General features: G+C 40.0%; 3 protein-coding genes across 3 annotated transcripts; 2 read left to right on the forward strand and 1 right to left on the reverse strand.

The window, feature by feature from the left end:
• Positions 1 to 22849: 22849 nt before the first annotated feature.
• LOC130078133 (vitelline membrane outer layer protein 1-like) lies at positions 22850 to 24038 on the forward strand. Its single transcript, XM_056243644.1, has 4 exons — positions 22850 to 23026; positions 23247 to 23359; positions 23477 to 23605; positions 23849 to 24038. The coding sequence occupies exons 1-4, from the start codon at positions 22850 to 22852 to the stop codon at positions 24036 to 24038; spliced, it is 609 nt and encodes a 202-aa protein (XP_056099619.1).
• Positions 24039 to 35490: 11452 nt separating this feature from the next.
• Positions 35491 to 36662, forward strand: LOC130078135 (vitelline membrane outer layer protein 1-like). Its single transcript, XM_056243645.1, has 4 exons — positions 35491 to 35646; positions 35863 to 35975; positions 36090 to 36203; positions 36467 to 36662. Exons 1-4 carry the CDS (start codon positions 35491 to 35493, stop codon positions 36660 to 36662), a joined length of 579 nt encoding a protein of 192 aa, XP_056099620.1.
• A 6179-nt stretch (positions 36663 to 42841) lies between these two features.
• LOC130078136 (vitelline membrane outer layer protein 1-like) lies at positions 42842 to 44037 on the reverse strand. Its single transcript, XM_056243646.1, has 4 exons — positions 43861 to 44037; positions 43530 to 43642; positions 43302 to 43415; positions 42842 to 43037 (listed from the first exon to the last, which is right to left on the reverse strand). Exons 1-4 carry the CDS (start codon positions 44035 to 44037, stop codon positions 42842 to 42844), a joined length of 600 nt encoding a protein of 199 aa, XP_056099621.1.
• Between the last annotated feature and the right edge of the window lie 28052 nt (positions 44038 to 72089).

Here is a 72089-nt window from a genome sequence, read left to right on the forward strand (position 1 = left end):
GGCTGGACTGCACGTGGCATAATGGGTCACCGAAGAGACCACTGGACATAACACCCAGTCTACACAACACCTCCCCTAGAGGTAGTAGACCTGGCGCCGGCGGTCCGCCACGCCTGGCACCGAAGGGGTGATGGAGGAACTCACGAGGCTAACCAACGTAGGGCGCCAACGGAGCGAAAGACGCACGTATCCGGCTGAGGCACGGAGTGGCGTAGCAAGCTGACACAACCTATTCCCTCGCACCACTGGCCGTAGCGAGTTCTCGGGAGGAAACAGGTTCCACACGTAGGTTATAGAACCTAGCGAACGTATTTGGTGTCGCCCAGCCCGCAGCTCTACAAATGTCTGTCAGCGAGGCGCCTTGAGCCAACACCCAGGAGGCGGCAACACCTCTTGTAGAGCTGATCTGAGGTCCTGAAGCTTTGCGTTCTATCAGTGTAAACCCGCAGGGCGCGGGCTTCCAAGAAGGGAGTGGTAGGAACCTTGGGCACATATCCGAGCCGGGGTCTCAATATCACACGAGAAAAGCCCGGCCCGAACTCTAGGCACGATTCGTCGACCGAAAAAGCCTGCAGATCCCCGACCCTCTTAAAAGGAGGCCAATGCCAACAGGAGCGCTGTCTTAATGGACAGGATATTCAGCTCCACTGTCAGCAAAGGCTCAAAGGAGGACTTTGAAGAGCTCTCAGTACCAGAGCTAGGTCCCAAGAGGGTACAGAGTGCAAAACACGAGGTGGATTTAATCTCCTAGCACCCTTGAGGAATCTGATGATCAGGTCGTGCTTCCCTACGGACTTACCTTCTACTACATTGTGATGTGCGGCTATTACGGCAACATACACTTTGAGGGTGGAGGGAGACAGCCTTCGCTCCAACCCATCTTGTAGGAAGGAAAGCACGACTCTGATCGGGCAAGTTCGGGGGTCCTCCTGGTGGGAGGAACACCACTCGACGAATAGGTTCCACTTTAACCCATAGAGGCGCCTCGTAGAGGGGGCTCTAGCAGAAGTGATGGTGTTTACCACTGCCTGTGGTAGATCACCTAGAACCTCCGCGTCCCGCCATTCTCCTGGCAGGGGAGGCAACTGTGAAAGCTCGTCTGCCACACGGTTAAGCTCCCCTGGAGCGGCACAAAGCCAAGCGTACTGCTTGCAACTCTAGGCAGTTGATATGCCAATGCAGCTGGGGCCCCGTCCACAGACCCGAGACTGCATGCCCTTTGTACGTGGCCACCCACCCCATGGCAGAGGCATCTGTGAAAACCACAGCATGCCTGGAAACCTGGACTAGGGGCACTCCGGCCCGTAGAAACGCAGGATCCGACCACGGGGAGAAGGTTTGGCGACAGTGCGGGGTTACTTTGACCCGGAACGTGCCGCTCTGCCACGCCCACCTCGGGACTCGATCGTGAAGCCAGTGCTGGAGCGATCTCATATGTAACAGGCCGAGCGGCATTACTGCGGCTGCGGCTGCCATATGCCCCAGGAGCCTCTGAAATTGTTTCAGTGGAACCGCTGTCCTGCCTCGAAAAGACCTGAGGCAGGTGACCACTGACTGGACGCGCTCCTCCGTGAGGCGCGCGGTCTGGGCGACCGAGTCCAACTCCATACCGAGATAAGAGATCCTCTGCACGGGGCAGAGTTTGCTCTTGTCCCAGTTGACCTGAAGCCCCAACCGGCTGAGGTGCCGGAGCACCATGTCCCTGTGATCGCACAACACATCTCGCGAGTGAGCCAGAATGAGCCAGTGGTAGAGATAGTTGAGAATGCGAACGCCTTGTTCTCTCATGGGAACAATGGCCGCCTCCGCGACTTTTGTAAAGACACGGGGCGACAGGGCCAGCCCGAAGGGTAGGACCTTGTACTGATACGCTCGACCCTCGAAAGCAAACCGTAGAAACGGTCTGTGTCGAGGAAGAATCGAGACGTGAAAGTACGCGTCCTTCAGGTTGATCGCTGCAAACCAATCCTGGGGACGGATGCATTCGAAAATGCGCTTCTGCATGAGCATTTTGAACGGGAGTTTGTGCAGGGCCCGATTCAAAACTCGCAGGTCCAGGATTGGTCGTAACCCACCGCCTTTCTTGGGTACAATGAAGTAGGGGCTGTAAAACCCGGACCTCATCCGGAGGGACTCGATCGCGTCCTTCGCCAGCAGGACATCGATCTCTTTCCGCTGGACAGGGGCATCCACTGACCGCACACGGGAAAGTGGATGCCCCTGAACCTGGGAGGCCGGCGTGCAAACTGAATTGCATAGCCGAACCGAATGGTGCGGATGAGCCATCGAGACGGACCCGGAAGCGCTAGCCAGGCTTCCAGGTACCGAGCCAATAAGCCCACCCGAACCACCGGCGTACCCGCGGAGGGGCAGCGAGGTGGAAGGCCGAGACCCGGCTCCAGTGGCAATGTAGCCACTGGAAGTGGGGTCTGGGCGGTCCACCGTGGGGCAGACGGCAGAGAGAGCTCGTAGGCTTTCTGCTGCGGGCTGCCCGGTGGCGAAGGGAGGGGGAGAGACGAAGAACGAGGCCCTGACTCCTCGTGTCCTGGTCTCTGCGCCTCCGGGCCCAGCTGCAGACCGGAGCGACGCAGCCGAGACTGCGTCACTGCTATCTGCAAGCTGGGGAGAGGGGAACGGGAGTGGTGCAGCTCGGGGGCGGCACGCACTGCCATTCTGACCCTCTCGGACGGAGGAAACTGGTCTTATTATACTGCCAGTCTCGACCGTGAGGGGAAACGAGGAACGAGGCCCGGGGGCATCGAGTCCTGGTTTCCCCTCACCCAGCGAGAGACGAGAGTGACAAGGCCGCAGCCCTCACTGCCATCTGAGCGCTGGGGCCCGTGAACGACTCAGAGGATATGGACTGCTCAAACTTTGGGTACCGCTGATTACAGGATAACCGCCGGGGGAAGGAGGATTACTTCTCCCCCGGGGGAAGGAGTGGTGATGACACGCACTCCCAAAGAGTAGATAGTCACATACTCTGGGTCGCTCCTCTCAGGGTTGTTTCCCTTCCCTTTGCTGGGGGAAAACAAACTCAGAGCGGGCTGGTTTTGAGGTGCTTCTGGACCACCAGTGTGGACATCGTCTAACCGAGGGCCAGCGCTGTGACTAATCACGGTCAGTCACTAAGCACAGCTCAACCCCGAGTTAGAACTACGCACGTGCAGTGGTAGTGAGAGAGGAAAAACTTCTGCAGATTTAGGCATGTTTGGCTTGCCATATTGGCACCAAAATGCTTCCATACTGCCAAAATTCTTCACACACATCCAGGCACTTTAGAACAGCCCAGGAAAGTGTGGCTGTTAAAGTGTCTATGTCAGGTTAAATTTTTTTTTTAGATATATTAAATAAGGGTTAGATGTCTGAGTGAAAATGTAATTATCATTAAAATTATTACTGTAATTACCCTACAGTAAGCTTTATAGCCATTTCTGTCAAGATCATATTTTTAAAACACAGCTGAGCTGTGACGTCAGAAAAGGGAGTCGTGCCACAAACGTTCTATTCAAGAATGGGGAGTTTTGACTCTGAGCAGATCCAAAATCCCCCTCAAATCCCCCTCAAAATCCCCCCACAGCCATACACTTTTGAGCCTCCCAGGCGTGAGACAGATGAGGAGGCAAACAGAAATTTTAATAATTCCTATCGAAGAAACATAAATATCTGGTGTGAAGATAACCAGTGGAGAGTTGGGCAGGTGCATATAGGCATAACTTAGAGGTGGAACGGTACATGTATACCGAAACGGTACGGGCGTCACGGTTCAGTGCATGAATACACGAGTATTAAAATAAATAAAACTCGCGTGCACATTAATTAATGCGGAACTACTGTTAGATACGCGGGTTATTTAGGGACGGACACATAATCTGTAGCTCCGCCTTAGCTCTGAAGCTCCGTGGCTATAATGAACAGGCTTCGATGTCAAGATTTCAATGCTGGAATATGTTGGTGTTGGTGTGTGTGTGTGTGTGAAGCAGCACTAAAGTAGAGAGAGAGACGCGCGAGAGAGAGAGAGAGAGACGCGAGAGAGAGAGAGATAGAGAGAGAGAGAGAGACACGCGGGCGCGATCGAACAGTGGAAACATAAAAACTGGAAGAAATGTGCGCTGCAAATGACCGAAGTCTTGGATACCGAAGCAGCACTGAAGTCAGCGCGTTTGGTCCGAACAAAGTTGACCCAGGCACGAAACACAGACCTGCTTTTTGGGGAAAAGTGGACTCTGTGACCGGTTTTAACTGTGTTTTAGCACCCAGCACTACCGCAGTAATTCACCATTGTGAAAATTCGCCTGCATATACCTAACTAACTACCTAACTTAAATAGCTAACTAAATAAATAAATGTCCTAATCACTAATTCTCTCGCTCTATCACTCGTACAATTATCAACACAGCTCACAGACTCACTTTCTCAGCGCTCTGGGGAGACGTCTCCCTCTTATGACGTCAAGCGATCCGTTTGGGCGGAGGAGCAGTTTTAAGTGAGTCCTGAAAATAACGAACTTTTTCATCTTATATTCTGCCTTTAGGTATCGAAAATCATACAAAACAATACAACAACTTGTCAAACGTGCATTTCCCCTAACTATTTTGTGTTAATCCTAATTACAAATTTAACCTGACATACGCACTTTAAGTCTGAATCTTCAGCATGAGAACACCCCATTATAGTAGGAACTCAGCATCATTTTCAGAGTTTAACAGCCCTCTCTCCGATGTAGCGATCGACATCTGTCCTCCCTGGGGCCCCGAATGAAATGCCTGGTCCCTCATGAGAAGGACCAGAAACCCATCCGAAAGCCTCGACGGCACACGGCACGCTGAACGGCTCCAGCCTTTACGAGAAAAGTAACCGACGTGGTCATGCACTCCTAAGAGAACCTGAACCACCCACGAACGCAGTCTCAACACACTGATTAGGCTTGTGAAACCGTGATCGTGGCCGTCAACCAGGCATGCAAGATAGTGAACGTGGCCATCGCTTCGATGACACACGGCACGCTGGACGCTCAAGCCCTCAGGCAGGCGAACAACGTGCTGACGTGGTCATGCTCTCATAAGAAAGCATAAACCACCCACGAACACAATCTCAGCATGTTTGCGATGCGCTAGAGGAGTGAGTGGTTCGTGCTCACTGAAACCCTCAGATCACCAATGTTATTCGCCAAAGCAGCCCTCCTCTGGTGCACCAGAAGAGAAACTGGATCGGGAAATAAGCAAAGGGACTCACCTCATAGAGGCATGCGAGTCTTGATCTTGACCACGCATCTTGAGCGCCGGCTGACAGCGCGGGTTGTCACGGCAACCCAGCGCGCGTCATTCGGCGCTCAAGATGCGTGGTCAAGATCAAGACTCGACGGCACACGGCACGCTGAGCTGCTCCAACCTTTACGAGAAAGGGGAGGCGAACAACGTGCCGACGTGGTCATTCACTCCTAAGAGAACATGAACCACCCACGAACATAGTCTCACACACTGATTAGGCATGTGAAACAATGAACGTGGCCGTCAAACAAGGACAGGAAACGATCGCATCCAGAAACACACAAGTGAAACGTCATCCTGAAAAGGACGCGATCTTCACTCGTGTTGCTCTTTCAGGAAGAAAGTACTCTCTCTATCGTGCTGAAGCACACAGGGACCCAACGCGGCAACACAGAGGGGAAACTGCAAGCCCGCTGTGCGCACTCAACCGTTTACCAGCTGTGAAAACAGCTTTTAATTTAACAGCATATAGACGCAGTCGGCAGACAGGAAACCGCGCGGTCGCTGAAACGCCATCTCACCAACACAGAGAGATCCCCTCCCGAAACAGCAGACTCGTAGTTGTAAGAAAAATACATTTCTTAAAGCTCACTCACTCAGAGAGGACACAATCGAACGGCTCCGAAGCTAAAAGCATTGCGCAATGTTTACTTCCGCCCTTTATACCCGCGTTGGTAGGCGGGTCGCGGAATGCAAATCTTGCATGCCAATTTTCATTGGCTTGTTTTAATTCACTCGAAGGCAATTGGTCTCCCTAGCGTGATCCCAATTCGTCAGGGAACTCCCCGACGACACGTTGGAGTTCCCAGGACGAAAGGGAACCATAGATATAAAACAACTTAAGCATATCACACAGACAGTTAACGTTAGTTTAAACGTTTGTTTAAACGTTTATTGTCATTTTTGAAAAGCTCAGGCAAACTGCTCTGCTGCTCAGTCACAACAGCGTTCGCAAACTAAATGAGTTTACAATACAATACAATAGCCTTCAATACAATACAGAGAATGCAGATGCCAATACCGATACCGATATATTTGTGTGTTTTTTTAAGTGCAAAAAAAGCTTATTAAAGCTTCTATTAAAGTTCTCAGTCAAGAGCAGTGAGTGATTTCCTCTTTGTGTTTTGTTGTTTTATTAACATTAACGAGATAGTTCTCCCCAAAATTTAAATTGTCATCATTTACTCTCTCAAGTTTCTTTCTTCTGTTGAAATCATAAAAGTTATTTGGAAGAATGTGGCTAACCAAACAGTTGGTGTACTTCAGTGACTTCCATAGTATATTTAAGCACAAGAAAGAAATGAATACAGGTTTAGAACAACATTAGAGTGAGTAAATAATGACAGAATTTTTATTTCTGGGTGCAGTATCTCTTTAAGGACAAGCGGCAGCATATTATTACTGTCTCTTTAAGAACTGCACGCGACGCGTCTAATATACACGCATTTGACAAGCAGATTTTCTCTGTTTGCTTTCACTTTAGACATAACCAACTTTGTTTATGTAAACCGTGTGTGTATTTGACAGTATCAGCGCAATAAGACTCGAAAGATTAGTCCAGTATGCAGACTCTGTGACAGGCTTTTAGTTCCTGTGAGCGTCGGGTGTACGCGCTCAGAAAAGCGGATGTTAGAACAGCGCATCAGCACGTGAATGACATGTTTACCTAGCAAGACTTTGACGCACATGCAAATAATTAACTTTTGTGAATTGCGGTGTCCCGTGACCGTGAGTGTAACTCTACCTCTGCGTTTACATGTGATGTGATGTGATGTGATGTGAATGTACGTCGCGTTGTACAGTATTGAGATGAAGGCGCCAGAATTGAACTGATAGAATGCAGATACTATGATTTTTCTTCAAAAGCAGATCGTGGAGACATCGATCAAAAACCGTGAGACGCACACCCCTAGTTGGAAGTTTAAGTTGCTGGCGCTCATGCTTCGTTCGCGTAACGTGCGCATAGGAAACACGCCACCCTATCGGCAAGGCTCATCGGCAGAAATATTCATATCGGCCGATGCCGATGATGGTCATTTTAAGCTTTTATCGGCCAATACCGATGTTGTCCCGATATCATCGTGCATCCCTCTAAACCAATCAAATAAATTACATTAAAAACAAACATGCAGGTAATCTTACCTCAAAAATCAAGTGTTCACTACAGAACATGGCCATTCTTATTTCCAACCCAGCCAACACACCCATGTGGGGCCCAAAGGGGTTGTACTTGGGCTGATATCTGGGGCCCACCTGGGCTACCCAACTGGGACCCAGGTAATTTTGTCCTCAGTTTCCATGGAGGCCCCACATGGGTTAGCCCAGATGGGTTGATGATGGGATCTTGATGGGCTCCATATCGGGCCCATGTGGGTAACCTAGGTAGCTCCCATTTAGGGCCTACAGTAGTCTGCCCACATGGGTTGATGATGGGACCCAGATAGGTCTTATCTAGCCCACACAGCAAAAGGACTCCGCGGCGGATCTGCTGCGGAGGTATCGCGGCTTCCGGAACGGACCCGCTAAACGGACCCGTATCGGCGTCCACTTGCTCGCAGTGACGGATCCGCAACGAAGGCGGATCGTGGACCCGCCGTGGCTCCGTACTGCCTCCGCTCCGCATCCGCGATTATTGATACACATCCGCCGCGGACCCACAACGGACTCAAAAAATAGTGGCTCATTTGGCCCGGGTCCATTTTGGACCTGTTTATCTCATTTTTAAAATCCCTTCTGTTCTTGCTGTAGGCTATGATACAATAGGATTAACTAGGATAAAACCAAAACTATCACTAGGCCTAAGTAACCTATAGGTTACTACAGCAATAGACCATAAGCTTAAAATCTGCATTGCATTGCCTTGTATTTTTAACCTAACAATATTTATAGGCCTAACAGAAAAGTTCCAATTCAAGACATACATTTACTGTACAAAAGTAATCACTACTCAATGGAAATATAAAATTGACATTTACATTTTTGAAAAGTTATAGGTTAAAGGCTATGCAGTTTTTGTTAAGTATATGTTGGCTATAGGCTAATCTACATTAATTTTGCGGTCAACCTAATTTAATGCTTTATAGGCCTAGGTCGGTGCAAACAAAATATTTTATCTATTAGGCTACAACTTCAATGAAATGCACTATGCACAGCTAAACTATCAGAAAGTGAGTGAACAACAAGATCGAGGTTCAATACAAATGTTTTATTGATCGATCACTTCTATCACACAGTTTGTGTGGATGGAGGCGGGGCACGTCTCCTCGTTGCCCGATCTGCCGCCAGGTTGAACCACCTGATTGTGTGCTTGGTGACCTCCGCATCCGTGGCTGACCGTGTCACTGTGTTTTTCCTCACAGCACCTGTAATAAAACAGACAGATATGTTTATGGTATGTATAGGTGGAATATTAAACGAAATATAGTAACATATAGCTTTGGTGCGCGAGCTGATAAGAGAAAAACGCCCCGTGGATTGAGCACGCAGCGGGACAGACGCGCGAACTCGTCGAGCGCATCCTTATATTAAGTTGGTATTCATTTAACAATAAAAAAATTATCTAAAAAGTAGGTATTCATTTCATAGGAAGACCTAATATTTGTTTGATGTATAACAGGGCTTGTGATTTTAAACATTGGATTTGATTTGTAACAATATTATGTCATGAGAGGGGGTTCTGCGAAAAATCAGCAGCTGAGCCGACCATACCTGCCAATAAAACCGGACATCAGCTACTGTTAATAACCAGAAGTCGGAGGTGGATACCGCGTTTAGCCAGGCAAATAAGTTATTATATCAATTTATATAGTTTTCTTTTACTTATTTAAATAAACTAGGCCTACTTCTATTAGTAATTATTTTATTAGAAAAGGTATATCAAATATAAATCAAGTAACGAAGATCATAGACATTATACAAAAAACAAACATTAAGCTACATTTGAAATTATAAATTTGTACCTGTATAAATATATTTTATGAATGAGTGAATGTTTGTTAAATAATTATATATATTTATATTATATATTAATAAATATACAATATGATTATATAATAACACAGAATGATATAATGTATAATGATATACACACACAGAAAGAAATGCCTAGTATGACGTAATCATATTGTATATTTATTAAATTACGATACTGTTGGCTGCCACGAATACTGTTGGCTGCCACGAAATAGTCCCTCCTAATTTGACAGGGCTTCTGATTTTTTTCGCTGAACCCCTGCTGTGAGAAACTACTGTTATTTTGACCTTTAATTCAAACCTGTCAGATGTCCTACAATAGCCTACACTTTTAATGATGTGCACAATTGTGTGATGATTTTTTCGATTAATGTTTTGTCGACCGGAAGAGGAGGGCCGAAGTTATGACGTCACTTTGTAGGACAACTCGGAAGCTAGCGGCGCATGGGTTCCCTCGATCGAAAAGCTATGCATTTTCCCCATAGACTTTTGGAAAATCGCAAAAAATAAGATCTGTGTTTAACAAAGAGTTGTGACCCTTACACGTTTTGCCTATCAAGATAATCTTTACAAGTTCATCCAAAATGTATACATTTTGAAGCCTAAATAAAGCCGTCAGATATTTTTAAGACACAATAAAGTTTAAAAAACCACAATTAGGTTATAACTGGTGTGTTTTAAGTCATAGATCAAAACGTGAAAATATTTAGAGGCTTTGTTAACCACAGACCTTATTTCAGGCGATTTATCAAAAACCCATTAAAAAAAACCATAGACTTTTGGACGAGGGAACCTGAAGTGCTAAAACCCGAGGTACTTTACCTATGGTTATAACTGACGTTTGAAAACACTTTAAATGCGTCTGCCAAATGAATAAATGTAACAGAAGAATAGACTGATCTGCGAGCTAGTTGGTCGCACGTCAGAGGCGCCCGCGCCATTGGATGTGCAGTTGCGGCAGCACAGCCTATGAGCGAGCTGCAGCTGCGAATGCGTTTTACATATAGGCTTCAGTAAATCGAGGAAAAGGAGTTTCAACATAAGAATGATACTGAATGTAAGAAATAGCCTAGTCTGCCAGTCGATCTTGTAACGTTACAGATAGCTGAGGCTGCTTGGCTGAAGAGGCGCGTCCACCGGCCGGCTCAGTCTCACACAAAGCCCGCCCTTTTACCCATATATGGATTTTTTACAGTCTATGTTCGGCACTCAATTTAGGCGGTCTCTGACGTGCCAGGGTGAAAAGTGCCCTGATTGGTTCAAGCGTCTGAGCCGCCTCGCCATAGGTTCGTGCAGCATTTGCTGGCAGCACAGCCAATGACCGCTCTAGACGCTCTTTTTTTTTTTTCGCTCTAGATGCTCATCTGTGTCTGCTGTGAAACTTTACTGCGTCACAAAAAAATTGGCTTCAATATTCTCGAGAAAAGGAGTTTTCCCGTAATACGAGACCTCTCGAAACACAAATTTAAGGTCATAACACTTGTATATTGTTACTGTTAGTTTAACTGATTTTATTGTTCTTATTTGTAAGTCGCTTTGAATAAAAGCGTCTGCTATATGAATAAATGTAATTAATATAAAAGTCATTAGGTGTCGCACCGCTGCTCCTTCAGCTGCTTATGAAAAGTCATAGTCGTAATTACACGACTCTGCAGAGTCTGCTCTAACGTTACTGAACTCAAGCGAAATGTCATCCGCTCCCTCGAGCAACTAGAACAGTGACAAATACGTCGTCACTCGCGAAGTCATGGCAACCAAATAACAACAGTATATTGTATATAATATATTATAATATATAATATATTTGCCTATAGGGAAAGTGACAAACAGCGACGAAAGCCGTGACATGAAATCCGCACTCACGGGTCCCGTGAAATATGACAGCTAACGTACAGCTTATTGGAAAATACATAGCATTGTGGACACTGAATTTGATTAATTTAATTTTACGTTACGTTACTGTTTATCAGACCCCAGACGACACAAGAAATGTTTATGTTCACAAGGTATGGTTTCAATGTAACTTAGACGGTATAACTAACATTAGCAGAAACCCGCACTTTTGAGTTTGACGTTCAAATAGGCGGCATTAGTTGTCTGAACCGACTCAAACAGTGATTAAAATGACGAAACTTAATTTTCATTATATAAGAGGATGGCAGACACACACACACATGAGACCAAAATTGGCAAAATGCAAACTTAATAATGCACAGCTAGCTAGAAGCTATAGCGCTAAACCATTAAGTGAACATTCTAAAGTTGTCCTAATATCAAACAACGTCATTACAATTAGTAGAGTGATTTAAAAAACAATGTTTACTGTGAATGTCGCAATATATCAATAAATCAATATACTTACTCAAAAGAGGGTTCAACACAACCGTGTCACAGCAAAAATATTCTCGAATGATATTGGCTCTTGGTGACGTGCTGTAGTCCAACGTTGCAGTAAAGGCGCGTCCGCGTCCGAGCATCCGATATGGGTCCGCTCAGGACCCGCTATTTGACAGTAGAATTTACGGAGCCTCCCGGAGGCGGAGCTGATCCTCTGGGCGGCGCCAAAACGAATTTGACAGTCACGCGGGTTTGGCGACTTGAACGCGGATCCGCATAGGAGTCTCCTGCTGTGTGGGAGGGCTCTTATGGGCCACAACAGGTATATATATGGGCTACTATATTTGTTTGTTTGGGTTACCTTATTTTACAGTAAACCCCTAAATACAAACATTACATGTAATCCACTAAACTACACTAAAATGTTAAAGGTATTCAATGAACAGAAGCAGTAGTTCATGCTTTACTTTATTAAGCAAGTTATAATAACAATTTTAACATGACTATTAGAACATTGCATATTTACAACTTTATAAAACACAAGTATCAAAATGTTAACTATAAAAAAAGTTAAAGCTCCTGACAATTTCCAAACAGCTTCTCACTCCTCTGTCGTCGCTCTCCCAACGGTCCTTTGAAAAGAGAAAATAAATGAATGAATCAACCATTATGCCACTTTTTTAAATTCCTTCTCACAGTTCAAACAGATGTGTCAGGTTAGCCTTTTGGTGCCCCACATCAAGTTTATCAAGATAAGGGGGTTTGCAAACCTGTCCTGGAACACCATCTGCACATATTGAATGCACAAAATGTACATTTTGACCCATTTTTACCTCTTTTGAAGTAATTTCAATATTCAAGTCATTAAATGTTCACTTTGTTGTTAAACCATTATGCTGCCTCATAAGTCTGTCTAAAATCAGTTTTGTGAGGCACCTTAGTGTGTAAACGCTGCCTGCTAAGACATTGCCTGATAAGGCAGCAAGACAATGAGTCAGCTGCCTAAGTTTTCGGATGCAGACATTGTATGTCTCCCACATCTAATACACCTGATTCATCACATTAGCTCATTTGTAGAAACGGCTAGATCTGAAGTGGGTGTGCAGTGCTGAGGGTTCCCAGGACAAGTTTGAAAACCCCTGATTCAATATCTTTTGGCTACAATCATTCTTGTCTTTTTAAAGTTTGTATTTCCATATAAAAACAAGCATATCTTAAGACTTTTACCCATCTTGCTCTCCACCATGTGCCCTCGCAGTACGCTTTCTTCCCCTGTCCCTGGCACCGATTAGCCACTGACACTGCCTTTTCTGCGTCTCTTCTGGCAATTTGGTTTGTAAGGGCATTTTTTTTTCAAGCCTCCTGAAAAATACATAAAAGAGCATTAGAGTGAGATTAAATTCCATATTTGAGCCCTTGCAGCAAAGCAGTTATCTCCACCTTGACATTTTTCACTCCACATCTGACACGATTTCTGTTCAGCAATCAACGATTGTTGTTATGCACTGGGCTAATGTTAGTTACCGAACTAAACTGCCAGTGTGAAAGCACCCTCAGTCACTTAGCCTGCGAATTCCTAGCTAGCAGTTACTCGCGTAAACAAATAGGCGCTAACGTGTACAGTAGGCTACTAACTTCAGTTGGCTTACTTGAAAAGTCTAGGGTGCTTTCACACTGGCAGTTTAGTTCGGAACGGAGCACTGTTTGCATGAAAAATCGCTAATGTGAACGCTGTCATGCGGACCCGGGTGCGCACTGGGGTACCGAACCCGAGACTGCCTGGAGGAGGCGCTCTGAGTTCGGTTGCACTCGATCCGTGCTGCGGTTCGCGTGAATGTGAAAGCAACACGGACTCGGGTACGCACTTGTTCAGGAAGTAAAGTGACCTCCGCATGCTTTTTAGCTGATTATGATGTATTTAGTTAAATAAAACACATGTAAGGGGTGATAGTGTTGATAATTTACCTTGGATAACAGCGAGAGTGAGTCCACCATGCCAACCTAGGGAAAACAACATTATCATTATGGGGGAGACAACACAAAAAACTAACCTGAATAATCTCAATTACATTTCCTCCCAAATCGTGCAGCCATAGGTTAATCGATGGCTATTTTACATCAGAAGTAGTAATCTATTGTGTGTATTGTGTATCGAGTCATACACTAGATAGATACACAATACATACAATACAATACACTGACATTATGGATTCAGAAGGCAATAAAATCACGACTTACCCCTGTAAACGTTTAAAATACTGTACATGTTTGTTACCAAATCCATCAAAAGGAATTACTAATTATTTGAAACAGTATTCTAAAGTGTAACTATATTGGGTATCTTTTGTGCAGTTGTTTTTGAATTAGCACTAAATAAAGAAAGGAAAAAATAGCACAGGAATCCAAAGGGTTGCCGAGATGGTGTTAAAGCTTCTCAGATATCATAATTCAGTGAAAACTAGTTGTTCTGTGACAAAATAGACATTTATTAAAGATTTATTTAAAATTAAACATCAAGAATGTAGCCTAAATATTTTATTGAATGTGCACACTTTTAGATTAAAAGCTAAAATAGTCGCTGTATGATGCTGTTCTGTGATCACAATATAGACGGTAGCAGACAGATTAAACAGGCTTGTCGGGTAACGTTAATTAAATTCGAAATATTAATAAGTCCTGCTTTCATTTTGGGTGTTTAATGTGCACATCTTATAAAAATTAAGAAACTGCTGCCATTGTGGGATTTATATTGTAAAACAGTGGTACAATTTTTATGCTGGAGTCTCAACTCCAATCAACTTGTTATAATACACAGTTCAAATAGCTGCTAGTATTTTTTCGACTATTTTTGACTGACAAGAAACCGGCGGCCGGAAACAACAACAGCTAAAATACGGTCAATCTTAATACTGGCGTTTCCATCATAATTATGCTTTTAAACAAAGGTTTGCCTCGGGTAGATTCACAAAAAGGCCATAGGTTGCATTTTTTGGGAGAGTTGACCTTTAACAATTATAAGAAACTAAGAATATTACTTGCTATAATAGCGTGCAGAGCGCCAGAAATAAGGGAAAATGGCGCGATCTGAGGGAACTCGAAATTCTAACTGAAATTCTAACGTGACAATAAGCTTTTGGTTAACATTATGTTTTGAAAACAATGTATTTTAATTAACATTTCAGTTTTTAAAAGATTGTAGTTCTTACCTTGAATACAGCGAGAATCTCCTCCCGAAAATTACAGCAGAATGAGTGAGAGTGCAATGGCGCCCGCGCGGTTCAGGGCGTGGAGTGGGGGATGGGAATTGCTGAATGAAATCTCGCGAGATCCATCCTGCCAAAGATTTGTAAACTTTCAAGTCTTTTTTTTTTTTCTTTTCTTTTTTTCTCTGTATCCGAAGTTTCTTGGTCCTTTTAATTTGCAAAAATTGGGTACAATTGCAATTGTGTTGGCATTTATAGATTTTTAATAGATTAAAGTCACATGTTAAAGTGTCAAAATAACAATACTTTCTTTTTCAAAGGTGCAGTGTAATCAATCTTTGGGATTGACTTTTTGCACTTGTCTTGGTAAACTGAATTAGTCCCCTTGTAGCCCATTTTCAACCCATGTACTCAATTTCCCATTAGTGAACCAACTAGGTCCCATATGGGGAGCCCACCTGGGTTTGCCCATGTTGGACCTACTTAGTTGACCCAAGTGGGCCCCAGATAAGATGCCCATTTTGAGCCCATGCCCACTCTGTACCCACGTAGCCCATGTGTAACCCATGTGGGCCCCACATACACGTGTTTGCTGGGAAGAGTTAGGCTATATTTGATTTGTTTTATGAATCACTGTCTAGTTATAATCTGAGTGCATTGTAGGTCTGAACAACAAAAGCCCCACACACAACTTTCTGCATTTTTTAGAAAGATTTTTTTTTTTTTTTTTTTTTTTTTTTCATAAACTTTTATAATGGAAACAATTAAAGTCAGAGAGCGAGTCTGTCAGCAGGAAACATGTTTTACATCATTTATCGTCATTACTATTCAGTCACATTATGAGGCTGGCCATTCTTGTGTTTAGTCGAAATAGACAACTATAAAACAGCCGCTCATCCAGCCAATCTCAATACTGCATCTGATGAAAGCAGCCGCTGCTCCGCGAGTAAAATCAGCTGATGAAAGTATGAATGAAAGCTATGTGCTAAAAAAAAAAAAAAAAACATCGGTTTGATATGAGAGAACGCAGTGATCGATCGGTGAAGAGTGATGTGACTTTTAATAAATGTAATGTATGCAGTAGGCTAGTGTTAAAGGATATCAGAAGAGGAAATAAACTGAAAGCTAAAAATCGTGCATCGACTTAGTTACAACATTTCATTTTCTTTTAAACATTTAGCCTAATAAATCACAAGACATATTCTGGGTTATTCAATAACGAATTCAAAATCAGAATCAATAATATAAATGCAGATAGTATCAGCATTCTGCCAGTAGAAATGATCCTGTGCCTCTGAGCAGGACACAGAAACCTATACGGTAATTATTATTCATGTGCAGGTGTTTGTTTATAAACAGGTAACAGCTACAGAGAGGATCGTGCTGCTGTGCACTGATAACTGTGAGACTTTATCAGAACAGCGCACTTGTGTGCAGACACAAACTCGAGAAGCAGCCTGTTTGTTTTACTTCCTGTGCTTGTCTCTGATTGTCTGAGTAGTGTCACCTGTGTGTAATTAGTTTTATCCCTCACCTGTGTATTTAAGTGGCTGTCTGTCTGTCTATCAATTATTGTCAGTTCATTATTGATTTTGTCATCAGTGTTTCCTGCGTTTCCAGTGTGGCGTTTGCTTGTGTTGATTTCATGCATGTATTCCTACAGTGTACTCTCAATTACTTGTGGAGTACTCTCACTTTTGGATTTAAATTTTCACCTTTGGTAGGGATAAACACCTTCAATTTACCTGCTTCATCTCTGTGTCTGCATTTGGGTCCTCAAACTCTGTCTCCTGTGGCTGATTGTAACGTGTTATACAATTGTTTATCTTTCTGTCAATGGGAACCTTTACACCACGCGTCAAACCACTCCGTAGTGCAATATATAGACTAATACCAGTGTTTTGTAAGGAGAGAAAATTGATTTAAGCACATTGTTTTCACGTTATTTGAATGTTAAATTTCTTATCGGTAGATAGATATCTCCCAACTATATATTAATTTGGTCAATTCATTCTCTCCCTTTCCCCTTCCCTCTCTTCCATACAGCACCACTTGGCTGGCAGTGCTGTGACCGTTCCAAAGAGGGCCTTCTTGCGGCTGAACCGATCTCGAATGAGCATTTTTGCTCAAGAGCTGGCTGTCCTGGTGTTCAAAAAGGAAGTCCTTGCTCAGTCCACCCTGACTGGGAAGTCTGGGAAAGGGGCACCACCAAAAGGACAGCTGGACGTTGCCAAAGTGCAGGCCATAACGGGTAAATTACCTTGACTCTACTTGGAAAGCTTCTGCAATTGTATGTATTTTTGTAGCAGCAGTACAAACCACCAGTAATCTTTAAATGTTTTGCTATGTACTGTAGTAGGGAAAGAGCCCGACCGATATATTGGCCAGCCGATATGAGCTAATTGCATTTCATCGTCCGTTTATAACGACAGATATGACTATTCAAAAAGAAACAGACTCAGATCTTTCACTCATGTCATGGGTGTTGCAGGGCTCTCAAGTGTCACGCATTGAGCGTGACAGTCACTCATTACGGTCTTTTGTCACACTCTCCTGTCACACATTGTATTTCTCACGGTGAAAAACTATTTGTATTATATTTAATATGCCGCAGCGCCCCAAACTCTGGCCGCGCCGCTCTCACTGTGGAACCGGCAGGAATCAAGCGCCTCTCTTCTGGTGTTGTTTGTCTGGTGTTAGCCAATCAGACAATTCGTGTGGTGTTGTTAGCAGTGTCTCTGTAGTTTATACAGTAAAGGGGTATACTATCCAAATTATTCTGTAAATCTAGATCTCTGCTCTTTTTTTACTTTAATACCGGCAACGGCCCCCAAAAACCCATATCTGTTGGGCTGTAATGTTGGCATGCCATACTGATACAATTCTTCAGTGCTAAACCTTTGAAAAATACTATTTCATTGCCAGATGGTCTTATTTTGTGAAAATAGAAGAAAATGTTTACCTTACCTCTTGTCTATTCTGCAGATGCTGTTCTTCAGGAGTTTCCAGTCAAGTGCCTCTGATGTGCGTGCAGCCATCAGACGCAAGTGTAATAATGAGCAGTTCAACCAAAAAAATCTACGTAATATGTAGTATGTATGTTTGTCAAGTGCAGTGGTGCAATGATTGATAATGTTTTATGGTGTTCCTCACTGTTGTTTATTTTCACAATTTCTACCTCAAGTCAGACGTGTCAAAAGTGTTTTTTTTTTTTTTTTTTTTGCTTCAGCCACCAAAACAGTGGACATAACGATTCTGATGTCACAGGGAATCTTTACAAAATATAAATCCCTTTTAGTTTGGTGAGTTAGCTGTTTTCTAAAATGCCTACATCCCCATAAAGCTAGTTAAACAGTCATATATCACCCACCTTATCTAAACATGACAGGTTTAAGGATACATAAGAGCACTGTTTCATATGTTAATCAATGGACTCTTATAAACACGACTTTATTTACTGAATTTGGCTTGTCAGTTTGCAAGTTTTGATGTCTGGCCATAAGTTCTTTTGCGACTTCTTCTGTCCGTTATCTTAAGTAATACTGTGACGTTGAATTAAAACTATTCTGTCCTAATACTTTCCATAAGTTTCTAGAAAGTGTACTTTATTTTTATTTTTATAATGTTAGTGTTAGTGTTGTATACTGTGTTAGTATTGGCAATGTACTATTAATACTGTGTTAGTATTTGCCACCATACAAATTCACCACACAGTGGACTCAATCACCTCCCTGTTATCGTTGTGAATGCCCAAACTATGACCAATAAAGTACTTTTTTCACCTGCAAGTGTGTTGAGTAGTCCCTTATTTAATTCAGCCTTCATACTGGTAGCCTACAATAGCTAACCAAAAAGTAACAGAGTAATAACATATATTGATAAGTAGCCAAAAAGTGTACTTTGTTTCTAATTTGAATAAACCCAAAGTAGAACTGAGCATACTATAATCACAATAATAATATTTTAAAAGTATAATGCTTTTATATTTGTAAGACATTCAAAGTGCATTTTAAATGTACTTCTAACACAGATATGGTACACTTAATGCTTATTAATCAAGCATGTATATCATTACATACAGCGATATACTTCAAGTATACAAAGTATACTGTGCACAACCACTTCAAGTATACAAAGTATACTTGAAGTGGTTCCATTTTAGCACGTAAAAGTACACTAAGTACACTTCAAATTGTGCTTTTCTACAATTAAATTACAACTAAAATATATTAAGTACAAAATTAGTTGTTCCAAAATAGCATGCTTCAAGTTAAATAATCATTAACAAACTTGAAGTATACTGATGATTAGTCTGGCTTTAAGTATGCTCAAATATGCTAAGATTTAATATACTTAACACATTTATTTTTCACCTGGGTTGTAATGCTGCCCGAATCATGCACTGTTCCTTCGTTGGCCAGAGGAGAACTGGCCCCCCGACTGAGTCTGGTTTCTCCCAAGGTTTTTTTCTCCATTCTGTCTCCTGATGGAGTTTTGGTTCCTTGCCACTGTTGCCTTGGCTTTTGGCTTGCTTAGTTGGGGACATTTAATATTCAATAATATTATTGATCTGCCTTACTTAAGGTGGACGTTGATTCAATTTTCTTTTAGAAACAAACTTTGTTATATTATTTTCATGTTATCACTGTGAAGCGCTTTGATACAATCTGTATTGTAAAAAGTGCTATATAAATAAAGGTGACTTGACATGCTGCATTGTCCTGCTGGAAGTAGCCATCAGAGGATGGGTACATGGTGGCCATAAAGGGATGGACATGGTCAGAAACAATGCTCAGGTAGGCCGTGGCATTTAAACGATGCCCAATTGGCACTAAGGGGCCTAAAGTGTGCCAAGAAAACATCCCCCACACCATTACACCACCACCACCAGCCTGCACAGTGGTAACAAGGCATGATGGATCCATGTTCTCATTCTGTTTACACCAAATTCTGACTCTACCATCTGAATGTCTCAACAGAAATCGAGACTCATCAGACCAGGCAACATTTTCCCAGTCTTCAACTGTCCAATTTTGGTGAGCTCTTGCAAATTGTAGTCTCTTTTTCCTATTTGTAGTGGAGATGAGTGGTACCCGGTGGGGTCTTCTGCTGTTGTAGCCCATCCGCCTCAAGGTTGTGCGTGTTGTGGCTTCACAAATGCTTTGCTGCATACCTCGGTTGTAACGAGTGGTTATTTCAGTCAAAGTTGCTCTTCTATCAGCTTGAATCAGTCGGCCCATTCTCCTCTGACCTCTAGCATCAACAAGGCATTTTCGCCCACAGGACTGCCGCATACTGGATGTTTTTCCCTTTTCACACCATTCTTTGTAAACCCTAGAAATGGTTGTGCGTGAAAATCCCAGTAACTGAGCAGATTGTGAAATACTCAGACCGGCCCGTCTGGCACCGACAACCATGCCACGCTCAAAATTGCTTAAATCACCTTTCTTTCCCATTCTGACATTCAGTTTGGAGTTCAGGAGATTGTCTTGACCAGGACCACATCCCTAAATGCATTGAAGCAACTGCCATGTGATTAGTTGATTAGATAATTGCATTAATGAGAAATTGAACAGGTGTTCCTAATAATCCTTTAGGTGAGTGTAGTTCTTAATTACTAACTACAAATTACATCTCCAACAAGTCTAATTAGATTAATGTAATAATTATTATCTCTAGAAAGTATTGGTCTACTTACTAATTTGTTCTACTTACTTATTAATTACTTTCTAAATCCCAAATCAACCTCAACCACCTGAACAATAAGGAGAGACAAGAAACTGCACTTCTAATGCTTTCAAATAAACAATATACAATTGCATGAATTATTCTTGAATTTACCAAAGTGAGTAAATAGAGGGAGAAAGTTACATAAAAAATATACCTTTTAAAATGTTATATTAAAACCACTATTGTTTTATACAGAACTGTTTTATAGTCTTTAATTTAATTACAGTATTTAGATTACTTTATAATTCATTACACCCAACACTGTATAAAAGTAATTAAAATGTAAACTTACGCATTGACTCGAGCAGCTATTTTCTCCCAAGCTAACTCTCTCGATCGCCGCTGCTGCCGTGTTGCTTTTTTTTAAAATACGTGTTCTGCGTGTTCTGCACATCCAGTTCTGCTGCTGAGAAAAATGCAGACCTCTTTTTGTCTGACGCTGTTGCCATGGTGACTCGTAATATCTGCGCTCCATTGATAATGGCTTTTTATAGTTGTGATGCACGCGCTTAACTCCGAGTCAGTCAAGTTTTAACTCAGAGTTGGTTGAACCTCCTTATTGGCCATGGTTTTGGCTAAGCCGAAAATACATGACCCGGCGGCGCCGGAGGTGAAACATCTTCAGTAAAATATAAAACATAAAAATGACAATAGCTAATTCTGGCTCCATAGCTGTTTGCTCAATTATAAAAAATGAATGATCAGGATGGCAGCTCCGTCTCGCACCGTTGCTTGGCGCCATGGAGCGGTAATCGGGAACACCTGGATGCGCAATTAGGAAATCCTATGAAGGCTACAAGGTGCGTCCTTCGAAGGACGAATAGGCTGCATCCTTCGAAGTCCGCGGCCTTCAGAGGATGCAGCCTTCACATTGGGACACAGCTTATGTTTTCATCAGAAACCTAAGCTGTGTCCGAAATCGCATACTTCCCTGCTATATAGTAGACGAAAAACAGAATGTGACAAAAGCCATACGTCCAATATCACAGTACTGATAAAAGAGTAGGCAAAAAAGTACTGACCTATTACTACCAGCGAGATATGGTGTGCATATGATTCTATATAGAAAATACTTGTTTAGCAGCCCTGAAGCAATTACTCAAATTCAAAATAAGTACCTACTCAAGAGAGTATGCGATTTCAGACAGCATACGTACTGAAACTTTTGCAAATTCGTGCAGCTAACATCTGCTAGCCGCCTACGGGACCAACACGCTACTTCCGCTACTTCCTTAGCAGCAACTAATGGCGCCGCTGCTTTACTTTCGTGTTTCGCCGGATTTGTGTATTGCCTCTAGTATTTTCCTCATTATATATTCTATATTTCTTCCCTTTTCCCACATAACGCCGACATCGGGATTCTCCCTCTTATTCTCATCTGAAAAATCTTAATCATTAGTCCTTTACCACAACATGTCGTATGCCTTCTCTACATCAAAAAATACAGATACTGACTTTATTAATTTGAGCTTTTCTAATTTCACTCTCTAAACATATATCCGGATCTATTGTGCTCCGTCCCTTTCTAAATCGGCTCTGGTAATCCTTTAATAGTTCCTTTGTCTCTAAATAATACTTTAATCTTTCATTTATAATTTTTTTCATAATTTTCCCTACATGTGAAGTTAAAGCAATCATAACTTTCTGCCAAACTCGGATCCTTACCAGGTTTACATATGGAGACAATAGTTGATTCTTTCCACTGTTTTGGCAAACACCCCACTTCCCATACCTTATTATATAACTGTAATAATATTTCTTTACTCTTATCATTTAATTTTTTTATCATACAATAACTTATTTGATCATTCCCTGGTGTTGTTTTTCCTGATTTTCTTATTACATTATTCAATTCGCACATCATATTTATGGCACTTTTAATGTCCCCATCATCCTGTATTACTTCTAAATTTTCTCTTATTGTTTTCTCCCTCTGTATCTTTAACTCGTTACTCAAATTACCATTACTATGTATTTTAACATACGTGTTTTGTTTGCTGGGTATATACCTCTTAACTCATTGATTGGGTTGATTAACTGAATGTGCTCCACATGTGTTTAATTAGGTTTGATTATCTGAACGTGCTCCTCCCGAACTTTGTTAATAAAACCTAATTTCTTAATATGCCAAATATGGTAGGGGTTGATCTTTGAGTTCTATGATTGGATGGAAAGGACATCATGGTTAATGATTCTGCTTAATCTTGTGTATAAATATGAGGCTTCTTCCTTAATAAACTTAAGAGTGTTATGGTTCTGTCTCTGCTTTATCGTTCTCTGCAGATTGTCTAACTAAAAATTAATCTAACTGTCAGTATTCAGGCCAGTGCTGTAGCAATGCATCACTTCTTTTCCATGATGTTTTCACTGCCAGCCATTATTGGGCATGTGAGCGGTGTGTCTGACCGACCATACAGATCTGAGCTGAAGGTGACGAACGGAGGGCCGTGGGGATCGTGGGGGGAAAAGCAGTTTTGTCCAAGTGGAAGTTACGCCGGAGGGTTTCAGCTGAAGGTAAGTTGGGCATTGACTCTATTTTGCTAATATGGGGGTGGATGAGTGATTCAACGGTTCACAACTGTGGAGTTGCTGTTTGTCATTTAATTCCAGGTTTCTCCAGGAAACTAAAGATTTGAAAGTGTCTATGTAATACTAAAGAGCATGAAGATAAATGTTACCAAGTGTTGGGTAAGAGTTTACTCTTTCAAATGGAAGATTGTCTTGTTGTTTTAAGGTGGAAAACCCACTTATTTTTGGTGGTGATGATACAGCGCTCAATGGGATTCGACTTTTCTGTGTTGATCAATCCAGAAACCTTCGGTCTGTCATTGAGTCCAGCGTAGGAGGGTAATGGACTCAGATTATTAACAATTATTGCATTAAGTGTTTAAGCTAAATAAGTCAATTGGACTTTCTTGAATGCTAATTGATTTGAACTACAACCTATTTGTGTGTTTTCTTCAGCTGGGGTGACTGGACTGGCAGATCTGATACGACTAGCAGATCTGATACTTCTAGATACTTTACAGCTTTCCAGCTGCAAGTTGAATCTCCGCAAGGATCTGGAGATGATACGGCCGCAAACAACATCAAGTGAGTGTGTGTGTGGTGCTATAAGTCCAGTGTATACCTCACACCATCTCTTACCCATCCTGGTTTTATTTTAAGGACTCAGTTTTCCCCATCAATAGTTTAGTTAATATCACACTCGCAGTCGTGCTGCTGTTCCAGATTGCAGTGATTCGGCTGCAGGAGATCATGTGACTGACCGTCAATCCGACAGCACAATTACATATCACAGTATTGTTGTTCTTTTTTTTTTCTTTTTTTCTTCAGGCTCAAATACGGTCCACGTGACTGGGACTATATTGAACGTATGAGTGCATACTGGGGTGACTATGGCGACTGGAGTCCAACATGTGAAGGAACAGGAATCTGCGGCTTACAGACCCGTGTAGAAGAGTCACAGGGAAGCGAAGGAGACGACACCGCTCTCAATGACGTGATCATGTTCTGCTGTGATTAAGGTGATGTGATCGCAATCAAACTCAGACTGACACACACTGCACATCAACTAAATCTGTTTATTCTTTCAGGTGTAGGAGGATGACAACAAGAAGAGCAAGATCAAATTATTAATTTAAAGGCTAATTATTGATCATCATAAGCTAACATGAACCATGTCATGCAACAGTTTTGTAATGTAATCCTGTAAAGTCAGTCGGTCATATCACAAAATAAAGCCTGACCGGATGATCCGGACATTTACATCCTATTATCTTATGCTTTCTTGTAGATTAGTGATTCTTCTGAAGACTCCTGAACTTCTGCTGAAACTGTCAAATATCAGCAATAAAGACTTTTCTAAACAGAACCTTGTGGTTTCACATTGTTTTGCTCAACACTTTACATCAGATCGTTCATTACATTAGTGCATGTGGCAGATTGTCTAAAGTGACTTGTATAGCATTCATATTAACTGTCTTCCGTTGTTTATCCGTTCATGCGTTTCCTGGGAATGACCAGCGTAATCTACAGGAACACTACATGAAGTTAAAGTGTGATATTGTCAATCCTGTTACCCTAAACGTTTTGCCTTTCTAAAGCTATAAATATTTTTTTTTTTAGCTTAAATGGCACAATGCATATTCAAATTATTTAATTTTTTAATATTTGAGAGGATTGTAAACTCACTCCTGCAGCAAATCTATAACGGTACCAGAATCAAGAAGCAGTTTTAAAATTGTATGGATGTTGTATGTTCTTTCTTTCAGTTAGTCTCCTAGGCAAGTTACAAATAAAGAATTCTCTTTATTGACTTTAGTTCCGCCTTTAATTCGATTCAGCGTCACCAGGTGATAAGGAAACTACAGAGAATGCAAGTTCCATCATCTCTAATATATTGGATCCATAATTTTCTTTCTAATAGACCTCAAGTGGTTAAAGTGGGCAATGCACTATCACCACCCATTGTCTTTAATACTGGCGCCCCCCAGGGGTGCGTACTTAGCCCATTCCTTTTTAGTCTCTATACAAATGACTGTCAGAGTTCATTTACAACAACTCATTATTTTAAATATGCAGATGATACCGCCATCCTTGCTCTGCTAAACGAGGATAATGACTCTTTCTTGGACTATCAACGTTCTACAGCACATTTTAGAACGTGGTGTGAGTATAACTTTCTGCACCTCAATATTTTAAAGACTAAGGAATTGGTCTTTGGTACCACAAAAGCACAGATTCATTCTTCTAGCATTTTCATTGAGGGAGAGATGGTTGAGAGAGTAGATCATTTTAAATATCTTGGCATTATTTTGGACCGAAATCTCAATTTTAATCAGCACACTCTAGGAGTTTACAAACGCTGTCAACAAAGACTGACAGCTATTCGTAAACTTAGGCATTTGTCTGTTCAGCCACGACTTCTGATTCTGTATTGCAGTATTATTGAGCCAGTCCTTACGTATGGGGCCATTTGCTTTTTCTAAACTCACCTAAAGGATTATTAGGAACACCATACTAATACTGTGTTTGACCCCCTTTCGCCTTCAGAACTGCCTTAATTCTACGTGGCATTGATTCAACAAGGTGCTGAAAGCATTCTTAAGAAATGTTGGCCCATATTGATAGGATAGCATGTTGCAGTTGATGGAGATTTGTGGGATGCACATCCAGGGCACGAAGCTCCCGTTCCACCACATCCCAAAGATGCTCTATTGGGTTGAGATCTGGTGACTGTGGGGGCCATTTTAGTACAGTGAACTCATTGTCATGTTCAAGAAACCAATTTGAAATGATTCGAGCTTTGTGACATGGTGCATTATCCTGCTGGAAGTAGCCATCAGAGGAAGGGTACATGGTGGTCATAAAGGGATGGACATGGTCAGAAACAATGCTCAGGTAGGCCGTGGCATTTAAACGATACCCAATTGGCACTAAGGGGCCTAAAGTGTGCCAAGAAAACATCCCCCACACCATTACACCACCACCACCAGCCTGCACAGTGGTAACAAGGCATGATGGATCCATGTTCTCATTCTGTTTACGCCAAATTCTGACTCTACCATCTGAATGTCTCAACAGAAATCGAGACTCATCAGACCAGGCAACATTTTCCCAGTCTTCAACTGTCCAATTTTGGTGAGCTCTTGCAAATTGTAGCCTCTTTTTCCTATTTGTAGTGGAGATGAGTGGTACCCGGTGGGGTCTTCTGCTGTTGTAGCCCATCCGCCTCAAGGTTGTGCGTGTTGTGGCTTCACAAATACTTTGCTGCATACCTCGGTTGTAACGAGTGGTTATTTCAGTCAAAGTTGCTCTTCTATCAGCTTGAATCAGTCGGCCCATTCTCCTCTGACCTCTAGCATCAACAAGGCATTTTCGCCCACAGGACTGACGCATACTGGATGTTTTTCCCTTTTCACAGCATTCTTTGTAAACCCTAGAAATGGTTGTGCGTGAAAATCCCAGTAACTGAGCAGATTGTGAAATACTCAGACCGGCCCGTCTGGCACCACCAACCATGCCACGCTCAAACTTGCTTAAATCACCTTTCTTTCCCATTCTGACATTCAGTTTGGAGTTCAGGAGATTGTCTTGACCAGGACCACACCCCTAAATGCATTGAAGCAACTGCCATGTGATTGGTTGATTAGATAATTGCATTAATGAGAAATTGAACAGGTGTTCCTAATAATCCTTTAGGTGAGTGCATATGCTTACAGTTACCAATAAGAATTTTTTTTTAAAGATAACTAAATTAGCAAGTAAAATTATTGGTATCCCTACCCCTAATCTATCGAAGAGCGTTTCGACACTAGCAAGGCACAAAAAAGCCTAAATGACCCAGAACACCCTCTGTATAAATATTTTATTCTCCTGCCTTCGGGCCGTAGGTATAGGTTACCTATGTGTAGAAAAGCCAAGTTCAGTAAGAGTTGTTTTCCTGTATACATACAAGCCCTAAATACATAGGGAATCAGTGATACGTCAGGTATGCTCTCCTTTTTTTTTTGCAGATGTTATATGTTATGTTGTTTTGTATGTTATGTGTGTTTCTGTATCATGTACGCATCGATGGTGGAAACAAATTTCCTCTCGAGGACAAATAAAATAAAATAAAATAAAATCAATCAAATCAAATCAATCAAATGGTTTAAGTTGTCCTTTTCACATTTGATTAGTTTTTTTTTAGTGTCAGTTCTACTTTGCGTTTTTGAGTTAGTTGTCCTGTTTCTGTGTATCTTTTTGGTAATAAAACAAAGACTACTGAACTTGAGCCTTTTCTCCTCTTTGCAACCTATTCCTAGGCTGCGTTCGAAACCGCATACTCAATGAGTAGGTACTTAATTTCAATAGTTAGTTACTTAACGAGCGCTAAAAGAGTAGGTACTTTATAGCCAAATCTCGTTGAGTATGAATGCGATCCGGACATCATCCGCCATGTTGACGTTATCATGTGACCTACGACGCGTTATCACAAGCGCAAAACTTAAAATATTTGTTTTGTGGTAGTATTGTGAAAGAAACCGCTTCCCATTTATTTTGTGAATACTTTTAGGGTTGATTTAAGTTGTTATATTTTATGTGACCCACAGTTTTATCCTTAGGCTATAAAGATATAATTTTTAATTAAGAATCCCCCAAATCGTCATCTCTTGAATATGTTGTTAATTTCTTTATTTTATTTCTTATACCCAATGATGTCTGCTACCAACACACTGCATGGAAAAGGAGATACATGTCGTGTGTCGTGTGACAGTATAGCACGAGTACTAAAACTTACTCTAGAAGAGGGAACGAGTATTGCGTAAGTAACTTACGCTATGGGTAAAGTTATCTTTTCTCGAGATCTGAAGCCAAAAATTATCCTTAATTTTTCACACTTTGTCAACGCAGTGCAGCAGGCAGCAGACCAAAGCAGGCTAAGGGAGCGTGCTTATTGGCTGCCTCGCAGCAACTGCAGCAGCCTATCCATGAGCCTGGCGTGACGTCACGCCCGATGAGGACACTTCGCGCCCTCCGCGCGTCACAGCCCGCCAAAAGGGGTGTGGTCTACGTGTATAAAGGGAAGGCTCAGAGGCTGATTCTCTGGTTTTCTTCTATGAAGCGAGTGAGCTTGTGGCGCGAGCACGGCAGGTTACGCGTTAGGTAACCGAGTAAGTTCTCTTACGAGAGGTTCTCTCGTATTGTGTAAGTAACTTACGCTACGGGAACTCTTTGTCAACGCCGTGCGCGCCAAGCATACGCTGCATACATCCCAGGAGCCCGGGGAACATACAAGCGAGAACAGGTGGCCAGCAACGCGGGCCAACACATGTAATAATCACTCTTGAAAATATAACAGAATACAGAGCGGCGCTGCCGGTCTATATTTGTTTGTAATTAAGGTGGCCAGCAACGCGGGCCAGCACAGTACATAAGCACAAGAATTAGGCAAAACACACAGAGCGAATGACGGTCTGTGTGTAGGCATCCAATCCTTTATGTGCAGCTCAACCAGGTGAGCTAATAAACATATGATGGTAGCCTGCGCATGCATAATGGGCAGATCACACACATCACTTATACTGATAACAGTTTAGCCTGCAACGCGGGAACTTCTAGGTTATAAAACCTCACGAATGTGGAGGGGGAGGCCCAGCCTGCCGCCGTAAAGATATCGTGAATAGAAATCCCACTGGACCATGCCCACGACGAGGCCATACCTCAGGGAGTGAGCCCTGATGCCCACTGGGCACTGCAGGTGTTTAGACGCTCAGGCAATAGCGTCCACTATCCATCTGGACAGACTATGTTTCGAGGTAGCGAGACCTTTAGTGCGCCCACCGAACGAAACAAAGAGCTGCTCAGAGCGCCTGAAGGCAGCGGAGCGCGTGATATAGGATCTCAGCGCCCTGACGGGTCAAAGGAGATTATCACTGTCATCGCTATCGGATGCTGGCAGAGCCGATAGGGAGATGATCTGCGCTCTAAAGGGCGTGCCCATTGCCTTGGGGACATAACCATGCCTCGGCTTGAGGATGACTTTCGAGTCGTTTGGTCCAAACTCGAGACACGCAGGGCTGACAGACAGCGCGTGTAGATCCCCCACGCGTTTTACTGATGACAGCGCTATCAGAAAAACGGTTTTGAGCGAGAGGTATTTTAGATCCACAGAACCCAGTGGTTCAAAGGGGAAAGCTTTCTTTCCTCTAGGACCAAAGAAAGATCCCACATAGGAACCGAGGGGGGGCGCGGGGGATTCAATGTGTGTGGGTCAGCGCCTTTAGTGGAGCACCACTGAGCGAACACTGACCATTTAGAAGCATAGAGCCTTCTCGTGGAGGGCGCTCTAGCCTGTGTGATCGTGTTCACGACCCCTTCTGGCAAAGCAACGAGTAATCGTTGATCACCCACACATGCAGAGCCCATCGCTCTGGGTGGGGGTGCCAAACCGATCCGCTGGCCTGAGAGAGGAGATCTCTCCTCACCGGGATCGGCCATGGGGCTCCATGTGACAACCTCACCAGCTCTGGGAACCAGGTCTGGTTTTCCCATCGTGGAGCTATGAGGAGCACAGAGTGGCGCGCTTCCCTGATCCTCTTGATTACCTGTGGTAACATAGAGATCGGAGGGAAAGCGTACAGCGGGCGCATGGGCCAGGTCTGGGCCAGCGCATCCTCGCTTTTGGAGAAAAAGCTCGGGCAGTGCGCATTGTCTTTCAACGCGAAAAGGTCTACTTCCGCTTTGCCGAATAGGTGCCACAGCCGCTGGGGGCTCAGGGCTGAGACACAGCTGTGAGTCACTCTGATACGTATCCCGCGCGGACGTCCAGGCTCGGTGAGGCACACGAGCGTTCAACCAGCGCTGCAGCGGGCGCATGCGCAGCAGACCTAGCTGAAGGACTGCTGCAGCCGATGCCATGAAGCCCAGCATCCTCTGAAACTTTTTCAGGGGTGTGATGCTGCCTTCCTGGAAAGACGCGACCAAGCGCTGAATACGGCGCGCACGCTCTGTTGACAGCCGCGCCGTCAGAGCCACGGAGTCCAGTTCTATACCCAGAAAAGAAGTAGACTGACTGGGCAGTAATGAGCTCTTGGTCCAGTTGACCGTGAGACCCAAGCTTTCCAGGTGGCTGAGAAGCACTGTCCTGTGAGAAATCAGCTCTTTCTCTGATTGTGCTAAAATCAACCAATCGTCCAAATAGTTCAATATTCGCATTCCCTGACTCCGCAGGGGGGCGAGCGCCGTGTCCATGCACTTTGTGAATGTACGGGGTTCTAGGGACAGGCCGAACGGCAGGACGGTGTACTGGTATACCTGACCGTCGAAGGCGAATCTCAGGAATGGCCTGTGACGGGGTATGATTTGAATCTGAAAGTAAGCATCTTTCAGATCGAGGGTGATAAACCAGTCTCCTGGGCGAACATGCGCGAGGATTTTCCTGGTAGTGAGCATTTTGAACAGTCTCCTCATCAGGGCTTTGTTCAAATATCTCAGATCCAATATTGGTCTGAGGGCTCCGTCCTTCTTTGGAATGAGGAAGTAACAGCTGTAAAAGCCCGACTCGCTCAGAGAAGGGTGCACCCTTTCTATGGCCCGTTTGCACAGAAGTTTCGCTATTTCTGCACGAAGTAGATGTGCTACTTCCCCATTCACTCTCGTCTCAAGACGCGATATAAAGCGCGGGGGACGGCGAGCGAACTGCAGTGTATAGCCCTTCTTTACTGTGCTCAGCACCCATTCTGACGCGCCCTGAATGGCATGCCATGCTTTTGCATGTAAAGCTAGGGGCAGAATGGCCTCCGGGTTCTGACAGCCACACTCTGTGGGCTTGAGAACCTGATTCGGAGGTGCGCGCACGGCGCGCGCGCTCTCGGTGCTTGTATACAGCGGCTCGCACACAGCGATGGCCGGCTGTTTTATACACGATGTCCCGGTGGCTTTGTACGGGGAACATATTGTGTGGTATATGGGGGATGACCGTGAAACAGAGCGGGCAGTGAGTAGGCGTGGGAACGGAACCGTGGGCACATGTCCTACATCTAACACTCGAGCGGCATTTGCCAGCTTTACGAGAGTGGGCTCTGTGAGAGGTCCCGAGTGTTGTGAATGGGGGCTGTTTTGCAAGTGCTTTCAGTAAGAGTGAGCGCTCGTGAGCGGGCACGTGACTTACATTTGAGATCTGAACAGTATGAGTGCTCGAATACGGAGGCTCGCTGACAGCGGTGGTTAGCTGTCGACCCGATTACTTTGAATGGGGAGCGTTTTGTGTGATCTGCGAGCGGTGCTGCGGGAGCTGTATTTGTTAGTATGAATGAGAGCTCGTGAGCGGGCACGTGACATACATTCATAACATGACCCAGATGAGGCTGTTTTAGCCGTGTGACAGAGCGCGCAGAAATGAAAAGTGAGCACGGATTTGTGGGCACGTTTATTAAATTCAGCACTCGGGCGGCATTTGCCAGCTAAAAGAGAGTGTGCTCTGTGAGTGTGGGAGACCCAGGGGCTATAGTGCTTTTGTGTAGGGGTAAACACTGGGATGTGGGCACATTTACTACACTTGAAACACAGACGGCGTGAGCCGGAAGACATTATACTCTTTTGAGATTTCCCTGGGTTGCCGTAGAAACGGTGTTTGGGTGCAGGCGAGCGGGTTGTATAACCGGCTCGTTGGCTGCAAAAAACGTCACTGCAGTAGCCTTGTATAAGGGGACTGACAGAGCGAAATGCTTCGAAGGCTCATATGCTTGGAGACGCGAACAGCTTTTCTTTTTTTTTTTTTTTATTCGAACACGGGTCTCTGGCGCGAAAGCTTAGGATTTCGCCACTGAGCCACAGGGGGAACCACATATGCTTTCAGTCAGCGCAAGCATATAAGAGAGCGTCATCACGCTTTGTGACGGCGTTTGTTTGCAGGCGGGTGTGTATTATAACAGGCTTGTTTACTGCAATATTGATATTTCCTGAGAAATGCTTGAGAAATGGAGGTTAGTCAGGCCTCGGCGGGAAGCTTTTTTGTAACGTAAAGAAAGCTATCGCCGCGACCGTCCACTCTGACATTCCTTGTGAACGGCGCAGTTTGCGCGGCTCAACAGAGGGAGAGAGAGCGGGAAGAGGGCTCGTAATAGGCGAACAGCCAGCGAGCGTCATCATGTCTTGTGACGGCGTTTGTTTGCAGGCGTGCGTGTATTATAACAGGCTCGTTTACTGCAATATTGACATTTCCAGTCGCCTGACCTTACGAGGGGACTGAGAAATGTGCACGAGGGCGGGGTAGCTTTCTTGTAACGTAAAGAAAACTAGCGCCGCGACCGTCCGCTCTGACATCCTTTGTGAACGGCGCAGTTTGTGCGGCTCAAACAGAGGGAGAGAGAGCGGGAAGCGCTGTGCAGTTTCCACGTTGAAAGCCTCGAGTCGAGCCCGCAGGGTCGACATCGGAGGTTCATCACACAGCACGCTGCCACCCGATTAGCGAGGGTGAGTGCTGCGTGGTCCTGGCCCAGGCAGAGAACGCAGATCAAGGCGGTGTCCAACGCTGAGCGGGGCTCGGCACGAGCCACAGGAAGTGCGAGGCATTTTGATAAAAACGCCTCGGCTCTTTTAGAATGTAGTGTAATGCGACGGCAAAACACAGCAGCGAAAAAGGATATGACGCCGGATAGCGTAGCAGGCACGGATGGCTGAAGGTGGCGAAGACGGCTGGCTTCCTTAGACGCTTCCTAGGCTTGCTGATCGCTTGATTCCACGACGGCGGCTCTCAAGATCCAGCGGTGCGTAGAGCTCGCTGAAGAGAAGAAAATCAGAGAATCAGCCTCTGAGCCTTCCCTTTATACACGTAGACCACACCCCTTTTGGCGGGCTGTGACGCGCGGAGGGCGTGAAGTGTCCTCATTGGGCGTGACGTCACGCCAGGCTCATGGATAGGCTGCTGCAGTTGCTGCGAGGCAGCCAATAAGCACGCTCCCTTGAATGATCAACATGGATCATCTTCAATTATGATGGAAGTGTTTGTAGCAAGATAGCCCACTGCAGCCTCATGTTATTCACATAGCTTCCCTTTATTTCACTGACAACTGGCATACTTCACACAACATGCAAGTATGTGCAACTTTTAGTGCATTTTTGTCCCAAAATATCATTAACCAGATAAAAAAATGTTTATGTCTGTTTATTTTTGAATTATGAACTAAACTAAAATATTAAATTTACTGTACCAAACACCATTTCAATACACAATATTCACCATACTTTATTGGAGGACACAGCATAAAGTTGATAAAGTAGGATAAGGACAAATGAGATAAAAAGATAAATAAAAATGTGTCTTTAAAAATACATTAACATCATATTAATCCATCCACAGCTGCTGAAGCCACACAAATGAGTGCCAGAGAATCATATTCAGTCACCTATGATACAGAAAACAGATTTGATATTGTGTTGGAAAATAATGATTCATTATCACAGCTAAACTGGTTTCTCGCTCTTCTCTATCGTGTTCATGTTCTTCTTCCTCGTCGAAACAGTTTGTTCAGTTGTGCCCTACAGTACAAATGATGAACAGAAGATGTGATCACTGATGTGGTGGAGCTTTTTCTCAACCAGAGGAAGAAGTCTCAACATCCCATCGTCAGGCGTTCTCCAGTCCTGGTCTGGAAGTAAAACAAAAAACACAAACAATTCAAATGAAGCAGTTTAATGGACAGTCAGGTCAGCTTATATTCTGTGTTATTTACAGCAGTGATGGGCTACTCTGGCCCTCAGCGTCCTCTGTCCTGCAGATTTAGCTCCGACCTCAAACCCTCCTGCCGATTGTCTATAACTGAAGTAAACCTGCAGACTTTGGTTCAAATGTTCAGGTGTGCTTGATTAGGGTTGGAGGTAAACTCCCCTCCTCAAAAAGGAGAACGCAAAAGGGCCAGAGTCGCCTGTTCCTTATTTAAATTTACAAAGCAGCAGTCAGTACATTATATAATATACACATTTTAGTATTATATATATATATATATATATATATAAAATTGCAGCACATACAGGTGAAACTCGAAAAATGTGAATATCGTGCAAAAGTTCATTTATTTCAGTAATTCAACTTAAAAGGTGAAACTAATATATTATATAGACTCATTACATGCAAAGTGAGATATTTCAAGCCTTTATTTGTTTATAATTTGGATGATTATGGCTTATAGCTATGAAAACCCCAAAGTCAAAATTAGAATATTGTGAAAAAGTTTTCATATCTGTAAGCCATAATCATCAAAATTATAAAGGCAAATAAAGGCTTGAAATATCTCACTTTGCATGTAATGAATGAGTCTATATAATATATTAGTTTCACCTTTTAAGTGAAAAATCAAAGTGATAACCTGTGCAAAATTGTCAACATCAAATGATGTATTACATATTACAGCATTGTTTCAGTACAAGACACACTAATGGCCACACACACCTTTCTGTCTTTGGGCACCGGATGTTCCTTCCTCACCCGAAACAAAGGACTTATTCAATTTGCTCTGCTGTAAAACTATTGTTCTTAAAACATAAATTAAGACAGTTATAAAGAAGTTATTTTACCACACGATTCAGGAGAGAGCATTTGATGAGTAAATACTGATTGAAATATTGTAGAAACTGTACCTGGGAAGAGCTAATCACGGCAAGATTCGCTGCGACTCACTAGTACTGGAGCTCTTGTGAGGGTTGGCTCTTAATAGAGCGGTTGAGTTTGATGTTGTAGAGATCTTGAAGTAATCCTGCAAGACAGAAAGGAAGGTCATTTTATTACATTACATGCAAGTAGAAAGTTTATAGAAAACTGTAGGATTTATTTCTGTAAAGAGTGTTGTATAATTAAATGTTTTGGCAAACACCCCACTTCCCATGCCTTATTATATAATTGTAATAATATTTCTTTACTCTTATCATTTAATATTTTTTATCATACAATAACTTATTTGATCATTCCCTGGTGTTGTTTTCTTTCTTATTACATTATTCAATTCACACATCATATTTATGGCACTTTTAATGTCCCCATCATCCTGTATTACTTCTACATTTTCTCTTATTGTTTTCTCCCTCTGTATCTTTTCCTCGTTACTCAAATTACCATTACTATGTATTTTAACATACGTGTTTTGTTTGCTGGGTATATACCTCTTAACTCATTGATTGGGTTGATTAACTGAATGTGCTCCACATGTGTTTAATTAGGTTTGATTATCTGAACGTGCTCCTCCCGAACTTTGTTAATAAAACCTAATTTCTTAATATGCCAAATATGGTAGGGGTTGATCTTTGAGTTCTATGATTGGATGGAAAGGACATCATGGTTAATGATTCTGCTTAATCTTGTGTATAAATATGAGGCTTCTTCCTTAATACACTTGAGAGTGTTATGGTCTTGTCTCTGCTTTATCGTCTAACTAAAAATTAATCTAACTGTCAGTATTCAGGCCAGTGCTGTAGCAATGCATCACTTCTTTTCCATGATGTTTTCACTGCTAGCCATTATTGGGCATGTGAGCGGTGAGTCTGACCGACCGTACAGATCTGAGCTGAAGGTGACGAACGGAGGGCCGTGGGGATCGTGGGGGGAAAAGCAGTTTTGTCCAAGTGGAAGTTATGTCGGAGGGTTTAGTCTGAAGGTAAGTTGGGCATTGACTCTATTTTGCTAATATGGGGGTGGATGAGTGATTCAACGGTTCACAACTGTGGAGTTGCTTTTTGTCATTTAATTCCAGGTTTCTCCAGGGAACTTAAGATTTTAAAGTGTCTGTGTAATACTAGAGCATGAAGATAAATGTTACTAAGTGTTGGGTTAGTTTACTCTTTCAAATGTAAGATTGTCTTGTTGTTTTAAGGTGGAAGGCAAACTTTATTTAGGTGGTGATGATACAGCGCTCAATGGGATTCGACTTTACTGTGTTGATCGGGCCAGAAACCCTCAGTCTGTCATTGAGTCCAGTGTAGGAGGGTAATGGACTCAGATTATTAACAATTCTTGCATTAAGTGTTTAAGTTAAATAAGTAAATTGGATTTTCTTGAAAATGCTAATTGACTTAAACGGGCAACCTTTGTTTTCTTCAGCTGGGGTGAGTGGACCGGTCTCAGAGTTGCTCCTTCTGGATACTTTACATCTTTCCATCTGAGAGTTGAATCTCCCCAAGGATCTGGAGATGATACAGCCGCAAACAACATCATGTGAGTGTGTGTGTGGTGCTATAAGTTATAACATCTCTTACCCAGTGAATACCACTCACACCATCTCTTACCCATCCTGGTTTTATTTTAAGGACTCAGTTTTCCCCATCAATAGTGTAGTTAATATCACACTCGCAGTCGTGCTGCTGTTCCAGATTGCAGTGATTCGGCTGCAGGAGATCATGTGACTGACAGTCAATCTGACAGCACAATTACATATTTATCACAATATTGTCATATCTGGCTTTTTTTTTTTTTTTTAGGTTCATATACGGTACACGTGATGTGAATTCTGGCTGGATTGAAGGTATGAGCACAGACTGGGGTGAATGGGGCAACTGGAGTCCAACATGTGAAGGAACGGGAATCTGCGGCTTACAGACCCGTGTAGAAGAGTCACAGGGAAGCAATGGAGACGACACCGCTCTCAATGACGTGATCATGTTCTGCTGTGATTAAGGTGATGTGATCGCAATCAAACTCAGACTGACACACCGCACATCAACTAAATCTGTTTATTCTTTCAGGGTAGGAGGATGACAACAAGAAGAGCAAGATCAGATTATTAAATTAAAGGCTAATTATTGATCATCATAAGCTAATGCAACAGTTTTGTAATGTAATCCTGTAAAGTCAGTCGGTCATATCACAAAAATAAAGCCTGACCGGATGATCAGGACATTTACAGCCTATTTTATGCTTTCTTGTAGATTAGTGATTCTTCTGAAGACTCCTGAACTTCTGCTGAAACTGTCAAATATCAGCAATAAAGACTTTTCTAAACAGAACCTTGTAGTTTTACATTGTTTTGCTCAACACTTTACATCAGATCGTTCATTACATTAGTGCATGTGGCAGATTGTCTAAAGTGACTTGAATAGCATTCATATTAACTGTCTTCCGTTGTCTATCCGTTCATGCGTTTCCTGGGAATGACCAGCGTAATCTACAGGAACACTACATGAAGTTAAAGTGTAATATTGTCAATCCTGTTACCCTAAATGCTTTGCTTTTCTAAAGCTATATTTTATTTGGCTTAAATTGCACAATGCATATTCAAAAAAACTATTTAATTTAAGATTTTTAAACTCACTCCTGCAACAAATATATAACTGTGCAAGAACCAAGAAGCAGTTTTGAATCAGTAATCAATGACTTATTTTTTTTTATGGGTGTTGTATTATGTTTCAGTTAGTCTCCTAGGCAAGTTACAAATGGTTTACGTTGTCTTTCACATTTCTTTGATTGTTTTTGTTCAGTGTCAGTTCTACTTGCGTTAAGTTAGTTATCCTGTTTCTGGGTATCTTTTTGGTTCTAAAACAAAGACTACTTTGTTTATAGACAATTGGAAAAGTTTTTGGGGCAGACCTGACCTGTTAAAAAGAGATGGTATTCATCCCTCCTGGGATGGTGCTGCTCGTCTCTCGTAATTTGGCTCATAGTCTTAGAGCTAAAACATGACAATCTGGGGCTCAGGTCAGGAAACAGACAAACTGGCTAAACCGAACGTCTGCCAGCGGCCTCACGTCACCAAGGTCAGATAAACCCCATCACATAGATGCTCTTTCACCTAGATATCATCATATAGAGATTGTGTCTGTTCCCCAAATTAGGAAATACAAAACTTCCAAACCCATCAAAGGGTAAAAATTTAGTTGATGTTCAACAAATAAAAAAACAGAAATAATACAAATGATAAAGCTTGGGTTGCTGAATATTCGATCCCTTACTTCAAAAGCACTTTTTGTTAATATGATTACAGACTACAACCTAGATGGATGATTACAGACTACAACCTGTGTATGACAGAAACCTGGCTAAAACCAAACAATTACATTATTTTAAATGAGTGCACCCTGCAAGATTACTGCAATAAACATGAACCCTTGTCTGAAAGGCAAAGGGGGAGGTGTTGCTGTAATTTATAGTAATATTTTCAAAACCACTAAGAAGTCTAGTTAAAAATATAATTATTTTGAAGTGTTGGTGCTTAATGTAACAATATATAGTGCAAATGATAAATCACGTTTAAGATTTGTGCTGGCTACTGTTTACAGGCCACCAGGGCAACATACAGACTTTATCAAATAATTTGCTGACTTTCTATCAGAGTTAGTACTGGCTGCAGATAAAGCCCTAATTGTTGGTGATTTTAATATACATGTAGATAATGAAAAAGATGTATTGGGATTGGCATTTAAAGACATTCTTAACTCTATTGGAGTTAGACAACACGTGTCAGGACCTACTCATTGTCGTAATCATACTCTAGACCTAATATTATCGCATGGTATCAATGTTGATACCGTTGAAATTCTGAGGCAGAGCGATGACATCTCAGATCATTATCTAGTCTCATGTAAATTACATTTAGCCAAGGCTGCAAAGCCGACTCCGTGTTATGAATATGTTAGACCTATCACTTCTGCCACAAAAGAATGCTTTATTAATAATCTTCCTGATCAGTGTCATCTCAGCATTCCAGATAGCTCAGAAGAACATTTACATTACAAGAACTCGATATTGCGACAGAAACTTTTAACTCTCTCTTTTCTAGCACTTTAGACACAGTTGCTCCGTTGCACTTAAAGAAGATTAAAGAAAATAGTCCAACGCCGTGGTACAGCGAGCACACCCAGGCCCTAAAGAGAGCAGCCAGAAAAATGGAGCGCAACTGGAAGAAAACAAAACTAGAGGTCTTTCGCATTTCATGGAAGGAGAGCTCGATTGCATACAGAGAGGCCTTAAAAGCTGCTAGATCTGCTTATTTTTCAACCCTATTAGAAGAAAATAAACAAAACCCAAGGTACTTATTCAAAACAGCAGTAATGACTTTATGACCTTCTTCACTTATAAGATTGATAATATCAGGGAGAAAATTATAACTATGCAACCGTCTACAACAGTATCGCATCAGACAGTGCATTGTAGTCGCCCTGATGAAAATTTTGATTCATTTATTGCCATAGGAGAGGAAGAATTTTCTAAACTCGTTAAATCATCTAAATCGACAACATGTATGTTAGACCCTATACCAACTAAACTATTGAAAGAGATGCTTCCAGAGGTCATAGATCCTCTTCTTAATATCATTAATTCATCTTTGTCATTAGGATACGTACCAAAAACTTTTAAGCTGGCTATGATTAAACCGCTTGTAAAAAAAAAAGCAACTTGATCCATCAGAATTAGTCAATCACAGGCCGATCTCGAATCTACCTTTTCTGTCAAAGATACTAGAAAAGTTATAAGGCACACCTCTCACCTGATTCACAGCACTAAAGCTGTTGGTTGCATTGTAAATAAAACACAAGCAACAGGTAGCACGCATGAACTCATGCATACACATATACATATAAAATACATATGAGAAATAGGTAGTCACAAGAAAAACAATATTACAGAATCACAGAAAAGGTCTATAGTCTATCTCCTCATTTAATCCTGGATAATCCATTGCTTTAAAACTCCATATCCAAAAAGTTTCACGTTGCAATAACCGTTTTAAAATGTCACCTCCACGTATTGATTTTTTAATAATTTCAATGCCCTGAATTCTCAAAGATGATGGATCACTATGATGTACTTCTTTATAGTGTTTGGCCATAGGGTAATCTTCGTTGTTGACTCGGATTGCGTATTTGTGTTCATAAAACCGCTCTTTTAGTTTTCTTTTAGTTCTACCCACATAGAAACACCCACATGGGCATTGTAGGCGGTAGACGACATATTCAGAGTTACAGTTAATAAAACCATTCGTCTTGAATTCTCTCTGCGTTCTCAAATCACAAAAAATCTTACTCTGAATGACACCCTCACAATGGCTGCAAGAACCACACCTATATGTCCCCCACAATCCTTTTTCTAACCATGTTTTTTGTTTAGGACCTGGAAGGTAGCTTCTTACAAGTTTGTCCCTTATGGATGGTGCCTTCCTAAACACAGTCATAGGCGGCTCTGGAAAGACGTTTTTCAGAATCGGATCACTTCGAATTAACCCCCAATTGGACATAATTATTTGTTTCATTTCAAAAGCACTACTACTATATTGAGTAACAAAGACAGGTCTGGAGTTGTTTTTAACCATGTCTTTCCTCCTCTTTTTCTTTTTTAGTAGTAGATCAGAGCGTGTTATGGAGCGTGCTTTTACTATTGCTTTCTCTATTGTCATTGGTGAGTAGCCCCTAGCCCTGAATCTTAATGACATATCTTGAACCTGCATTTCGAAATCAGAATCTTTGTTACAGATGCGTCTAAGACGCTGAAATTGTCCAAATGGAATGTTATCTTTCAGGCTGCTTGGGTGGAAGCTGTCAGCCCTCAATAAAGTATTTCTCTCTGTGCTTTTCCTATATATTGTTGTGTACAAGAAATTATCATCGTCTATGGAGATAGTCAAATCCAAAAAATGTATAGATATTTTTTAATATTCAATTGATAATTTTATATTTGGGTTAGTTGTATTGATGTACTCATGAAACTGCAAAAGTTCTTCCTCATTCCCCGACCAAACAAAGAGAATATCATCGATAAAGCGTCCCCAAAATATTATCCTATCACAGAATTTGTTACTAGATCGATCATATATGTATTGCTCTTCCCAGTGACCTAAAAATAAATTGGCATAATTAGGAGCAAAACATGCACCCATCGCTGTGCCCTTAAGTTGTCTAAAAAAAAATTTTTGGAAGAGGAACACATTATTGTGTAAAATCCATTCTGTGAGAGAAAGTAAAAAATGGTTGGGGGGTGACGTTTCCGACCTATGTACCAAATAATGTTGTAAGGCTGATAGGCCTTCTTGATGTTCAATGTTGGTGTACAGAGAGGCTACATCTAAAGTCACCAAATAACAATTTTTTACATCTGTGATATTCATAAGTTTATTTAACACATCAGTAGTGTCTTCAATGAAAGACGGGAGATCCCGCACTAAGGGTTTTATAAAAAAGTCCACAAATTGGGAGCAGGGCTCTGTCAAAGATCCATTGCCTGAGATAATGGGTCTACCCTCAGGTTGTTCTAAATTCTTATGGATCTTAGGTAACATGTAGAAACACGGCATTTGGGGATTCTCATTCATTAGAAACGCAAATTCATTGTCTGAGATCCATTCTTGGTCTCTACCATAAGATAAAATGTCCCTCAGTTCGTTTTTCATTTTCATAATTGGATTTCTCTGCAATTGTTCATAATAAATATTATTTCCTAGTTGTCTCTGAGCTTCAATAATATATGAACATTTATCCATCACTACAACAGCACCCCCTTTGTCAGCAGGTTTTATTATTATCTGCTCATTCTTTGTTAGAGAATTCAGTGCATCTCTTTCACGTTTTGAGAGATTGTGTTTCATTCTGTTCTGTCTTTTGTTAAACATTATCTATATCATGAGAAACCTTTTTGGTAAAAGCAATCAAAGTGGGATTAGAACTCATAGGCATAAAGTTTGACTTAGGCTTAAACTGTCTCCTAACATCATGAGTGGTGTCAAAATTCAATTCAGGTGTGCTATTCATGGATTTAATCGACTGATGGTACCACACTTTCAAATGAAGATTTCTATAGAACCTAAAGAGGTCCACCTTAGTTTTAAATGCATTAGTTTCACTTGTAGGAGAAAAAGTCAATCCTTTTGATAGCACATTCACAGAGTCTTGAGTTAATACATTTGAGATGTTAATTACCGTGCATTCTTCCTTTTGAATACCATCTCTTTTTAACAGGTCAGGTCTGCCCCAAAAACTTTTCCAATTGTCTATAAACAAAGTAGTCTTTGTTTTAGAACCAAAAAGATACCCAGAAACAGGATAACTAACTTAACGCAAGTAGAACTGACACTGAACAAAAACAAAGAAATGTGAAAGACAACGTAAACCATTTGTAACTTGCCTAGGAGACTAACTGAAACATAATACAACACCCATAAAAAAAAATAAGTCATTGATTACGGATTCAAAACTGCTTCTTGGTTCTTGCACAGTTATATATTTGTTGCAGGAGTGAGTTTAAAATCTTAAATTAAATAGTTTTTTTGAATATGCATTGTGCAATTTAAGCCAAATAAAATATAGCTTTAGAAAAGCAAAGCATTTAGGGTAACAGGATTGACAATATTACACTTTAACTTCATGTAGTGTTCCTGTAGATTACGCTGGTCATTCCCAGGAAACGCATGAACGGATAGACAACGGAAGACAGTTAATATGAATGCTATTCAAGTCACTTTAGACAATCTGCCACATGCACTAATGTAATGAACGATCTGATGTAAAGTGTTGAGCAAAACAATGTGAAACTACAAGGTTCTGTTTAGAAAAGTCTTTATTGCTGATATTTGACAGTTTCAGCAGAAGTTCAGGAGTCTTCAGAAGAATCACTAATCTACAAGAAAGCATAAAATAGGCTGTAAATGTCCTGATCATCCGGTCAGGCTTTATTTTTGTGATATGACCGACTGACTTTACAGGATTACATTACAAAACTGTTGCATTAGCTTATGATGATCAATAATTAGCCTTTAATTTAATAATCTGATCTTGCTCTTCTTGTCGTCATCCTCCTACACCTGAAAGAATAAACAGATTTAGTTGATGTGCAGTGTGTGTCAGTCTGAGTTTGATTGCGATCACATCACCTTAATCACAGCAGAACATGATCACGTCATTGAGAGCGGTGTCGTCTCCATTGCTTCCCTGTGACTCTTCTACACGGGTCTGTAAGCCGCAGATTCCCGTTCCTTCACATGTTGGACTCCAGTTGCCCCATTCACCCCAGTCTGTGCTCATACCTTCAATCCAGCCAGAATTCACGTCACGTGTACCGTATATGAACCTAAAAAAAAAAAAAAAGCCACATATGACAATATTGTGATAAATATGTAATTGTGCTGTCAGATTGACTGTCAGTCACATGATCTCCTGCAGCCGAATCACTGCAATCTGGAACAGCAGCACGACTGCGAGTGTGATATTAACTACACTATTGATGGGGAAAACTGAGTCCTTAAAATAAAACCAGGATGGGTAAGAGATGGTGTGAGTGGTATTCACTGGGTAAGAGATGTTATAACTTATAGCACCACACACACACACTCACATGATGTTGTTTGCGGCTGTATCATCTCCAGATCCTTGGGGAGATTCAACTCTCAGATGGAAAGATGTAAAGTATCCAGAAGGAGCAAATCTGAGACCGGTCCACTCACCCCAGCTGAAGAAAACAAAGGTTGCCCGTTTAAGTCAATTAGCATTTTCAAGAAAATCCAATTTACTTATTTAACTTAAACACTTAATGCAAGAATTGTTAATAATCTGAGTCCATTACCCTCCTACACTGGACTCAATGACAGACTGAGGGTTTCCGGCCCGATCAACACAGTAAAGTCGAATCCCATTGAGCGCTGTATCATCACCACCTAAATAAAGTTTGCCTTCCACCTTAAAACAACAAGACAATCTTCCATTTGAAAGAGTAAACTAACCCAACACTTAGTAACATTTATCTTCATGCTCTTTAGTATTACACAGACACTTTAAAATCTTAAGTTCCCTGGAGAAACCTGGAATTAAATGACAAACAGCAACTCCACAGTTGTGAACCGTTGAATCACTCATCCACCCCCATATTAGCAAAATAGAGTCAATGCCCAACTTACCTTCAGACTAAACCCTCCGACGTAACTTCCACTTGGACAAAACTGCTTTTCCCCCCACGATCCCCACGGCCCTCCGTTCGTCACCTTCAGCTCAGATCTGTACGGTCGGTCAGACTCACCGCTCACATGCCCAATAATGGCTAGCAGTGAAAACATCATGGAAAAGAAGTGATGCATTGCTACAGCACTGGCCTGAACACTGACAGTTAGATTAATTTTTAGTTAGACGATAAAGCAGAGACAAGACCATAACACTCTCAAGTTTATTAAGGAAGAAGCCTCATATTTATACACAAGATTAAGCAGAATCATTAACCATGATGTCCTTTCCATCCAATCATAGAACTCAAAGATCAACCCCTACCATATTTGGCATATTAAGAAATTAGGTTTTATTAACAAAGTTCGGGAGGAGCACGTTCAGATAATCAAACCTAATTAAACACATGTGGAGCACATTCAGTTAATCAACCCAATCAATGAGTTAAGAGGTATATACCCAGCAAACAAAACACGTATGTTAAAATACATAGTAATTTGAGTAACGAGGAAAAGATACAGAGGGAGAAAACAATAAGAGAAAATGTAGAAGTAATACAGGATGATAGGGACATTAAAAGTGCCATAAATATGATGTGCGAATTGAATAATGTAATAAGAAAATCAGGAAAAACAACACCAGGGAATGATCAAATAAGTTATTGTATGATAAAAAAAAAATTAATTGATAAGAGTAAAGAAATATTATTACAATTATATAATAAGGCATGGGAAGTGGGGTGTTTGCCAAAACATTTAATTATACAACACTCTTTACAGAAATAAATATAAAAAAACTCTGGTATTTAAATGTGACTCAACAAAGTTTGTTGTCCATGATGAGGAGAATAGATGTGTGTAGATTGCACTGCCCTTCCACCCTCAGGGGCCCAGCATCGACCCAGCAACGACCCAGCAACAACCCAGCATCGGCCCCCGGAAGAGAAAACAAATACACATTTCAAATGGGCAGGACAAATGCTTATGCTATGTTCACTAAATAATGTTGGGCACAGTTTTCAGACATATATGGAAAGCTGGCATATTGTGGGCGGCAGTGGCTCAGTGGTTCATGTTGTCTACAAACCGGGCCGTCGGTGTATGAATGAGTGAGTGAATGGGTGAATGAGAGGCAAAATGTAAAGCGCTTTGGTGGCCATTGGGTCTGTGAAACGCTATATAAATGCAGTCCATTTACCATTTACCAGTCCATTAAGGTTTTTTAAAAGTGCTCACAGTAAAATATCAAATTTCAGCCTGTCCCTCATCGTAAAGGTATGCACAATGAACATATTTAGATATCCAGTTGTCCATTACATATATTATTTATTTAACATTTATTATTTAATTGCTAAACGTTTTAAACTACATTACCCACATATCTCGGTCATTCTATCAATAGAACAGGGAACTGTAGTTCATTGAAATGTGCAGACATGCTTAGGGTTAGGGTTGGGATCTCCATAAAGGAGTAATTTCTCACAAGATAGAGACATTTTATAGTTAACTTAATGTATAACTAACGCAATAATAACACCAAAACATACTTTGTAACATGAGGCGCCGTTTTATATGGGTTAAAAGATAGTCCAATCACAGCAAGTTCTGCGATAAAGTCACAGCCAATGACAACCCAGCTGAACAGATGCGTCACACTTACTTGCCCAGATTTAATATTTGGGCTGTTAAATATGTATTCCTTCTAATTAAATACTAAAACTCACATTTAAAAACTAAAGACTCCTGTGTGTGCTTACCATCCAAAAACAAGTTTACATGATCAATGACACAAATTAGCTTTTTTGATTATAAGACTGATGCATAAATACATTTGAAAGATAAACTTTTTTTTTTTTCTAAGCAATGGCCGACAGCAGGGGTAGTTTTGCAGATAAAGATAATTACATGTACTAAAGTGCTTCTAACATTTACAGTGTATGTATAGTATATCAATGGTATCAATTTTATCACTTCGTTATGCCATTCTCCACCATCTGAACTCTTGGAATTCAAATAAATGTAACAAAAGCATATTGAATGCACACAATTTTTAAAGCATATTCCAATATTTAATGTCAAACTGTTTAAAGACAAATGCAGTGCCAAAACTACTGCACAACAGTTTAAAAATCAGTTATAAAAACATAGCCAGATACAGAGGCAATCTATTAGTTACACACACAGTAACGTTAAAAAAATTGCTATTTTGAAGTAATAATATTTTTTACAAACCAAGAGATGAGATTCAACTTTGTTATGTGAAAATATATTTGTTTCTTCCTCCCTTTAAAAACAAATAGGCAAAAACTTAAGCACAATTTTTTTAATTTAATTAAATTAATTTATTAACTGAAACTAAATGAAAGGAAACTTAAAATAGTTAATGATATAACTTAAAACAGTTAATGATATAAATGTCAGCAAGAAAACGCTTCTATAAAATACATTCACGGGTATATTGCATTTACATTAACCAGGCAGTGATATAATGATACCATAGATGTAGTTATGGTGGATTTTACTATAGTAACCACTGTAATAAAAGGTTTAATGAAGCTAAATGCAATACATTACATTTAACAAAATCCTTAAACACCAAACCGAATTTCATAAATATTGATTGTTTTCAAAAGGTTTTCCTGAACACTCTCACTATCTTCAATTGTTCGGACGAACACCTGCTATATACACTTGCAGAAATATACATTTGACTCTTGCATCATGGAGTCGCTGCATGACTAGAACTAATGGATGGCAATGAATATGTCCTTTAGCAAAACACCTGATGAGCACTGACAAAGGCATTAGGCAGACATCAAGTACACATCCTACACATGCCCAAACAACACCGCCCAAAGACAGTGATGAAGTGGACACCACCAGGAGGATCAGGAGACCGGGAAGACCAAGGAAGACACGGAGACAGATGATTCACGAAGACCTGAAGAATGCCGGTGTCCCATGGGAAGATGTGGAGAACTCGGCCAAGCATCGAATACGTTGGAGGACACTTGTTGCCCATTGTGCCCTGCACAGGACTTGATGATGATGTTGTGAGTTCATCCATAACTGTGGGATATTTTTCCGTAAAGAGGTTGGATAATTAAATGTTAAATGCATTTATGTAATAAGTTCACTGATATGTGGGCATGATCAAAAGTATGTCATTAATAGCAAGCAATAATCATATGAATTTGTTTAAAAATAACACGATTTACATGCAAACGGGACAGTTATCAGCAGTGTAACTGATCTGATCATGACAAAATAACCGAGTATCTGATGTCATGTGACAAGTCAGATGAGCTTTTCCACTCTTGCAAACAGAGGAAGGTCATGAGGTGTGGAGAGACATCATGTATCATTGGAACATGAACAGACAGGGTCCAATTTGAAATAATTTTAAATAATACAATGCAATTAATATAAACTTTCTGACAGTGTGTGGGACATCCGACTACTTTCCAAGAAGGGGCGCAACTGATTTACAAATATGGCGATAAATATGTACAGGAATTGAGGCAGTGGCCAATGACAGCACTAGGAGTAAAAGCTGAAGGATTATGTACGAGCATACAAATATGTACGAGCATCGTATGAATTTGAGAACTTGTTAAATCTTGTGAATTATTAAGACTTTGAGACTATGTTTGTACTGATTGGGCTATGGGTTTTGTAAGAAAATGTTTAAGAAACAACAAATGCTTGATAAAATGTTTGATTACTGGTTAACCAGCACATACATACCATTGTGAATATTTGCCTTTGCAGCTTTTCGTGTCCTCTGTTTACTTCTCCTCAAACACAAGTCCGAAAGGCCCTGTTGGTCTTTTCAGGTGAAAAAAGGAGAAAATAAAATATCATTATGTATAATATATAGGATTAGTTAAAGGAAAAATGACAGATTTACCTTAAAATTTTTGGATTCTAAATTATTAGGCATTAAAAGCATGGTAAGTGTTGTGGTTACTATGCATTTACAACAAATATTACTTAAAAACGACCAATACTGTGGTAAAAGCATAGTAAGTTTTGTGGTTACTGTCCTTTTACTATACCTATCACAGTATCACAGTAAAACTAAGGTTACTGTGGTAAAAGCATGGTAAGTGTTGTGGTTACTGTGCAATTACAAAAAATGACACATTAAAACTGCAAATACTGTGGTAAGAGCATGGTAAGTTTTGTTTTTACTGCGCTTCTACCACAAATACCACTTTGGAACTAATTGTACTACTTTGAACCTGATATGAATATGAATATGATTAACTGATTGATGGTCTAGGCCTATAGCACGTCACGTGACAGACAGTGTTTAATCACGTTAGTTTAGTAAGGTGTTTTGAATAAAAAAAACAATGAAACACAAAGCCTCCGTGGAGATGACAGATTTTAATCTGATTAATATTAGAATTATAAAGCAATTTGTCAAATATTTGAGTTTGTATTTTAATAGCATTGTCTTAGTACAGAAAGCCACGTTTTCTTATAACGGTTTTCTATGGGAAGAAAATGCTTAATGTGTTATTAAACGCGTTGCTTTCATATTATGGGCTCATCTGAATTTTTATACATAGTATGGTTTATTAATATGATGTATACTGCGTTTGCTCTTTTAATCTCACTGTCTTAGTACAGTAAGCCACGTTAAGCGTTTTAGAATGTCCCCGTTTTTCTATCAACAGTGGAAACAACTTAAAATACTCATCATTTCTGGTCATAGAAAATAAAAAATACACCATTCGCAACTACTTTTATTTGTGTAAACTCACAATAACAAGAAAACGTTGTGCTTTTGTAAAATAAAAGAAAACAATCAGTCGCGCTCTTTTATGGTCTCCGTGAACTGGATCGCGTCTCAAAAATGAACTGAAACAAAATATAGCCTACGTAGGCTAAAGCTTGAAATGTCCACTTTTAAACGAACAAATTCGAATCGAAAGCAAATAGTCTGATGATATGAATTTCTTATCTAAAGGCGCATCTTACAGCGGAGATGGAGGTATGTTTCCAGTCGATTTAGAAAATAGGCTACTAGTTTATTAATAAACAATTAAAATGCCTCGTTACTTTTTTAGAAACATTTATTAATAATAGCCTAGCCTATAAATCATCTATAGCCTTAGAAATATAGTGTTTGGCCTTAGAAAACCAGACATTTTGTCCATATTAATTAAAAGTTTAATAAAGGGGCAAAAAGTCATAAACAAAAATCTGAAAATACGTCAATATATAGGCTATATATATATATATATATATATATATATATATATATATATATAGGCTATATATATTTTTGCGCAGCATTTGATGTAGGCCTACAGTTCAAATTTAAATTTTGGTGTTCAACTTTGCGTTTTAAAAATACAACAATTTTTCAATTACAGGTTAAAAAAGGAAAAACGAATGGAAGCAAAAGTACACTGACCAATGGATAATTTTAAAGCTTGTTCATGATTTCAATGTGTTTAAACGAGAAAACAAGCCAAAAAAATTGTGCGTTTTTTTGTGCATTCTCGCGGTTTTTGATGAGGTTTTGGGCTGGAAAACCTTGCTGGCATCTGGCAACCTATGGCGTTATATGTGTGCCTCAATCCTGAGCGAGTAATTGTAAGTTTTGAGCACAGAGAACTATACAGTAACAGCCAATCACAATTGACCTTTAATTTTCTGATTGGTTGATTTTGTGGCACACTTGTAACGCTGTTGCAAGTTGAGCGAGCGTGTGTGTCAAGAGTTGAGCGCGCACAGAATTAAGAGGTTGAGAGAGAGAGAGAGAGAGAGAGAGAGGGACTGTACAGGAGCGCAGAGAATAAGTTTGTGAGAGAGCACCAGTAAACTGCGTGAGAGGGGTTATTATTGCATGTTAATATGGATAATAGCAAATACATTTATTGAGCACGGAATCGTTTTTTCTTTGCTCAAATGAATTTTTTTTTTGACATTGTTAATTTCTGTTCAAAATATAATGCAATGTGCTTGCAAAATATAGTTCTCTGCTGCTCAAAACTTACAATTACTCGCTCAGGATTGAGGCACACATATAACGCCATACAGTAGATACATGTTAATTTTTCTCAAGCAAGGAAATCGCACCTAATGCTGTAAACATAGGCTACAGAGAGCCCTGTCAGCTGGTATAATTAAAGGTCAACAATAACAACTCACATTAAATATTGCCCTCATGCGGTTTTTATTACAACAACAACTTTATAATATTTTAATGATATAGTACGTCTTATATACGTGACATTTGCAGTCCAAACTAAGTTGATATGAAAAATCGGGTACTGTTAGCAATACAACAGGTGAATTATGTATATGATGTATATTACGATGTTATGATGACAGCTGGCCGCGGGTCCTTAAGTAATCTTGAAATGTCTTAAATAATGTTCTCCTAATAAAAGGCCTTAAAGGGATACTCCACTTTTTTGGGTAATAGGCTCATTTTACAACTCACCCAGAGTTAAACTGTTGAGTTTTTACCGTTTTTGAATCCATTTTAGCCGATCTCCGGTTCTGGCGGTACCACTTTTAGCATAGCTTAGCATACATTATTGAAGTGGACAAGACCATTAGCATTTCTAAAAAAAAAATGACCAAAGTGTTTCGATATTTTTCCTATTTAAAACTTGACTCTTCTGTAGTTACATCGTGCACTAAGACCGACGGAAAATGTAAAGTTGCGATTTTCTAGGCTAATATGGGTAGGAACTATACTCTCATTCCTGCGTAATAATCAAGAAACTTCACTTCCGTACCATGAGAGCAGCAGGCGTAATGATATGACGCAGCGCCTGAAAATAGGCCACCTTCCGTCAACACAACGGAACTATTTTCAGGCTCCTGCTCAATGTATGCTGATTACTACGACGGGCTGAATGGTATTTATTTTAATGACACGATAAATGACTGTGTTATGCCTGCGTTCGCCATGGCGTTGTTCAAGTTCAACTGGTCCCAGTCTCTCTCGCTCTCGTTCTTTTTTATTTTTATTTTTTTAATCACATTTGATAAAGATATTATAGTAGTGTTTCATTTTTTCTTGTTATTCAAATTCAAAATTGTTTTCAAATATTATTTGTCACGTAATCTTAAAGATTTTTAATAGTGTGTGTTTGTTCCCACCAATCGCTGCACAAGTTAAGGATACGTATGATGACGTAAGCACGTTAGTGCGAGCCCTCCCGGAACCCATAGAGAATGCATTGCAGTGCCTGCAGTTAGAAAAAAAACATCTTTGAATGCAAGTCTATGGGAACACTCTGGGCGATTCTCAGCCATAGTGAAATCGCCCAAAAAGAGGCGGTACTCTACAGAACGTGACATGACGCTGATTGGACTATAGTGACGGCTAGCGTAACTCTGTGGTTGAATGAGATTGTGAATGTGATTGAAAAAGTCACTTTTACACTTTGGTGGTGCGTCGCCCAATCGCCCTAATGAAGAAACCGCCCCTGATTACACATAACCCTAACCCATTTAAATAAATTAATTGTGTGTGTGTGTGTGTATAATATTATATATATATATATATATATATATATATAAAATATTATTATTAATAATATTATATACATCAGGTTACCGTAACTTTAGTGAAGTGTTGGTCACGTAAGCTATAGCTGCAATTAACCTATTATCTTCCATTAAACATTAACTAAAACTGGCTACATAAAATATAACTACTGACTAGATTCACGAGAGGTCGGCTAATGTGTGTAAAAGTAAAAAAAAAAATACAGTAATTTCATTAATTTACCAGCGAGCGTACTTCGGAAACACTGAAAATGAATGGGGTTCAATGCTGGAACTATCAGTGTTTGGAACTATCGGCTGCTCCACGACACGCGTTACTTCCGCATTCCAAAGTTCCTATGGCGGTCCATAGACATAATAAATACACGTCTATGTATTTATTATGTCTATGTGGCGGTCAATGGGAGTGTCGCAACTCTGTTTTTCAACGGCTCTGGGCGTTACTAGGAAACCGCCCACGCCGCTGGGGCGGGTCACGTGAGCGCAGCAACACCTGCTGTAGAAGCAGATGAGGCGAGGGACTCTGTACCTGAGAGCCGAGAGACAGCTCCAGAGACATGTAGAGGACTTCAGCTTTCACCAGAGTCAACATCAGGACAGAATGATCAGGATTACGTGTGTGGAGTTATGGAGACTGTGTTAGTGATCGCGCTGTGTTTGCTCTCGAGAGGAGCGACAGGTAAATCTATCTCTCTCTCTCTCTCTCTCTCTCTCTCTCCCTCTCTCCCTCTCTCTCTCTCTGCGCATGTGCGAGTGTGGGTGGAAGAGTGGAGCGTGTTGCTTGAGCGAGCGAAAGATACTGTTCTTTTTCAACTTTTTCTTTTTCTTGTTTTTTCCCCCTTTTTTTGTGTGTGTGGTTAATTTAGTTTTTTCTAGTGAAGTTTTTTTTTTTGTACTTTTCGCCGCTCGCGGCTTTGTCGCGTGACGGTATGGCATCAGACCCTGCACAGGTAAACCCTCACGTGTCGATGCGAAATGGGTGCAGGTGTGTGCCCGAGCTCGGCGTTAGCGTGGAGGATGTACTCGTGGTGGTGGGAGGATTGATCGGTTTTGAGAATATTTTCTCAGCATCACGAATGAACAAGGCGATCGTAGTGTTTTTAAAATCGGAGCAGTTAGTGAATCAGCTGACAGAGAGCGGGATCTGGATTAGTGAAAGTTTTGTGCCTGTGACTCCTTTAGCGGCTCCGGCTACTAAAGTAACAATTTCAAATATTCCACCTTTCATTTCAAATGACGCCATTACTAAGGAGTTAACTAGATATGGAAAAATTGCAAGTCCAGTTAGAATGATCCCGCTGGGATGTAAAAACGCGGCATTGAAACACGTTCTTTCTTTTAGGCGGCAGGTTTTAATGTTTCTCACTTCTCCTGAGCGCACGTTAGAGATCTCGTTCCGTGTGAGTCATGGAGCAAGTTCATATATGTTGTACGCTAGTACCGACAACCTTAAGTGTTTCGAATGTGGAAATTTAGGCCACAAACGTTTCTCTTGCCCTCACAAGAAAGAGGATAACGAACAGCGTTTGCCTGTCGATCCAACGGAGAGCGGATCGTCTAAAGATAACGAAAGTTCGGATATTGTGGAAAATACAACCACACGAAAACAAGTGGCAGTGAAAAGGCCTGCTGAGCGAGTCATCGGGCACAATGAGGTGAGTGAAAGCGATGATGGTGAGGAAGCTGGATGCAGTTATGCTGTGGTCAAACATTCAGTTCATGAAGTTGTGGTTAACAGTGAGAATGTGACTCAGACAGATGTACAAGCAGAGGAAGGCTCAGTAGATGAGATGGATGGAATGTCTCAATGTACTGATGATAGCATGAAAGATGTTGATCAATGGTTGGAAGGAGTAGAGGGGTCAAAAGTGTTGAAAGAGGATTTGTATAATGTGGCTCAAATCAGTGAATTTCTTGACGAAACAAAGGGTAGAAAAGTTGAAGTAAGTGATTTTTTTCCGGACTTGGAGAAGTTTATAACATCTGTTATGTGGGCAAGGAGACATAGTAATTATGAAGAGCTTTCACAGAAGAAGCGTTTTAGATTAAAAAAACACATCACTGCAATCCGACAAAAAAGTAAAACAATAGGGAAAAAAGGGGGAAAAAAAATCTAACTAATCACTATGGCTAATACGTTTTTCTTCTTGTCTGCTTTCTTTTTCTCTCTTCTTCTTATGAACACTTTACGGGTGGGATCCTTGAATGTTAATGGGATGAGGGATAGGAGGAAAGCTGAAACTATCATAGAATTTATTAGGTTGAAAAATTTAGATGTGATTTTCCTGCAAGAAACTCATAGTGATGTGAATAATGAGGTTGACTGGCGACTGTGGTGGAGGAAGAGTGAGTGTGTTCTTACTCATGGGACTAACCTGAGTGCAGGAGCTGCAATTATTTTCTCTCCTAGCACAAAAGTTAGAATTCTGTCCAAAAAAGAAATTGAGCCAGGGCGGATATTGGCTGTTAGAGCTGAGATTAATGGTCTGTTTTTTGTGTGTGTTAATATATATGCACCTAATACTGGATCTGATAGGATAAATACTTTTAATACTTTGAAGGGTTTTTTAGAACAACAGCAGGTTGATGATTTGATCATTTTAGGAGGGGATTGGAACTGTACTCTTGATTCTTCTTTTGATAGAAATGGAGAAGAACCTAATTTTCTGTCATCTACTGTTTTAGCTAATATTTTTGAAACGTTTAACTTCACAGATAGTTGGAGAGAAAATAATCCATTGATTAGACAATATACTTGGGTAAAGGTGAATGAGGGGAGAATTTCAGCGGCACGTTTAGATAGATTGTATGTATCAAACAATATGAAAAACAGAGTTGTACATACAGCTATTGTCCCCACATATTTTTCTGATCACAAGCTTATTACGGTTGACTGCACTTTGATACATAGAAGAAATAGGAATTCATATTGGCATTTTAATGTAAAGTTACTGCAAGACAAGTTTTTTTGTGAATCTTTCAAGTATTTTTGGGAAACTTGGAAAAGTGAAAAAAGTAGATATGAAAATGTAATTCTTTGGTGGGAAATTGGTAAAACGCATATAAGGGAATTTTGCCAACAATACACATCTTACTCAACTTTGTGTTTGAAATCAACCTTGCAATGGATTGAGAAAGAAATTCTAGTCATTGAAGAGAACATGATGAGAGATCTTGCTGCTAATTTACAAGAGTGGACTGACAAGAAATTAAAGTTGAGTTCTATTCTAAATGAGAAAGTCAAGGGTGCTCGTGTGAGGAACAGGTTTTTATCTTTGAAAGATATGGATGGACCAACTTCTCTTTTTTTTAACTTGGAACAAAAAAGTGTACAAGAAAAAAAAAATGTATAGTTTGAAAAACAGTAATGGTCAAGAGACAAGTGATCCCGTAGAAATGCGAAGATTAGCAGTGGATTTTTATTCTAAGTTATATTCTGCTGAGAACACAGATGGGAGGAGCCAAAATGAACTTTTACAGAACCTTCCCTGTTTAACCGCTGGAGATAAACAAACTTTGGAATCAGAACTTACTTTCGGGGAATTAAATGCTGCAGTATCAGGACTTGCCTCAGGTCGTACCCCGGGTATAGATGGCCTCCCTGGCGAGTTTTACAAGCACTTCTGGACTTTACTTGGAACTGACTTCGATGAAGTACTAAAAGAAGTTTTTCGTATAGGTTTGATGCCTAAAAGTTGTCAACGAGCAGTTTTAACCCTACTTCCTAAGAAAGGTGATCTTACTTTAATAAAGAACTGGAGACCTGTTGCAGTTTTATGTTCAGAATACAAAATAATATCAAAGTGTTTGGCTAACAGGTTAAACAAAATAATGCACAGAATTATACATAAAGATCTATCCTATTGTATTAAAGATAGATATATCTCTGACAATTTGCATTTATTACGTGATGTTATTGATTATGCTTTAAAAAATAACGTTGACATAGGAATTTTATCTTTAGATCAGGAAAAGGCATTTGATCGAGTTGATCACCAGTTTCTTTTCAGTGTTTTAAAGGCTTTTGGTTTCGGAGACAAATGTGTTGCTATGATCAAATTGTTGTACAATAATGCCACATGTATGATAAAAATGGCGGGTGGACTAAGCGTTCCTGTTAAAGTACAAAGAGGCATTAGACAGGGGTGCCCACTCTCAGGTCAACTATATAGTTTGGTCATTGAGCCTCTCCTCTGTAAATTGAGAGAAAAGTTAACGGGATTACAGATAAGTGTTCCAAACTGTAATGTTTGTGTTAAAATCTCAGCATATGCTGATGATATTACTGTGTTTTTAAGAAATGGGCATGATGTTCAAGTTTTAACAGATATTTTGGAGAGTTATGGGAAAGCTTCATCCGCCAAACTAAATTGGGATAAAAGTGATGCCCTGTGGTGTGGAGTGGGTTATAATGGTCCAAGACTTCCAGCTAGATTACAGTGGAGAAGGGATGGGTTAAAGTATTTAGGGGTATTCTTAGGAAGAGAGGATTATAAGAGACAGAATTGGGAGGGCCTGTTGGAAAAGGTGTGTGCTCGGTTGTCTCACTGGCATTGGCTGCTACCCCAGCTATCGTACAGGGGAAGAGTTTTGGTCTGCAACAATCTTGTAGCCTCATCCTTATGGCATAAAATGACTGTCTTGGACCCCCCTGAGGAAATGGTGGAAAGTGTCCAAAAACGTCTGGTAAATTTTTTCTGGTCTGGTCAGCACTGGCTAAGAGCATCTGTGTTATATCTGCCCAAACAAGAAGGAGGCCAAGGATTGGTGGACATTAAAAGCAGAATAAAGACTTTTAGACTTCAGACAGCGAAAAGACTGCTTTATGGGAAAAATGTAAGCTGGGCTGGAGTAGCCTGCGCCCTCCTAAGAAAAGCGGGCAGTATGGGGCTAGACCGACATCTCTTTTTGATGGACATTCAAGGGGTTGATTTGTCTGGACTAACACCTTTTTATCGATCCATGTTAAAAGCCTGGGAAATATTACATGCATCAAGGAATCTCCACGATGTGCAAGGCTTTTGGAAGAGAGAAGAACCCCTGTTGCACAATCCTGTTGTGGACTTAGACATTTTGAAGTCATCAACAATGAGGACTGTTTTAAGAAATGCTGGAATAACAAAGATTGGACATTTAATAACAACAAATGAATGGATGTCTGCTGAGATGCTGGCCGCTAAGCTGGGTGTGAGGTCAATTCGCTTGACACAGAGACTGTTGAATGAGCTTTTTGAATGTTTGCCAGTGGAGTTTAAACCTGGATTGGAGGAATCAAATGAAGATATAGATGATTTTTTCCCAGAGTTAAAAATTGCACCAGCGTTTAATGCTTTTCAAGAAAGGGAAGGGTTTTTGCTTACCTTCAAGATTCCCGAAATGGAACTTTTCAGTGAAACAGGGAAACAAGCACTGTATATCACATGTGTCAAAGTCTCACACATGAACTCTCTAGAGGGACTAAAAGAATCTAAATGGCAGGAGAATTTTGGATCAGGCACTTCCCCTAAAGGTAGCTGGAGGTCCTTGTACAAACCTCCCATTGAGAAAAGGTCTGGGGACCTTCAGTGGAGAATTGTGCATGGTATAATAGCTACTAACAGATACAGAGCACACATTGATCCACAGGTAGGGGAGGGGTGTCTATTTTGTGGGCAAACAGAAACTGTTTTACATTTATTTTTTTACTGTGGCAGACTTGAAGCTTTACTATCTCAAATAGAAGATTGGTGTAGTATTTTAGGAGAAGTGTTCTCACCTGTACTTTTTATTTATGGACCCAAATATAGCAAAACTAGGAAACAGATCCATGTGATGCTTAATTTTTTGTTTGGGCAGGCCAAAATGGCAATATGGCTGTCACGCAAAAGTAAATTAAATGGTGTGGGTTCAACTGATGCTGTGGCTATTTTAAAGGGTTTAATCAAATCAAGGTTAAAGGTGGAATATGCGTACTATCAACTGATTAAAGACATGGATTTCTTTAACTATACTTGGGGAATAGAAAAGTGTTTATGTGAAATTTGTATTGATGGTTCTCTGCAAATTAATATCTAGGGTTTTTTTTTTTTTTTTCGCTTTAAACAAAAAATTGAGTCGTGGAGAGGAAGAAAAAAAAAAAAAAAAGAGAAGAGAGTATATTTATGTATATATGTGGTTTTTTGTATTATTTATTGTAATGACATAGTGTGGTGGATATATTTGTGTAGGTTTTATGTAATTATGTAAAAAAAAATTTTACGGAAAATTGTAAATTAAAAGGATTGTTAAAAGTCAAGTCTCTCTCTCTCTCTCTCTCTCTCTCTCTCTCGGACTGTTTTATATTGTTTAAATATGTTACTTTTAATGTCGCCTGTTCATTATGTGATGGAGAGACCTATAACTCATATTATTAATATAATATCATAGTTATGTGATTACTAAATAATATAACAATAAGGAACCTTACAAATATCTGTCATTTCAAGTCTGTTTGGAGCTATTTCAAGAAAGGTGTTTCTATTGTAGCTTTTTATTTCGGAATAAGTTCAAATAAAAAAAATAATTGTGACTTTCTGTCTCATAATTATTTTCTCTCTTTTTTTAGTTTATAGAATTGCATGATAGCCTATAAAGTTTTTAATAAATGTTTTTATTCCGTGGCGGAAACAAGCTTCCTTAAACCCAAGCTGTGCATTCTCTGTTTTATGATGGGGGTATCCAGGGCCGTGCACAGACCTTTTGAGGGACATGTGCTGAAACTGAAAAAGGGCACCCCCCTCCCTTTTTTTATATCAAGATTATTTAGTAAGCCTACATAAAAAGGAGGAAATGGTCACATCTTCATGACAAAAAAAAATAAATAATTAGTCTCAAAAGCTTTAGATTTATTCACTATTAATAACAACCATAATATAGATCAGGGGCGGTTCTAGGGTGAGTGGATATCCGGGGCTTAGTCCAGAGAAATCCATGTTTGTGTCACGATACAAGGAATAAACTTTAAATAAACATTTTATATTAGTTTTTTTATTGTTTTTAACAAGGTAAATATTTCTGGCTTATTAAAAGTCACAATGTCACACAGAGTTAAACTGAAACATCAATCCACCCCCATCAACAAAAATGCAATAATGCATTCCAAAGTAAGAATACCAAACATTCCAAGATGCTATTTACAAACAAAGGGAAGAGCACAGGTCAAGTTCAACATCAGGTCAAGTGCCATGCAATAGCAATTGATAGTAGGAAAATCAGTCCATTTCTCTTTCCGATACTATTCTGCTGATGTTGTGTCTCACTTTTTTGTCTCTCTTTCTCAGTTTTCTTTTCTTTTCCAATCAAGCCTTCTGCTCACAATTGTCCTGGTATAACAGGGGTAAGAAGCAAACATTAAGCAGTGCACTGACATACTCTCTACAAAGACCCAGTCAAAGGACCTTAGCTCTGTGTTTATGCATTACAGTAAACCGATTCAAGTTATTCAGTCTAGCACTACAGATAAACCTTACCCTCTACTGGCGTCAGTGCATCATTCCTGTGGTTTGGCTGCTTCATAAAGTCTTGTCCTATAGCTTTGCTGTTGCCTGCTTTCCTCTTCTTTCAATTGTTTTTCTTCTCATCATAACAGCTCTCCTTTTGATTTGGGCTGCTGACAGCTCTTCTTGCCTCTCTCCACTCCTTTTCTCATCTTCTATCCACACCGGTCATCCTAAATCTAATGTCTTCATTCCTCTTATTGGTTTCATTTGTTTTTAATGTCCTCCCTTTCTCTTCTCCATACATCTTCTCCACTCATTTCTCCTTTTTCCTCCCTCCCCTTTTACACTATTCTCCTCTTAAAGTGTGCCCACTTCTCTACTTTATGTATTTGGCTTTTTCATTTGCTTTTAATTTTCTTTTTGTTATAATGCTTTACAGTAAAATTGTGTTTGTTAACATTAGTCAGTCAGTGTATTAGTTCAATTTCAATTTCAAGCTTTATTTGTCATTGCATAAATACAGTGTATTAACACAACGAAATTCCAAGTGCTACTCCAGATCAGTGCTTTAGGCAAAAAGAATATATAGTAATAAGATATGCACTAAATAGATAAATGTAACAAACAAACAAACATCCCCCATCCCTTACTCCCCTCCTAAAGTTAAAGGAACACTCCACCGTTTTTCCATATTAAACTATGTTATTCCCTTAACTAAGACGAGTTGATACAAACCTCTCTCGTCTCAGTGCGTGCGCTCAATCGCTCTGGCGCGCGGTGACACTTTGAGCCCAGTTCATTCATTTGGATCCAAACAGAGATGAAGTTAGAAATGACCAAACACCTCCACGCTTTCCCTATTTGAATACTAGACTAAATAACTAGACTGAATAACTAGCAGCCATACCACCCTGTAGCCCAAGACTGGTTGCCCACTGAAGCTAAGCAGGGCTGAGCCTGGTTAGTACCTGGATGGGAGACCTTCTGAGAAAACCAGGTTGCTGCTGGAAGAGGTGTTAGTGAGGCCAGCAGGGGGTGCTCACCCTGTGGTCTGTGTGGGTCCTAACGCCCCAGTATGGTTATGGGGACACTATACTGTCAATTGAGCACCGTCCTTCGGATGAGACGTTAAACCGAGGTCCTGACTCCGGTATCCTGGCCAAATTTGCCCAGTGGCCTCTGTCCATCATGGCCTCCTAATCATCCCCATATATATATACCAATTGGCTTCATCACTATGTCTCCTCTCCACCAGTAAGCTGGTGTGTGGTGGGCGTTCTGGCGCAATATGGCTGCCGTCGCATCATCCAGGTGGATGCTGCACATTGGTGGTGGTTGAGGAGATCCCCCCCTTCTATGTAAAGCGCTTTGAGTGCCAAGAAAAGCGCTATATAAATGTAATGAATTATTACTATTATTATTATTAGGTGTTCAAGCACGAAGTGCTGAAAACCTATTGTATTTGTACTGATTTTTATTATTATTATTATTAGGTGTTCAAGCACGAAGTGCTGAAAACCTATTGTATTTGTAAGGATTTTTATTAGGTGTTCAAGCACGAAGTGCTGAAAACCTATTGTAATTGTAAGGATTTTTATTATTATTATTATTATTATTATTATTATTCTTCTGCCGTAAAACGCATCGTGCAGACCAAACCGTAAGTGCTAGAGACTTGAAACTTTGTCAGATGGTAGTACAAAAATCGAGGAGAGCTTATCAAATTATGAGCCCGATTGGCCCATAGGTGGCGCTATAGCAACCAATTGCGCAAAACTGCTCATAACTCCTAGACCGTAAATCGTAGACTCAAGTGTCTTATATCATTGGAAAGCTGGACTCCTGACTTAAAAAACGTATATCTCCGATTTCATTTCCGTCATGATAGATTTTCCGCCATTTTGAATTTTGTCAAAAAACGACTTTTGCGAACTAGTCCCTGATTTTTTGCCCGATTGGAACCAAACCAGTGCACAAATGTTCTGTGGAGTCTGAATATAAATTATAATCGTAAAAAAGTTGAAATTTCGATTTCCGGTCGCTAGGGGGCGCAAAAAGAACGTTGTGGGAGGAGCCTATTTTACTAAAACGACTATAACTCCAGAAGTAAATTAGGTAGGTTCACCAAACTTGGTACAGTTGTGCATGAGTTCAATCTGAGGTCACAGTAAAAAAATCGCGACGATCGAACACTAGGTGGCGCTATAACATGAAAAAAACATATAAAGGACTGACCGTTAGTCCGATTGACTTGAAAATTGGTATGCAGTGTCTTGGTCCAAGGCCCCATGTATGTCTATGAGGACATTGGCGTATCTCAAAAAACATGGCCGCCATTGACCAATGAAGTTTGAGCCCCTATGAGACGAGGTTAACGGAGGCCAATCGGAACGAAACTCAATGGGCATGTTCGACTCATGGCCTAAGAGGTCTGTAAGAGTTTTGAAAGAAATCGGCCACTAGTTGGCGCTAACGAGTTTTACGGCTCTGTAATCACGTGGTGTTGCACACATCCCCCCAAAATGCATATCATTTTATAGATATCCTCATGGTGAACAACTTTGCCTCTAGAACCATTGCTGTCAATCAAATCGTTCATTAAATATTCACGAATATGTTAAAAACCTACTTTTGCGAACTAGTCCCTGGTTTTTTGCCCGATCGGAACCAGACCAGTCTAGGACAATTCTCTGGACTCTCTAGATCAATAATTATCAAAAAAAAGTTGAACTTTGCCCTTTGGTTCACTGTAACGGGGTCATTTAGAAAAGGGGGCGTGTCAAAATACACTCAAAAGCCTATAAATCATAAATAAAAACTCAGAACTTCACAAAAATTGATGAGCACATGTGTCATAACATGGTGAAGAAGCATGCAGAGTTTCATGGAGATCAGACCATAGGTGGCGCTATAACTGTTAAAAAGCTTTAAAACCATACATTTCCTATGGTAAATTGCCTGTATTGGCTGTAAATTGTCTTTTCCATCTATGATCGTATACTTTTCATATCATAATGTTTAAAACCAGTGCAGTACAATTCTCTGGACTCTCTAGATCAATAATGATCAGAAAAGGTATAACTTCTTAATTTGGATGGCTATAATAGGGTCACTTCAATATGTAGCCTTGACCAAATGTCCCCAAAAACCTATATCTCTTCAATGAATGCTCAGATCTTCTTAAAAAAAGGTCAGGACATATCACTCTAAACAAGCTTGACAAATTTTAGACAGATCGGACAAAATTTGCCTCTATAACAGTTAAAAAGGTGAAAATGATATGAATATAGTGGCATATTAAGCCAATAAGTGGTGTTTTACTGCCCCCTGCTGTTTAAAATAGTAATTTTGTCATAATGCTGACTATCATTGTTCTATAATTCATTTTTAGAATTAACATAATCACTATTTTAACATTTACAATCACATTTAGTCAAAATTTATTGTCACATTGACAAATGTGAACCCTGAATGAGACAGTTTAATCTACAATAGAATGTGTGTGTGTGTGTAGTCCCATGTTTCTGAATAAATTCTGAATAATCTGATTAATAGCTTGCAAAGACATTAAATGCTTATAGACCATTAAAATATATTTTCATAATGACTTTGTGTGTGTGTGTGTGTGTGAGCAAATGTCTACATATGAGTGCAAAAGCACCTGTGAAAACACTTTATTAATAAGTAGAATGGCCAGCAGAGGGCAGTAGAAGACCACTTATTGGCTCACTCTCATTTTGACACACTTGATTTTCAACAGTAAATCAAAGCACTAAAGCAAACCAGTTTTTCCATGTTAACTATTATAACACAATCATTTTTTGTCAGAGTTTATCACTTCATTTTTATTGGCACTTCACATCAATGCAGCAATGTGGTAAATCATGGTAAATCACGATAGAAACATGGTAAATCATAGTAAAAAATACTATTACATGGTGTATCATGGCAAATCATGCTAGCAATGTGATGAATCATGGTAAATCATGCTACAATCCTGGTAAATCATTCTAGAATGTGGTATATCATGGTAAATCATCCTATAACATGGTAAATCATGGTAAACTATGTTAAATCATGCTAGATTCATGGTAAATCATACTGGAACATGGTAGATCATGAAAAATCACACTAAATTTGGTATATCATGGTAAATCATGCTAAAACATGGTCTATTCCATCTATGATGTCAATGGTTAAATGCTTGCTACATAAAACTTAATGTCTTTTGATGCTTTTGTGCTTAACGGCCTTAAAGGCGTTAACTGCTTGAACACCGCTAAATGCTGCTTGCAGCTTTAATTATTATTATTATTATTTTTCTTCCGCCGTAAAACGCATCGTGCAGCCCAAACCGTAAGAGCTGGAGCCTTGAAACTTTGTCAGATGGTAGTACAAAAATCGAGGAGAGGTTATCAAATTATGAGCCCGATTGGCCCATAGGTGGCGCTATAGCAACCAATTGCGCGAAACTGCTCATAACTCCTAGACCGTAAGTCGTAGACTCAAGTGTCTTATATCACTGGAAAGCTGGTCACCTGACGAAAAAAACGTATATCTCCGATTTAATTTCCGCCAATATAGATTTTCCGCCATTTTGAATTTTGTCAAAAAACTACTTTTGCGAACTAGTCCCTGGTTTTTCCCCCGATTGGAACCAAACCAGTGCAGAAATGTTCTCTGGAGTCTGAATATCAATAATTATTGAAAAAAAGTCGAAATTTCGATTTCCGGTCGCTAGGGGGTGCAAAATAAACGTTGTGGGAGGAGCCTATTTTACTAAAATGGCTATAACTCGTAAACAAAATGAGATATTTTTACCAAACTTGCTAGACATATGTATGAGCTCAATTTGAGGTCACAGTAAAAAAATTGCGTTGATTGAGCTCTAGGTGGCGCTATAACATGAAAAAAACATATGGCCACCTAGTGGTTAGTCCGATTGACTTGAAAATTGGTATGCAGTGTCTTGGTCCAAGGCCCCATGTATGTTTATGAGGACATTGGCGTATCTCAAAAAACATGGCCGCCATCGGCCAATTAAGTTTGAGCACCTGTGAGACGAGGTTAACGGAGGCCAATCGGAACGAAACTCGATGGGCATGTTCGACTCATGGCCCAAGAGGTCTGTAAGAGTTTTGAAAGAAATCGGCCACTAGTTGGCGCTAACGAGTTTTATGGCTCTGTAATCACGTGGTGTTGCACACATCCCCACAAAATGCCTATAATTTGATAGATCTCCTCATGCTGAACAACTTTGCCTCTAGAACCATTGCTGTCAATCAAACCGTTCATTAAATATTCACGAATATGTTAAAAACCTACTTTTGCGAACTAGTCCCTGGTTTTTTGCCCGATCGGAACCAGACCAGTCTAGGACAATTCTCTGGACTCTCTAGATCAATAATTATTAAAAAAAAGTTTAACTTTTGCATTTTTCGTATGGCTATAATAGGGTCATTTAGAAAAGGGGCGTGTCCAAATACACTCAAAAGCCTATAAATCATTCAAAAAAACTCAGAACTTCACAAAAATTGGTGAGCATATGTGACATAACATCATGAACAAGCATGCAAAGTTTTATGGAGATCGGACAATAGGTGGCGCTATAACTGTTGAAAAGGTTTAAAACCATGTATTTCCTATGGTAAATTGCTTGTATTGGCTGTAAATGGTCTTTTCCATCTATGGTCATATAATTTTCATATCATAATGTTCAAAATCAGTGCAGTACAATTCTCTGGAATCTCTAGATCAATAATTATCGAAAAAAAGTTGAACTTTGCCATTTGGTTCATTATAACAGGATCATTTATAAAAAGGGGCGTGTCAAAACACTCTCAAAAGCCTATAAATCATAATTAAAAACTCAGAACTTCACAAAAATTGGTGAGCATATGTGCCATAACATCATGAACACGCATGCAAAGTTTTATGGAGATCGGACAATAGGTGGCGCTATAACTGTTGAAAAGCTTTAAAACCATGTATTTCCTATGGTAATTGCCTGTATTGGCTGTAAATGGTGTGTTCCATCTATGATCATATAATATTTATATCATAATGTTCAAAATCAGTGCAGTACAATTCTCTGGACTCTCTAGATAAATAATTATCAGAAAAGTTATAACTTTATTAGGGTCACTTCAATATGTAGCCTTGACCAAGAAAGCCTATATCTCTTCAATGAATGCTCAGATCTTCTTAAAAACAAGTCAGAACATGTGACTCTAAATAAGATAAGAAATAATGCATCTATAACAGTTTAAATGGTTAAAGTTATGACATAATGGCATATTAAGCCAATAAGTGGTATTCTACTGCCCCCTGCTGTTTAAAATAGTCATTTTGTCATGCTACTAACTACTAATATTCTATAATTCTTATTTAGAGTTTATAAAATCACTATTTTAACATTTACACTCACATTTTGTCAAAATTCATCTATTGAAGCATTGTGTCACAGACAAATGTTAATCCTGAATGAGACACAGTTCAGATCACTTTATCTACAACAGAATGTGTGTGTGTAGTCCCATGTTTCTGAATAAATCCTGAATAATCTGATTAATAGCTTGCAAAGACATATATTTTAATGGTCTATAAGCATTTCATATATTTTCATTATATTTTCATAATGACTTGTGCGTGTGTGTGTGTGTCTAGATCTGAAAGCACCTGTGAAAAGACTTTATTAATAAGTAGAGTGGCCAGCAGAGGGCAGTAGAAGACCACTTATTGGCTCACTTTCATTTTAACAGCCTCGAGTTTCAACAAAATTCTGAACTAAAGCAAACCAGTTTTTCCATGTTAACTGCATTATCCATGCTTACTATAAAATCCATTATAACAATTACTATTATAACACAATCATATTTTGTCAGAGTGTAACACTTTATTTGTACTGACACATGCTAGATGCATGGTAAATCATACTAGAACGCAGTAAATCATGGTAAACAGTCGTAAATCATGCTAGAACAGGGTAAATCATGTAAAGCATACTACAACATGGAATATCATGGTAAAACTATGGTAAATCATGCTAGATTCATGGTAAATCATACCAGAGCGTGGTAAATCATGGTAAACGATGGTAAATTATGCTACAACAGGGTAAATCATGTAAAGCATACTAGAACATTGTGAATCATGCTAGATTCATGGTAAATCATACTAGAACATGGTAAATCATGGTAAAACTATGGTAAATCATGCTAGATTCATGGTAAATCATACCAGAGCGTGGTAAATCATGGTAAACGATGGTAAATTATGCTACAACAGGGTAAATCATGTAAAGCATACTAGAACATTGTGAATCATGCAAGATTCATGGTAAATCATACTAGAACATGGTAAATCATGGTAAAACTATGGTGAATCATGCTAGATTCATGGTAAATCAAACTAGAACATGGTAAATCATGGTAAAACTATGGTAAATCATGCTAGGTTCATAGTAAATCATACCAGAGCGTGGTAAATCATGGTAAACGATGGTAAATTATGCTACAACAGGGTAAATCATGTAAATCATACTAGAACATGGTTAATCATGGTAAAACTATGGTAAATCATGCTAGTATCATGGTAAATCATGGTAAACGGTTTTCCATCTATTATGTCAGTGGTTACATGCTTGCTAAATGTCTTTAATGCTTATGTGCTAAAAGGGCTTAACTGCTTGAACACCGCTAAATGCTGCTTGCAGCTTTAATTAGGTGTTCAAGCACGAAGTGCTGAAAACCTATTGTATTTGTAAGGATTTTTATTATTAGGTGTTCAAGCACGAAGTGCTGAAAACCTATTGTATTTGTACTGATTTTTATTATTATTATTATTATTATTATTATTATTATTCTTCTGCCGTAAAACGCATCGTGCAGAACAAACCGTAAGTGCTGGAGCTCTGAAACTTTGTCAGATGGTAGTACAAAAATCGAGGAGAGCCTCAGAAAGTATGACCCCGATTGGCCTATAGGTGGCGCTACAGCAATCAATTGCGCGAAACTGCTCATAACTCCTAAACCGTATGTCGTAGACTCAAGTGTCTTATATCATTGGAAAGCTGGAGGCCTGAAGAACAAAACGTATATCTCCGATTTCATTTCCGGTATGCACATTTTTCCGCCATTTTGAATTTTGTCAAAAACCTACTTTTGCGAACTAGTCCCTGGTTTTTCGCCCGATCAAAACCAGACAAATGCATACATGTTCTCTGGAGTCTGAATATCAATAATCATTGAAAAAAAGTTGAATTTTCGATTCACGGTTGCTAGGGGGAGTAAAATGATCGTTGTGGGAGGAGCCTATTTTACTAAAATGGCTATAACTCGAGAAGTAAATGAGATATCTTCACCAAACTTGGAACACATGTGTATGAGTTCAATCTGAGGTCACAGTAAAAAAATCGCGTCGACCTAACACTAGGTGGCGCTATAGCACACAAAAAACCTAAATGGGGCTATGACCACCTGACCGTTAGTCAGATTGACTTAAAAATTGGTATGCAGTGTCTTGGTCCAAGGTGCCATGTATGTGTATGAGGAAATTGGCGTAACTCAAAAAACATGGCCGCCATCGGCCAATGAATTTGAGCACCTATTAGACGAGGTTAACGGAGGCCAATCGGAACGAAACTCGATGGGCATGTTTGCCTCATGGCCCAAGAGGTCTGTAAGAGTTTTGAAAGAAATTGGCCACTAGTTGGCGCTAACAAGTTTTACGGCTCTGTAATCAGGTGGTGTTGCACACATCCCCAAAATATGCATATCATTTGATAGATCTCCTCAGGCTGAACAACTTTGCCTCTAGAACCATTGCTGTCAATCAAATCGTTCATTAAATATTCACGAATATGTTAAAAACCTACTTTTGCGAACTAGTCCCTGGTTTTTCGCCCGATCAAAACCAGACCAGTCTAGGACAATTCTCTGGACTCTCTAGATCAATAATTATCAAAAAAAAGTTGAACTTTGCCCTTTGGTTCACTGTAACAGGGTCATTTAGAAAAGGGGCGTGTCAAAATACACTCAAAAGCCTATAAATCATAAAAGAAAACTCAGAACTTGACAAAAATTGATGAGCATATGTGTCATACCATGGTGAGGAAGCATGCGAAGTTTCATGGAGATCGGACCATAGGTGGCGCTATAACTGTTAAAAAGCTTTAAAACCATATATTTCCTATGGTAAATTGCCTGTATTGGCTGTAAATGGTCTTTTCCATCTATGATCGTAAAATTTTCATATCTTAATGTTTAAAACCAGTGCAGTACAATTATCTGGACTCTCTAGATCAATAATTATCAGAAAAGGTGTAATTTCTTCATTTGAATGGCTGTAATAGTGTAAATTGGATGGCTATAACATTTTGGATGGCTATAACAGCCAATAAGTGGTATTTTACTGCCCCCTGCTGTCATTTCATCATACTACTCCCTAAAATTGTTATATATAATTGAAATTTAGACTTTATTGAATCATTATTTTAACATTTACAATCACATTTTGTCCAAATTCATCTATTGCTCTGTACTCTCTAGAACAATAATTATCAGAAAATGTATAACTTGTAATGTATAACATTTGGATGACTATAATAGGGTCACTTCAATATGTAGCCTTGACCGAAAGCCAATATCTTTTCAATGAATGCTCATAGCTTCTTAAAAAAAGGTCAAGCATGGCTAACAGCCAATAAGTGATATTTTACTGCCCCCTGCTGTCATTTTCATCATACTACTCCCTAATATTGTTATAGTTCATATTTAGACTTTCTAAAATCATTATTTTAACATTTACTATCACATTTTGTAAAAATGCATCTATTGGAGTATTATGGACTGCATTTATTTATTTTATTTATTACTCTTTACAATTGTGTCACAGGAAGGCTGAAAACGAAAGTTTTTATTTTTACAACTGTTTATAGTCTGTAATACCACTGTTGTCCAATAGATGGAGCAGCAGTATTATACAAATGCTGAAGGAGTATTGTTCATTCTTAGTTAATGCTAACTAATGTAGTTAACATTAACTAAGAATGAACAATACTCCTTCAGCATTTGTTAATCTTTGTTAATGTTAATTTCAACATTTACAAATACTTTATTTAAATCTTGTTAACATTAGTTAATGCACTGTGAACTAACATGAACTAACAATGAACAGCTGGATTTGTATTAACTAACGTTAACAAAGATGAACAAAAACAGTAACAAATGTATTGCTCATGGTTAGTTAATGTTAATTAATACATTAATGTTTAATAAATTAACCTTATTGTAAAGTGTTACCGACATTTTTAATCTTTTTTTTAATCAGCTTTCAGCATTGGCTAACAAACAAATGCTTAAAGCTATTTTTTTATTAAAAAAATACCAAAGTGGTATTTTACTGCCCCTTGCAGTCATTTCATCATACTACTCCCTAATATTGTTTTATAATTCATATTTAGAATTTCTAAAATCATTATTTCAACATTTACAATCACATTTTGTCCAAATTCATCTATTGGAGTATTATGGACTGCATTTATTTATTTTATTTATTACTATTTACAATTGTGTCACAGGAAGGCTGAAAACGAAAGTATAACGTTGGGCCACGCCCCCCAAGGACAAATTCACTCATAACTCGAAAACAGAAAGTCGCTGCACGCTCAAATTTTGATGGTAAGGTTCTCTCGGGGTTCTTGATCCAAATCTATCGTCGCGGGGCTCGGGAACGCCCCCAATCTTTAGATAATTTTTTCATTATCTCGTTCCCGAGATATAAGTGAAAACCAAATTTCCATTCATTTATTTCAACTGTATATAGTCTGTAATACCACTGTTATCCAATAGATGGAGCAGCAGCATTATACAAATGCTGAAGGAGTATTGTTCATTCTTAGTTAATGTTAACTAATGTAGTTAACATTAACTAAGAATGAACAATACTCCTTCAGCATTTGTTAATCTTTGTTAATGTTAATTTCAACATTTACAAATACTTTATTAAAATCTTGTTAACATTAGTTAATGCACTGTGAACTAACCTGAACCAAAGAGTATAGAAGAACAAGAGGCGAAACTCCGATGCTTTTCTGGTAACAGCCACTAGGTGGCGCGGCCGCCATTTTGGGGTGAAAATTCCAACTGGAGTTACTGGGCAACAGCACAGATAACAGTTTTTTAGGTAGTTTTTCTTGCATTTTTATGCAACTTTACACATTTACTACTATTATTAGTTACCAACTCCACTAGGCCTGAAATATATTTTGTACGTTTTAATCCCCTGGATCGTGCTACAAACATGATGATCTTAACATGATGCATTGGTGTGTCCGTTATCTGTGTTTTTTTGTTTACATAGGCTTGCTTTAACGGTCATTAATATAAAATAGTACTGCAAAAAAAACAGTTTACTGTAAAGCTATTCTATTGCTGTTATATATTTATTGTCCAACATTTACATTTTAGTACAATTACATTTATTTGCTGAATTCATTTATTTCATTGAACTTATTTTTGTATGTAAGGTTATGTGTACCTCCTGGGAAACGGTCTAACGTTATAACTTTATGAACTTACATCACTTTATTCTTCTTACCTGTCAAACTTAATGTAGAGATTAATATAATTAATTAAATCCTTGAACTTCCCTGTCTCAAGTTATGTGGGGGAAAAGCCTAGTAGCAACTTCTTTTTAACGGATATAACGTTAACTGTTGTGAATTAAAATAATCACCTAATTATTTCAACCTAAAAATGACCTCTGCACTGGACTAAATATATGTATAATATATGACTGCCGAGTCGCTTTCACCCCAAAATGGCGGACGCGTAGGGCTGCTGCTGGGCGCTGGTGTTGCAATGGAACGTTCTATTGGCTTTCACTTCTTGTCAATATACGTTCTTTGCCTGAACTAACAATGAACAGCTGGATTTGTATTAACTAACGTTAACACTAGAAGTGCCAGAATTCCATAACTACTAGAACTGCCACAAGCGGTCATTTTGACCGTTAGATTGCAAACTCTATATCTTTAATGATAAATACCCAATTGAGAGATTAATGCATTTGTTGTATTAGGATATCTTTTAAAAACAAAACAACACCAAACTGTACATTTTAAAAAGTTTAATTATACATTTATAAATAATAATATCAGTAGCCCGTAATTATCGCATAGGGCCTATTCACAACAGAGCTATATTTCCATATCCCTTCAACATAACTCAGAACAAGATAATAACAACTAAAAGTATCTTATTTAGATATTCTTTTGACAGTGAGAGAGACAATGTCATGGTTTATGAATTCGCTGTCTCCTTTCTCGTCTTGTTGTGTGTGTGTGTGCGTGGTCGCTGATCAATGCAGCTGATCAGCACGTGCGCTCTGATCAACGCGCCAGCTGCAACTGATCAGCGATTCGACCCTTTTCAGTGTTACTGTTCTCGCCTAGTCTTTGGGTGTTTCTCAAAACCAAGAATGCAAAGAACGGACTTGTGTTCTTGGGGAGAACGCTCTTGCTAGTTGTTCTTGGAAGAATGAACTCACAAGCTAACGAGCACACAGAACGCTGCTGACAGTTTGAGACGATGTGTTCTTGCTGGTATTGCGCAATAATACCCCCGCACAGACACCGTCTGCAGTACCCAAACATAACGAGAATTATTGACGATAACAGCCAGGCTGCAATGGTCTCTTGGCTGTGGGGAAAAACGAGTCTGTGAGCAAACTGGCCGGTTGGCTCGATAGCTGACGTTACACCCGCAGGCGCTTATGGAGATTCTCACTTCCGAAAACGTTTGAGCACATTTTCGATTAGCCATACATTTTCGTAAAAATGCCAATATTTGAAATCTACACAGTTGATTTCTCGCATCAAATGTTCTCAGAAGTGAATTTAGTGATGAAATAGTGTACGTAATTGTAGAAAAACGAAATACTGTATTGACCTGCCTCTCCTTCCTCGAATGCCGAATTGAATGCTGGGATATTTCTGCCGTCAAGTCAACACAAGTTACCAACCGATGCATCCTTGGTAAAATGGGCGTGTCAAGAACACATCCGGGATTTTTAACTGTTCTTGCCAAAATGCAAACTTGTGTATTGGGACAGTACTTGGGCCACAAAAGATGACGTTTCACAAGAACACAAGGACACAAGTACAGACAAGAACACAGATTGAGAAAGGCC

Source organism: Rhinichthys klamathensis, unplaced genomic scaffold, assembly GCF_029890125.1.
Source record: "Rhinichthys klamathensis goyatoka isolate OS25496 unplaced genomic scaffold, OSU_Roscu_1.1 h1tg000819l_1, whole genome shotgun sequence".
Classification (NCBI taxonomy): Eukaryota; Metazoa; Chordata; class Actinopteri; order Cypriniformes; family Leuciscidae; genus Rhinichthys; species Rhinichthys klamathensis.

Coding starts and splice junctions, on each gene's coding strand:
- LOC130078133 (XM_056243644.1), top strand. CDS start 22,850: ATGCATCACTTCTTTTCCATGATGTTTTCACTGCCAGCCATTATTGGG. Junction 23,027..23,246: donor CCGGAGGGTTTCAGCTGAAG/GTAAGTTGGGCA, acceptor TGTTGTTTTAAG/GTGGAAAACCCACTTATTTT. Junction 23,606..23,848: donor ACGGCCGCAAACAACATCAA/GTGAGTGTGTGT, acceptor TTTTTTCTTCAG/GCTCAAATACGGTCCACGTG.
- LOC130078135 (XM_056243645.1), top strand. CDS start 35,491: ATGTTTTCACTGCTAGCCATTATTGGGCATGTGAGCGGTGAGTCTGAC. Junction 35,976..36,089: donor ATTGAGTCCAGTGTAGGAGG/GTAATGGACTCA, acceptor TGTTTTCTTCAG/CTGGGGTGAGTGGACCGGTC. Junction 36,204..36,466: donor ACAGCCGCAAACAACATCAT/GTGAGTGTGTGT, acceptor TTTTTTTTTTAG/GTTCATATACGGTACACGTG.
- LOC130078136 (XM_056243646.1), bottom strand. CDS start 44,037: ATGCATCACTTCTTTTCCATGATGTTTTCACTGCTAGCCATTATTGGG. Junction 43,643..43,860: donor TCGGAGGGTTTAGTCTGAAG/GTAAGTTGGGCA, acceptor TGTTGTTTTAAG/GTGGAAGGCAAACTTTATTT. Junction 43,416..43,529: donor ATTGAGTCCAGTGTAGGAGG/GTAATGGACTCA, acceptor TGTTTTCTTCAG/CTGGGGTGAGTGGACCGGTC.